Source organism: Lutra lutra, chromosome 9 (genome assembly GCF_902655055.1).
Source record: "Lutra lutra chromosome 9, mLutLut1.2, whole genome shotgun sequence".
Taxonomy (NCBI): domain Eukaryota; kingdom Metazoa; phylum Chordata; class Mammalia; order Carnivora; family Mustelidae; genus Lutra; species Lutra lutra.
The window spans coordinates 116909162-116965748 of NC_062286.1; the positions used below are offsets into that span (position 1 = coordinate 116909162).

The 56587-nt window shown below is 46.3% G+C and overlaps 2 protein-coding genes across 5 annotated transcripts; one reads left to right on the forward strand and one right to left on the reverse strand.

Moving 5' to 3' along the window:
• The first annotated feature begins 500 nt into the window (after positions 1 to 500).
• Positions 501 to 38152, forward strand: C9H20orf96 (chromosome 9 C20orf96 homolog). Of its 4 annotated transcripts, XM_047746192.1 has the most exons (11): positions 17110 to 17531; positions 17798 to 17846; positions 18390 to 18507; positions 27300 to 27412; positions 31274 to 31432; positions 33690 to 33789; positions 34897 to 35054; positions 35134 to 35235; positions 35406 to 35492; positions 36192 to 36310; positions 37778 to 37965. In XM_047746192.1, the coding sequence occupies exons 1-11, from the start codon at positions 17512 to 17514 to the stop codon at positions 37836 to 37838; spliced, it is 1086 nt and encodes a 361-aa protein (XP_047602148.1). In that variant the 5' UTR covers positions 17110 to 17511; the 3' UTR covers positions 37839 to 37965. The 4 variants fall into 4 exon arrangements, with proteins under 4 accessions (XP_047602151.1, XP_047602148.1, XP_047602149.1 ...); XM_047746193.1 differs by lacking the exon at positions 36192 to 36310 and having other exon boundaries at positions 37778 to 38152; XM_047746195.1 differs by lacking the exons at positions 17110 to 17531; positions 17798 to 17846; positions 18390 to 18507 and adding an exon at positions 501 to 533.
• On the reverse strand, positions 8753 to 11711 carry ZCCHC3 (zinc finger CCHC-type containing 3). Its single transcript, XM_047746191.1, has one exon. The coding sequence runs from the start codon at positions 11472 to 11474 to the stop codon at positions 10257 to 10259; it is 1218 nt and encodes a 405-aa protein (XP_047602147.1). The 5' UTR covers positions 11475 to 11711; the 3' UTR covers positions 8753 to 10256.
• Positions 38153 to 56587: the final 18435 nt, after the last annotated feature.

Below are 56587 nucleotides of genomic sequence, written 5' to 3' on the forward strand. Positions count from 1 at the left end.
GGACCCTTGAAGTTCTGTGCCAGAATGTGTTGGTCCAAGGGGAGCGACTGGATTCTGCGTCCTGCCCTTGTCCAGTTACTTCCCATCCCATCAGTGAGGGACCCAGCTCTGGTGAGTGGACGGCCCAGCCGCCACATCCATGCTGTCTCTTGGAAACCGCTACTTTGAAAACTAAGCCTCAGGTCTATAAGGTGTGCATTAGGCAGTGTACTTTGCCCTCAGCTGAGAGGGACCCAGGGATGAGACCCCCTGAAGGCTCTGCAAATGAGCTTAGGGATATTTTGGAAGGGAATTCTGGGGTCTCAGGAAATGTTCTAGAAAGGGAGGACACAAACTCAGCGTTGTGGGCAGTTCCTCTTGTACCTAGAGAATCTTCACTCCACCAACTCCCAGCCAACTCCCAGCTGAGTGCAGAGCTGGCCTCGGGGCCTGGAGGTGGGGCTCAGGTCTCAGGAAATCAGGTCTCAGGCCAACAGCTACTCTTGCTGTGATGAGAGAGTATTGAGGGCAGGCATTTGGAACCCAGGAACCAGGTGCTCTCTCCTGTGCCTCTCTGTGCCAGGGGACACGAGGGCTGTCTCAGGGATATGCCCTCAGAGAACTAGGGGAGGATGGTGCTGACCACTCAGGCTGAAGGAAACCCTTAATCAAAAGTGAGAACACAAAAGGAGTGAATTCGCTTTTTAAAGATGAAAGAAGAAGCCATTTCAGTATAGAATCAGTGCAGGTGTGGTAAGAGATATTTTGAGTATCATTAAAGAAGGACAAGTAGAGGGGTGTCTGGGTGGCTCAGTTGGTTAGGTGCCTGTTCTGTTAGTGAACTCAGGGTGGCAAGATTGAGCCCCACCTCCAGGCCCCGAGGCCAGCTCTGCACTCAGCTGGGAGTTGGCTTGAGATTCTCCCTCTCTCCCTCTCCTTCTGCTCCTTCCCTCCCACATACATGCTTTCTGTCTCCCTCTCAAATAAGTAAGTAAATAAATAAATCTTTTTTTTTTTTTTTGAGAGATAGAGAAAGCGAGCATGGGGGGGGGAGGAGCAGAGAGAGAGGGACAAGCCTACCCTACCCTGAGCGTTGAGCCTGACATGGGGCTCTATCCCAGGACCCTGAGATCATGAGGAAACCAAGGAAACCAAGAGCCAGACATTCCACTGACTGACCCACCCAGGCATCCCAATAAATAAATCTTTAAAAAGAAAAGGAGGGGCGCCTGGGTGGCTCAGTGGGTTAAAGTTAAAGCCTCTGCCTTCAGCTCGGGTCATGATCCCAGGGTCCTGGGATCGAGCCCCACGTTGGGCTCTCTGCTCAGCAGGGAGCCTGCTTCCTCCTCTCTCTGACTGTCTCTCTGCCTGCTTGTAATCTCTGTCTGTCAAATAAATAAATAAAATCTTTAAAAAAAAAAAAAAGAAAAGAAAAGGACAAGTAGACACAATGTCTTGATCTGTAACCTTAGCCAAGTAATTTCTAGATCATTCATGCAAATGAACACTTATTGGGCTTCTACGATGTACCACGCACAGTGCTAAATGCTGGGCTATAACCAAGAGCAAAAAAGCCCTGTTCCCTGTCCTCTGGGAGCTCAAAATTGAGAGAGACAGATATTAATAAAGCCATGGTATAGATAAACATACCATTGTACTTGCAAGGAGCTGCTGAAATGACAGCGGAGTGTGAGAGGGTCTCCTCTGGAAGATTAGGGGAGGCTGCAGGTAGGAAGTGGCTTTAGAGCTGAGCACCAGGAAAGGTAAGAGTTAACCATGGGTGAATTCCTAGAATGACTAGCAGGAGCCCAGCCAGGGTAAGGGGGTGAGGCCCAGAAGAGGCAGGTCTCCAGCAGGGCCTGGTGGGCCCCAGGAAGGACACAAAGTCTTTGAAGGTCTTTAAACAGGGGAGTTATGTGATCAAATTTCATTCTGGGGACTGTTGTCGTGGATTGAAGGAGACCAAGCTAGGAAGCAGGGAGAGCAGTGAGTGTGTTGTTCTAGGGTCTTAAACTTTCCCATCAATTTTTTTTTTTTTTTTTTTAAGATAGAGGAAATGGACTCCAGTCTCTGCAGAGTCTACAGGAATTTCTTTGAAGTCTTGTGTTGTATTTTGCACTTATTTTTGTTTTTTTACCAGAGATAACACATGAAATAATTTTCTTTTAAATTTTATTTATTTATTTGACAGAGAGAGAGAGAGAGAGAGAGAGCACAGGCAGGGGGAGTGGGAGAGGGAGAAGCAGGCTCCCCACTGAGCAGAGAGCCCCATGCGGGACTCTGTCCCAGGACCCTGGAATCATGAGCTGAGCAGGAGGCAGACGCTTAACCAACTGAGCCACCCAGGTACCCCAACACATGAAATAATTTAAACAAAACAAAACGATGCCTCTAGGGACATACTGTAGAAAATATATTTTCCTTTCATCCCATACACCAAATATCCAGTTCTTCTCAGAAGCTACAATAGTTGGGGCATCTGGGTGGCTCAGTCGGTTAAGCGGCTGACTGTTGATTTTGGCTCAGGTCATGATCTCTGGGTCCTGGGATCAAACCCCCAGTCAGGCTCCACGCTCAGTGGGGAATCTGCTTGGGGATTCTCTCTCCCTCTGTCCCCTACCCCCCACAGGCATGCTCTCTCTATCAAATAAATCAAGAAAGCTTTTTTTTTTTTTTTTTAGATTTTATTAATTTATTTGAAAGAGAGCAAGAGAACAAGGTGGGGGGTGGAGCAGAGGGAGAGGGAGAAGTGGGCTCCTCTCTAAGCAGGAAGCCCAATATTGGGCTCGATCCCAGGATCCTGGGATCATGACCTGAGCCACAGGCAGTGGCTTAACTAACTGAGCCACCCAGGCACCCTTAAATAAATAAATCTTAGAAAAAAGAAACTACAGCAGTTACCAATTTCATTAATAGCCTTCCAGAATTATTCTATATATAAATAAGCATGTGTACATATTAATTCCGTAATCTTAAAACACAATATGTATGTTAAATCATTACATTGTACACTTTAAATATTTTACAATTTGTCTATTATAACTCACTGAAAAAAATGAAAAAGTTAAAGTTAGAAATTTTAAACAGTAACCATATCTTACTTTGTTGACTTTATTTTTCTTTTAAAGGTTTATTTATTTATTTGAGAGAGAGAACGATCTAGCTATAGATTCATTTCCTATACGTGAATGCTGTGTTAATGATTATGTGGATTTTAATTTATTTATTTACTTTTTAAAAGATTTTATTTATTTACTTGACAGAGAGATCACAAGTAGGTGGAGAGGCAGGCAGAGAGAGAAGGAAGCTCTGAGCAGAGAGCCTGATGCGGGGCTCGATTCCAGGACCCTGAGATCATGACCTGAGCTGAAGGCAAAGCCTTAACCCACTGAGCCACCCAGGTGCTCCAATTATGTGAATTTTAAATTTTGATAGATCATGCCAAATTTTTCCAAAAATAGTCCGTGTTTTTATTTATTTATTTATTTATTTATTTATTTAGCTGGGGTGCACAGAAGGAGAGAGAGAATCCTGAGCAGCCTCTACCCCCAGCTCAGAGTCTGACTCAAGGTGGGTCCCACAACCCCAAGATCATGACCCCAGCTGAAATTAGGAGTCAGATGCTCAACAGACTGAGGCACCCAGGCTCCTCCCATGTTTTACTTTAAGGCTCTGTAAAGTTTGCATTCTCCTCTGTATTATATCTGTGTTTGTTTTCATGAAACATGTCCTCCCCCAAATAGTCTCAGGTTGACGATCCAGTAAGTGGCACTGTATGGACCCATCGGCTTTGGACATGTCTGGTACACTCTCATGAGACCCCACCTTAAATTTGGTATAATCTGAGCTCTGATTACCCACAGCTTCCTCTTGTACCACTCCACCCTCCACCATCCTGAACTCCTACCTGGAGGTGACATGAACAGATGTGATGGGCATTCTGGCTGAGAATGATGTGATGGGCATTCTGGCTGAGAATGAGGTCCCAAAGGAGTTCAGGAGCTTCTTGCAAAAGGAGTAGGATGTTAGGTTGACTCCCTAGAGCTATAGGGAGCCCCAGAGCACTGGATTGGCATTTTAGGAAGATTATTCCTTGGTCGGTCTCTTGCTGCCATCATTCTGCCTCTAAAAGGCCTTCACCAGTGACCTCCCCATTACTCAGTCCAGGGGCGCTCTTCACGCCTTACTTCGCTTGATATTTCTCAAAGCCAATTTTACTCTATCTCTTGCAGGACTCGATCCCGTTGTTAATTCCTCTGATGGTAACTTTCCTTCCTTGGTTTGTATGTCTCTCCACTCTTATTTCCCTTCTCCCTTCTGGCTGTCCTTTATTAGTGTGTCACAATATCCTTTTCCATCAGGGAAGACTCACATGTCAGAGCTGCTTACGGTGTGATCCAAGTTGCTATACTCTTTCTCCCCCAAGCTTTTTCTCATGACCCATTAGGAGGCTGTAAAATCAATTTAATGGGTTGTGTAAGGATGTGTAAAAGAATGAAGCAATAAAATGGAAAATGTCAGGGCACATCACCCAAAGGGTTAATGTTATTTCTTTATATACATATACACTGGTTTCTTTATACATAAGTACATATATGCATATGTCTGATGGCCATGGTATAAAATGTCTGTCTTATTGTAGGATGTAGTTAAAAAGTTTGAAGGCCATTGCTATAGGACTTCTGTTTCTTTCTCTGGCCCAGAACTCTCCTTAGAATTTAAGACCTGTGTTAAACCACCTATTCCATACCTTTCTTCAGACATTCTCTGTGTCCCAAATCGGCTTCAAGACCTTCTTCTCAAACTTTATACTTTTTTTTTTTTAAAGATTTTATTCATTTAGGGATGCCTGGGTGACTCAGTGGGTTAAGTGCCCGCCTTCAGCTCAGGTCATGATCCCAGGGTCCTGGAATTGTGTCCCATGTCAGGCTCCTGGCTCAGCTCCTTGCTCAGTTGCTCCCCCTGGTTGCTCTCTCTTTCTCTCTCTGCCAAATAAATAAATAAAATAAAAAAAAAAGATTTAATTTATTTATTTGAGAGAGCAAGAGAGAGAGCATGAGTAGGGGGAGAGACAGAAGAAGAAGGAGAAGCAAACGCCTTGCTGAGCACAGATCCAATGTGGGGCTCAATCCCAGGACCCTGAGATCATGACCTGAGCTGAAGTCAGCTGCTTAACTGATTGGCACCCCTGGGACCCCCACCCTTCTTTATACTTGGGCTCCTGCTGAAATATCATCCTGAATGATATTTTAATTTTTATTTTTTATTGAGCAGGCTCCACACCAGCATGGAGCCCAACATGGGGGTTGAACTCACAACCTTGAGGTCAAGACCTGAGCTGAGATCAAGAGTCAGATGCCTAACTGGCTGAGCCACCCATGTGCCCTCTGAATTATCTTTTAAAAATTTTAAAAATCCAATGCCGATCATGTCTCTTCCTTGCTTAAAAATCTTTCAGTGTCTCCTCATCATCATTCTTAGATTCAAACACTAAACATGGCTGACCAAATCCCCAGGATCTTCAGCCTTATTTTGTACCATTGTACAAAATGCAATGTATTTTGTATACATTGTGCCTCTCTGAGGTGGCCACACTAGCTGTTCTGGATAGGATTAGTTGGCAGATGGCCTCCATTCCCACTGTTTTTTGTTTTTTTAATTCTACCCCCAACGTGGGGCTTGAATTCACTACCCAGAGATCAAGAGTCACAGGCTTGGGATGCCTGTGTGGCTAAGTGAGTTGAGCGCCTGCCTTCAGCTCAGGTCATGATCCCAGGGTCTTTGGGGGTGGGGGCACCTTGCTCAGCGGGAAGCCTGCTTCTCTTTCTGCCTGCCAACCACCCTGCTTGTGTGTGTGCTCTCTGTTTCTCTGACCAAAAAAAAAAAAAAAAAAAAAAAAAAGAAAGTCACAGGCTCATGGGGTTCTTGGCTGGCTCAGTTGGAAAAGCATACAACGCTTGGTCTTGGGGTCATGAGTTCGAGGCCCATGTGAGGCGTAGAGATTACTTAAATAAATAAAACTTAAAAAAAAAAAAAAAGGAAGAAAGAAAGAAAGAAGAAGTCGCAGACTCTACCAACTGAGCCAGCCAAGTGCCCCGATTCCCACGTTTATGTGCCTTCCTGTGCTACATATGCTGGAAAGCTAAAACACTTCCTGACTCCCCTCCAGCTCGAGCTCCAGCAAGTAGATATATTTGCATGAGGTTTGAAGGTGGAAGTCAGGCAGAAGTCAAATAGTTTTGGCTGTTTCTGCTCCTAAGTAAGGTTGTGGAGACACTGGTGTCCTGTCTCTGACTTCAAAAACTTATTTCATTGTCCTGGTGGTAGAAATGGCAGTGGCCTCCTGATCCCGGCAGCCTGTCCTTGGATGGTAGCTTCAGTGTGTCCTCAAACTCAGCCTTTCCAGTGATGGCTTCCTGGCTCGTTTCTATGAGAGGTAGTAGCTCCTTTAGTAGGTCAGGTCAGTAGGGTTCTAAGATTCATTCCTAAGACCCAACCTAGGCCCCATCACTTTCTTCAGTACCTAGAGTGGTTTCTGTTTCTAAACCTGGACTGATAACACTGGGCTTCATTTGGTTTCTAGAACCGGCCATGCCTCCTCTCACCATAAGGTTGTTATGCTTGTTGTCCCTTTTGCCTAGGCTAGTAAACCCTTGCCACCTGTTAACCCCCTATCCCACCTCTCAATTAACTCCTTATATGTATTTTTGATCTCAGTTCAAAGGTTTTCTCTGGGAAGTTATCCCCAACCTCCAAGACCAGATCAGTCTCTGTTTGTTTCTTTCAAGGCTTGATCATAATTTGTAATTATGTCTTTGTGTGCCTCTAGAATTTGAGTCCCAGGGAACTTGACTATGTTGCTGTATTTCATTGCCAGAAAGAGTTGGCGCTTGGGATACATGCTAAGTGGTTGGAATGGAGGTGGCCAGACTGGAGGGGGTCAGGACAAAATAAAGCCCCTTAAGTCACACCGACAGGCCCTGGGTCTCCTCCTCTTGGCCTTTTCCCAAGCACATCTTTGGGACTCTACAGTCAGCCTGAACACCCTTTATGCTTCGGCCTCTGGGTCTTTGCACAGGCTGTTTGTAATGCATGGATGGCTCTGCACTCTTCACCTGGCTTCTTCATCTTGTAGATTTCCATCATGACATCATCGCTCTTCCAGGAGACCTGTACTTCAATTCTATATTCTTTGTATATATATTTTTTCAGAATATTTAAAAATATTTAATATTCTCTTAAAAACTGCTCATTACTTGTCTGCATCTCCCTTGGCAAGTAACTGTCTCATTCAGGGTACACGCAAGGCTTTGTGGGAGGGCTTGGATCTACAAGACCAGTGTTCTAACCCCTGAGCTATAGGGCCTGGGGGCTTGGCTCTAATGGCTCTCAGTATTTGTTGAAAGCCCCATGAAGGAATGCCAGCTAGTCAGCCAGCCTCATTCTGGGGTTCCCTGCACACTCCTTAGGAACCCTTGAACAGTGAGGGATTGTAATTTGGGGGTTGCTAGATCAGGAGAGGAAGCTGGGGGAGGTTTGTTCCATTCCAGCCCATGGCTCTGTCCCCAGACCGCCAGGCAGGAGGCCCTGGAGCAGATCCTGTGGGGGGATGGGCAGGGAAATAGTTTCTTCCTCCGCTCCCTTAGAAGAGATGGGAGGAGGGAGAGGGGGAGGGCAGAGAGAGGGAAGATTCCTTCCAAGGAGGCTCCTTGGCACAGTGCCTGCTTGGAGGGAGGGCGGGTATGATGAATGCAGGCTTTCTCCCCGCCTTCTGCCTGTGAGGGAGGGAAACCCAAGGCAGAGAAGCGGGGAGACGAGGGGGAGGGATCAAGGAGGGAAGGGTCTGTTAGCTTTGGGAGACAAGGAGGGGCTGAGCTGGCCTGGGCTCCTAAAAGCCAACCAGGCCTCAACTACACCTTGTCAACTCTGGAAATATCCTCAAATCACTGAGTTAGAGAATCAACTAGAGAGAATTCTAGTTCTTGGGATTGGATCACTTTAGTCTCAGAGCTGAAAATCCTTCAGTCAGTTGTCTGGGGTCTCCATGGCTGGCTTGGAGGAGTGTCAGCTCTGTGGGAAGTTTCCTGGACTCTTTCCTCCTCCTCTAGTACCGGAAGAGATGGCATTTTTTTTTTTAAGCTTTTATTTACTTATTTGACAGAGATCACAAATAGGCAGAGAAGCAGGCAGAGAGAGAGCCCCAATGCGGGGCTCGATCCCAGGACCCCGGGATCATGACCTGAGCCGAAGGCAGAGGCCTTAACCCACTGAGCCACCCAGGCGCCCCAAGAGATGGCATTTTTAAAAGTCCATAAATACTTTGCATCCAGTTCGTGGGCATTTACAGGAACTCTAAGATGATGAAGCGAACATCTTACTTCTGTCTTCCCCATTGTAATCTCCTGAGGCCTGAATCCATCTCTCTCATTTTAGTACAGGTCAGAACTGTGGTCTCAAACCTGGCTGCCCATCAGAATTGTTTGAGGATGCTCACTAAAAATATTTTCACTTACACCAGTGATTTTGATTCCTTGGAGCAAAGTTAGGGCTTAAAACTTGAGTTTTTATAATGTGCTAAGTGAGTGCAATGCATACATAGGGTTTAGGTAACAACTCCAAAGGGCTTGGCACAACATAGTAGGTGCTAAGCGTTGCCTGCAGGGGTTAGAAATGTATTTGCAGGGTAAACAAATGATGTGTAGAAATATGGATTGATTGAAGGAGACTCTGTGTACTGGAGCATCTTACACTTTGAAAGGATAGGGCAACGGTGTTAGCAATACAAAAGATAAATATTTATTCAGAACAAAACTTAACAATCGATTTTACATTCTAAGCCACAAGGAAATAGCAAAACATAAAGCAAAGGGAAAACAAAAACTAAAACAAAAGCAGTGTACTGTCTTTTCTACTTTAACTTGATAACACTTAGTTGACCCAATGCCCTCTTGCTTGACCTGTTTTGCAAGCATATTTTAGAGTTAACAGCTTATGATTCCAGGTTAAAATCACCTTTCTCCTGTGAGTCAGGAAATGGTGGATGAGCTCCTGTTTGAGACTTCTCTGGGGTTTCTAGCTATTGAGGCTAAGGTACAAATGTAAACCTCTGGTAGGTTTCCTTATTCAGGAACACCCCCATTTCTAAGTGGTGGCAATGAATGATGTAGGGTAAGGCCCCAAAGGACTTGGCACTTTAATCCAGATAGGATACCCCAGGGAGCAATGAGTACCCTCTAGCTTATGTTCCTTTGTCCCTTCCCTATCCCAAGTATTCAGAAGCCCCTGCTAAATCCCTTTCTGCTTCTTCCCCCAGATGATTTCTAAGCATTCCTCTGGGCTCATCATTCTGGAGAGATCAGACTTTCTGGGCCCTCAAGTGTTGAGGAAAATGTTGTGAAGTGTGAGAGGTAGTGGAATGAGCACCGGGCTTGGGGTCAGGGAACTCTACTCTAGGCTAGCTCTGGCAACAGACAGCTATGTGATTTTGACCCAGTCATTTAACCTCTCTGGGCCTGTTCCATCTGTTGGAAATCCAGGGGATTGGTCTAAACCAATTTTTAGGTCCTTTCCAACAAGAAGATTCCAAATTCCATGATTCTGTGAAAAAATGGCTTCTGAGCCACTGAACAGCTGTCCCAAAGTCCATGCATTTTAATGCCATAAGAGAGGCCCTTGGCCACCATTCAGAGCTTATTGACTCAGATTACATACACTTCTAACAACACTGGTTTCACAAATTCTCAGACCACATAGATTAGAAGCAGCAAATTAAACCGGGAGGGGAAGAGCTGCAAAAAGTAGACACCCTGACGGAAGCCACAGTCAACAATGTTCTCAATTCAACAAACACTGATGGAGTGCCTACCACGTGGTGGGCCCCGTACCTAGTGCTGGGGCATAAAGAGGAGCAAGGCAGCCCAATGGGTGAAAGTCCCGGGAAAAGACAAGGCGTGGGGAGTAAAAAGTACAAAAAAACCCACACAAAACCCCCCCACACACAAAAAAACAAAAACAACCCATACAAAAATGGAAGCAAAATTTTAAAAGGGTGAGGCGACACATCTGCACACTACAGTTCTCGGTAGTTACTGATGACAGAGTCACCAATTCAGAAAAGGCTGAAATGGAGTAAACTCGGTTTAAGAAGGCAGAGAGAGATGTCTCTTGTAGGTTTAAAAAGATCTCCTTCGAAAACGTAAAAAATGGTCTAAAAAAAAGTTTTGGCACTTAAGAGGGGTAAGCTGGCTCTGTATTCACCCTGGCAGGCAGGCGGGTGTTCAGTGCCCAGCCACCCCGGTTAGCTGAGCTGCCACGGAATTGTGAACTGCTTTGGGACACTGGGCAAAGGCGTGTCCTCGCTTGCCACAGAGGTTACACACGATGCCCTTCCGACAGTAAGGGCTCAGGTGTCCCTCCTCCCCACACCTGAAGCACCTGTCCTGCGTGCAGCTGCCGCTCATGTGGGTCCGGGAACCACATTTAAAGCACGTCTTGGGCTGCCCCTTGTACCAGCTGTAGCCCCTCTCGGCCCCCAGGAAGAAGGCCCCCGGCAGGTGCCTAACCCCGCCCTCCCCCTGGCGCAGCTCGATCTCACACTTGTACTCCCCGGTCCAGATCCCAAACCTGTCGGTCACTTTCACGGGCACGGCCAGCACATCGCAGTGGCGCTTGAGCCAGGTCACGATGTCTTCCACGTCCACCGTCTCGTTCCGGAAGAGGATGAAGAGCGTCTTCAAGCTGGACTTGCTCCGCCCCAGCACCACAAAGTTCTCCCAGCAGTCCTCCTGCTCGCGCTTCTCCTCGTAGACGCGTAGGAACAGGGCCAGCTTCTCCGCCGAGCGGAAGCTCACGTCAAACTCGCGGCTGCCAGGGATCTGGATGACCGCGAAGATGTCGCTCGGGTCCATGCCGATGGAGCGCAGGATGAGTGCGCCCACAACGAAGTCCCGGGTCGGGCAGGCACCCTCGTCTCCCTGGAAACAGATGCGCACTAGGAAGCGCCCCTTACTCGGGCCCCCCGCGGGGCCCGACGCCACCGCCTGCTCGTCCTGAGCTGGCTGCTCCGCCGCGTCCTCGGCCGCGCCAGGCCTGGCCGGGCTCGCCATGGCCGCCGCCGCCTCGGCCTTCTTCCTCCGGCCCGGCTCGGCTGCACCCTTCTTCTTGCGGGGGTCCGCCGCCTCGCCGGCCGGGTCTCTCCGCCGACCCTTCGGATCCCCACGGCCGGCCGGGGGGAAGTCGCCGAGGCCCGGCGCCGCCAGGCCCGCTGGGGCGCCGAGCCCGCCGCCCACGCCGCTGCCTCCCTCCTCCTCCCGCCGCGGCGGCCGCGACTCGCGGAACTCGCCCTTCTTCTCGGCCAGGTTCTTTACCACCTGGGCCCAGCCCATCTTCTCGCGGCCGCCCTCGGCCTCCTCGCCGCGAGCCGCGGGCCGCGCGGGGGGCAGGAGCTGCGGCCGCCCCCGCTTCCTCTCCTCCTCCGCGCCGCCGCCGGTGGCCATTTTACCTCCTTCCCAGCATCCTCCACTCGCTCCCGCAGCCAAAGGGCGCCCATCCGCGCGCCCGCCCGCCGGGGGCTGTGGGGGTTTGGTGGTTTTTTTTTTTTTTTTTTTTGAAATTCGACGCTTCTCTCCCCCGCCCCGCTGAAGGTATTTACTCGCGGCGCGCCGCGGCCAGCGCCGGCCGGGAGCCCTCGGGTAACGGCCGAGCTGCGGCTCCGGCAGCGCGCTCCGGCCCCACCTTCCGGGCGCCAAGGCGGGATGCGCCGCTTGGAGCGCGTCCCTGTCCCTTGCGAGGGCTTGGCAGCCCCGGGCTGCGCTCTCGAGGATTCGCTCTTTCGCAAGCGGTACTCGATTTCATTCAGGCAGCATCGCGAACGGCCCTCGGCCCTGTGGCGGGCCCGAGCGGAGGAGCTTATATCCCGTTTCGTTTGCTTTTCTATCTATACCTTTACAAAACGAAACTGACTCTGCCTCCCAGAGCACACGACAATGCCTTGTTTTTCCAGTGTTGGGTTATGGACATTTTCAAACAGAGAAAGTTGAAAGAATTTTACAATGGATAGTTTACCTTTAACTTTGGACTATTTTGACTTTCTATCATTAGAATTTTTGCTGTTCCTTATCACACTACACCTCTGTCTATAGTCCTTATTTTTTGATACATTTCCAAGTAATACTGCATTATTTTTTAAAATAGACCTCCATCATACTCGTGATGGCAATTAAAATATATTGAGCTCTTCAGTGCCCGGTACTGTTCTAAGCACATTAGGACATTGCAAGCTTTATCACATGGAATCTTCCAAAACCACACTGTGATTACAGGGGGCAGGGGGCTTGGAGACCGGGTTAGAACACTTGGTGAAGTGGCAGACTTAATAGGCGACCGCGTGAAGCTGGCTTATATTTCTAAAAGCGCTTGCTTCTGACATTGTGGAGCAAAGCTCTTTCCATCACACTCTCCAGAAAAATCTGGTTAACACAAAGATTCTCGGCTAAAGCTAGCGCTGGACAGAATTTCTGTTCCTCTTTCATTTGTCTCAACTGGGGCTTGGGAAGCATTGATAAAATCTGGGTGTCTGAGGGGATGGGTTTAACAATACCCTTTGTCAGCTTCGTTTTCTTAATGCAAGTCTGTGTGCATTTTAGGGTGCTTCAGTGACTATTGTGACTTTAGTGAAAGAAGAGGTAGATTGTGGAGACAGGGAGACCTTAGTGTGAATCTGATTGCTTTGAATCTCAGCCTTGTCACATGAGACCAATGACCTCAGTTTTTATAGCTTCAGTTTGCTCACCCATAATGAAGGAATATTAATGTCTACTCTCAGAGGGCTAATGTTGGGGTTCAAGGAGATAACCTGTGTCAAAGAGCTGGGTCCACAGTGGGTTTCCAGGCAAGGTTATTTTTCCTTCTATTGGTTTTGGATTATTTCCTATTTCTCTGCCATATCTTTTAGTTCTACTTAAGCATTACGGAGTCCCCGTGAGTTCTTGGCTTACTATCTTTCGCTTCACCCAGTTCCACATATTGGTCTCAGGGAAGCCGACATCTCCAACTCTTGTGCTATTTGGACCTTCCAGTTCCCTCACATTATAACTTCTGGCGTGCTTTCCTCCATCTCTTCACTGCCACGCATTCCCATGATCATACTCAGATCACTACCAGAGGCATCAAACTCTTAGAGTCACATAATCCACTCTTTTCTTCTTTCTGTTTACCAGCTCACTGGGAGAACATTTACAAAACCAAACAGAACCTGTATAATTTAAAATCTCTTCCATTCCTCTTACCCTGCCCTCCCACCCCAGGTGGGAGGCTGGGAGGCAATATTATACAAATATCTACAAGATCAGGCAGGTACCTTAAATAAGGACAATGTGCTGAGTGAACTGGAGAGCAAATCTTCTACCTGAAGGGGCAGTGGCAAATCAACCCTAGCTGATTATTATTCTCCATAAGTGAGAGCCCACTATAGCCAGATACTCCAAATTCTAAAGAGAAAACCGAACTCTATTTTATTTATGGGAAACATTCTTTCTTCTCCTACAAGGCTGTCTCAGCTATATTTGGATCCTCTGCAGAAAATTTAGAATCAGTCTACTAAGTTTCAGGAAACCATTTTTTTGGATTTCAATTGGAATTGCATAGAATTTGTACAGAATTGCCATTTTATAATACTAAATTGCTGCATCTATGACCTCACTGGTTGTCTAGTTTATTTAAGTCTTATTATTTTTACAAATTGCAGTAACATTTTATAGTTTTCTTCATAAGGTCTTGCATAATTAAAAAAATTATTCCAAGGTATAATATAATTTGGTTGCTATTGTAAATAATATGTTTAGAAATTACATATTTGTTATTGGTATTTAAAGGGAATACAATTGGGGCCCCTGGATGGCTCAGTTGGTTAAGCGTCTGTCCTCTGCTCAGGTCATGATCCCAGACTCCTGGGATCACCCTGCATCCTGCATCAGGCTCCCTGCTTCTCCCTCTCCCTCTGTCTGCCACTCCCCCTGCTTGTGCGCTCTCTCTCTCAAATAAATAAAATCTTAAAAAAAAATAGAGGGCATACAATTGAATTTTGTGTAGTAGCAACAATGCTGACATCTTTTAAAATTTCCAGTGGTTTTTAGAATCATTATGCTTTTCTGTGTTGATAGTGGTATTGTCTGAGTAACAAAGGTTTTGCTCTTCCTGTTCAGATCTTACACTTTTTCTTGTCTTGCCTTACTGCACTAGCCAGGACCTCTCATATAACCATCATATAGTGGGCATTTTTGTTTTATTTCTGACTACAAAGAGATCTATTTGAATTTCGAAAAGATTTGACTTGTGGATTGGGTTCTGGCTCCCTCTGAAATTTTAGTAACAACATATTGTATCTTAAGGTTTTGTTGGTATATGTGTGGCCATTCGTTCCATCAGTTCCATTTTTCTCAGGTCAAATTTTGGAGATCTAAGATCCTATATTCTCTTTTGGTTATTTTGGCTTAGTTCTTATTGATTATCACTGCCAGCAATTTTCCCTATGAGTTGGATAAAAGACTGGACATTTATATATATTTATATATACATATAAATATATAAATATATATATGTTTTTTAAGATTTTATTTATTTATTTGACAGAGAGAGATCACAAGTAGGCAGAGAGGCAGGCAGAGAGAGAAGGAAGCAGGCTCCCTGATGAGCAGAGAGCCTGATGCAGGGCTCCATCCCAGGACTCTGAGATCATGACCTGAGCCAAGGGCAGAGGCTTTAACCCACTGAGCCACCCAGGCGCCCCTGGACATTTATATTTATTTCTCAGTGGATTTCTTTAAAAATTGTCAGCCATCCTCCTTAGCACTGTTTCAACAGTCAGACTGGCCTGTTGTGGAGATCAGGAATCAGGAGCTACAGGGACCAGGCAGAATCCCGGTAAACAAATCAGTCCAGATGGGCACTGAGGCCATCTACAGAGCGGAGCTTGACTCATTTTTGGCAAATTATTGGCATAGAAGGATATCAGAATTGGTCAGTTTGGCATCTCAGTCTAGGTTCTTATTGACAGACTTTTGGAATTGCACTTTTAAAGAATTTTATTTAAACAACTTTATTTTATTTTATTTAAACAATTTTTTTATTTTTTTAATTTATTTTTATTTTTTATTTAAATAAAATATTTTATTTTATTTAAACAAATTTTTTATTTTATTTTATTTAAACAAATTTTTAAAAAGATTATATTTATTTGAGAAAGTGAGTGAGAGAGAGAGAAGAAGCTGGGGGGTGGGGGTGGGCAGCAGAGCGAGAGGGAGAAGCAGACTCTGCTGAGCAGAGAGCCTGATGTGGGGCTCAATCCCAGGACCTTGGGATCATGACCTGAGCTGAAGGCAAGCACTTAACCAGCTGTGCCACTCAGGCACCCTGCACTTTTTTTTTTTTTTTTTTTTAAGATTTTATTTATCTTTAGAGAGAGAGAGAGAAAGTAGGCAGGGGGCAGAGGGGGACCGAGAGGAACAAGCCGACTTTGGAGCTAAGGGCGGAGCCAACACAGGGCTCTATCTCATGATAGAGCTAAAACCAAGAGTCAGACACTAAATCGACTGAGCCACCCAGGCACCCTGGATTTTCACTTTTTTAAAAAAGCTAGTTAGGAGATTGTGGAGGAGGCATGATTTGAGATGGATCTTGAAAGAAGAAGCAGAGGGCGCCTGGGTGGCTCAGTGGGTTGGGCCGCTGCCTTCGGCTCAGGTCATGATCTCAGGGTCCTGGGATCGAGTCCCGCATCAGGCTCTCTGCTCAGCAGGGAGCCTGCTTCCTCCTCTCTCTCTGCCTGCCTCTCCATCTACTTGTGATCTCTCTCTGTCAAATAAATAAATAAAATCTTAAAAAAAAAAAAAAGAAAGAAGAAGCAGATTTTGGAACGCGAGACGAAAAAATCTGTGGGCGGGAATTTGGCAGGCAGGTCTCTTTGTCCTGCATGGTTGTAGTCTGGGTGTGAGAGGAAAGGTGGGTATGTGTATGTTGGGTGGTGGTAGTAAGAAGTATGATTCCAGATGTACTTTGAAGGTATTGCTGAGACTCGGATGTGGGATGAGAGGTGAATCAAAAGATGAATCAAGGGTGACTCCAGGAAGAGAGTTGCCGTTTTGAGTTGGGGGAGAGAGTTGCATGTTAGAGTTGCCTATTAGGCACCCAAGAAGAGATGTTGAGTAGGCATTTGGATGTTTGTGGCTGAAATTCAGTGGAGACACTGGAGATATGAGTATGGGAGGCACCCAGGTAGAGATGGCATCTGAAGTCACAAGGCTGGAAGGGAACTTGAATGGAGTGTGAGTGGATAGAGGAAAAGAGAGGGAGAAGAGGAAGAACAAGCAAAGGAGAAGAGAAGGGGTCAGGAAGCCATTCAAGAGAGTGGTTTCCTGGGCACCTAGTTTACAAAGTGTTTCAAGGAAGGAGTGATCTGCTCTGTCAAATGCTGCAGATAGGCCAAGTAAGATGAGGACGGAGAAGTGACTGTGCTGTTTAGCAAAGTGGAGGACATTGGTGGTGTTGGCAAGGACAGTTTTAATGGAGAGGTAGATAATGAAAGCCTGACTAAATAGGTGGAAAGGAATGGGCAACAGCAGTCAAACCTCTCTAGGAGTTGTGCTGTAAAGTGAAGCAGAAATGGCAGGACAGCTAGATGGGAAGTGGCTACTTGTAAAAATTTTCACTAAAATTTTTTTTTAAATTAATTTAAAAAAAGATTTTATTTATTTGACACAGAGAGAGATAGAGATAGAGACAGCACAAGCAGGGGGAACGGCAGACAGAGGGAGAGAGAGAAGCAGGCTCCTGGCTGGGCAGGAAGTCTGATGTGGGATCAGTCCCAGGACCCTGGGATTGTGACCTGAGGAAAAGGCAGACGCTTAACCAACTGAGCCACACAAGCGCCCCTAGTCACTTTTTTTTAATAGCAGAAATTAAAAATTATACCGATGGGAATAATACAGGGAGGGTGATAGGAGAAAACGGGAATTGCAGGGCGGTATCTTAAAAAAAAAAACTAGGAGGGTAGGATTCAGTGTACAGTTGTCGAAATCGGTCTTAATAGGCAGTTTATGCAGTCACAGGAGGGAGACAAAGTAAATGAGACATGAAAATGTGAGTTTACTGATCCCCACAATTTTCTTAATGAAATCGGAAGCAAAGTCATTAGGCAAGAGTAAGGATGGAGAAGAAAGTGATGGGGTTTGATGAGAAGAGAAATATGACATAATTCTTTGGGATGATGGGTGGGGCCAGCTGAAGGATAGTACTTAAAGCCTAGCTGAGCAGGCAGTGGCGAGCTCCATTTCTCCGTGAGAGATTAGTCCCTCTGGGCGCTCGGTAGTCTGCGTCCGTTTCCTTGGAGACGGAGGCGAGGGACTGGTCTTTCTGGGAAGTTTCAGTGGCCTAGGTTACCACGCGGTCCACGTTGTGACAAGAAAGTCAGAGAAGCCGAATAATAAGTATCGCAAGAGACCAGGGCTCCACGGACTCACTACTCTTCTTCCACTTTACCCAATGGCGCGCGTCTTTCCCAAGTAGGTGTAAGAACCAAAGGGTTGTGGAGTGCGCATGCGTGCCCCCCTCCGCTCCGTCTCGGCCTTGTTCTCTTTTGGCCCCGCCCCTTCCCCCGTCCACATCTCCCTAGCCCCGCCTCTCCCTCGCGCTACCACAGCTCCCGCTCGCTGGGGTTCCTAGTGAACCAGGGTCTCTGTGGAGACTCCACGCCTGTTTCACGTTTGCTGCTCACAGTCCCAGGGGTTGGGAATGATGGAAGTTCTTTTCCGCCCCCAACTCTTTCCAGACCCAGCCACTCTGGGATTCGCTCCACAATCTACAACTTCCAGAATCTGGTGAGTCCGGGAGGGCCAGGGAGGAGATGAGGGCTTGCTGACCTCGGGTCTGCAGTCCGCCTGCCCCCATGGCCGTGACTGTCCCCGCCGATAGAATCTGGAGACCTGAATTCCAGGCTTACCTGTGTCACACATTGGCTGCAGGACCCACTATTTTCGCACCACCCTATCAGAGCGTGAGGGTGTATTATACTGCTCTCTTACTCATCTCTGATCGCTCCTCTGGTTTCCTCTTGGGTCTTTTCCATGCCTTGTGTTTAGTTCTTAGCACCTCACAGCCTGGATGTGCTTAGTAAGTTATGGCTGGCTGATAAAACAAGTGATAGCTCACATTTATGGAGCACTTGCCACATGCTTTACTGCCTCTTGGAATTCTCACATCAATCTGTGGAGGTAGGTTTTATAATTAGATCTAGTTTACAGATGTGAAAATTGAGGCTTCGATCTCAGAAGTTACTTGCTCAGTGTCACAGATATCTGTAAGGGGCGACGCTGGGATTTTGACCCATTGGGCTGTGTGACTGATTGTGTTATATCTGGTAGGACTATGTTCCATGGCAGCGGTCCAAGCAGAAAACCAAGTCACCTACTCTGCCTCCCATCCTACAAACCAGAGGCCACCAGAAGAGCAAAACGAAGACTTTGACTAGCGTCCTGCCAGGTGGGCAGAGGCACTTGAAGGTGGACATAGGAACTGGGGACAGGATAGAGTGTACGCCTTTGCCCTTTGGTGACATGAATTATATTAGAGTAGGCTAATTGCTGTTCCAAACAATCCCCAGGTTTCAGGTATTAGTACAGAAGCTTATTTCTCATTTATGTCAAAGTACATTTGCAGATCTGCGGGGATGGAAGTAATCTTTTCCACATGGTCATTCAGGGATCCAGGCTCCTTCAACCTTGTGGCTGTGACAGTTTGGAAGGCCTTGAATTCCTCTGCTAAATACTTATGCATTCAGCTGGTAGAGAGGGATGAGAGAGAGAGAGCAAGAGAGCGAAAATACGGGTAATTTTGTGGGCAATTTTTTTTTTCAGGGCCTAGACTTGAGGTGACACATATCACTCCCACTCCTATTCCAGTGGGCGTAACTAGTCATGTGACCACCCTTAACCGCAAGGGAAGATGGGAAATGTTGCCCTGCTGTGTGTCCAAGAGGAAAAGAGAGGAAAAGAAAACAGGGTTTGGTCCACTTAGGATAATCTCTGCCACATCGTTGTCATGCTATCCAGGGGAGTTCTCAGGCCCTTGACTGAGGCAGACACAGGTTTTCATCTTGACTCTGCCATTTACTATCTTGGAAAAGCCATTCTTCTCTCTGAGCTTTAGTTTTCCTGCTTGTAATATGAGGACCTGACAAGATTGTCACAGGAATTAAATGGAAAGCATTTTTGCTCTCAACCTCATCAGACCCAACATTCCTTTCAATAACAAATACTTTGTAATATTCCTTTAGTATCTGAAATGAACTTCATAGATAATATAACCTACCTATGTATATCATTTAAAAAAATATAATGCCCTAAGGTAAAGTAAACAAAAAGGAAAAGGAAAGTTACTTATAGTTAAGTAACGCATATTTCAGTATGTAAGTGCCCGGGATGAGCTCTGCTGGAAGTTATGTCAAAATAGTCAGAAGCTTACTCACAGATGTGGAGTCATGGTGAACGTAACCATTGCAAACGCAGACTGTCACGAGGTGTTATATCAGGGACTCACATAACTAGAGGGATTTTTTTTTTTTAAGATTTTATTTATTTATTTGACAGAGATCACAAGCAGGCCCAGAGGCAGGCAGAGAGAGAGGGAGAAGCAGGCCTGCCGAGCAGAGAGCCCGATGCGGGGGTCAATCCCAGGACCCTGAGATCATGACCTGAGCCGAAGGCAGAGGCTTTAACCCTCTGAGCCACCCAGGCGCCCCAGAGGGTGTTTCAATGAGGTCATGATTTCCAAAGTGGGGCCCATCTCTTGGTAAAGTTCTGAACAAAACAAAGTACAACCTTCCCTTGATTGTAGCTACTTTCTTGGAAAATTTAGCATTACTGTAAAATCCTGCAAAATATCCTTTCTGTTTATATGTGAAAGAGAGTCAGGTTCCAGGATCAGATCATTATAAATAAGTTTTTTTTTTTTTAAAGATTTCATTTATTTATGACAGACAGAGATCACAAGTAGGCACATAGGCAGGCGGGGGGGTGGGGGAAGCAGGCTCCCTGCTGAGCAGAGAGCTCGATGCGCAGCTTGATCCCAGGACCCCAAGATCATGACCCGAGCTGAAGGCAGAGGCTTAACCCACTGAGCCACTCAGGCGCCCCATAAATAAATTTTTTTTACCTACATCATTATCTGTGAGGGCTTTGGAAAGTCATGCAGGACATAGGAGAATTCTGTGTTCCATGGGGCTATCCTGTTCTGGGGGATATCTAATGTCCCTGACCCTCACCGCCAGATGCCTGTTGGGACCCCCAGTATTTGAGAGAACCACAAATCCTCCATGCTAATGTATCTGAAACACCCCTGTCAAGAGTCTTTGATGTAAAGTGCTGAGCACAAGGCCCGGTGGTAGTGACAGAATTTTTGTCTTTGGCCCTAGACCCTATTCACACAGCATCTACAAGGAAACTCTTTCCTTTCCTTCATGGGGAGGCAGTGAGGTATGTAACAGATACAACCATGGTAAGAACAAGAGCACTTAACATATACCACGACCTTAGATACTGTTCTCAGCACTTGACCTGTATCGCTTTATTTACTCTTCTCAACAACCCTGTGAGGTGGGTACTGTTATTACCACCTCCTCTTAGAGATGAGACCTGGGCAGGTGTGACTTCAGTGGTTACATGGGTAAGAAGGGGCAGAGCCAGGCTGTGACATTTGGCAGTTTGGCTCCAAGAGGCACAAACTTTTTTTTTTTTTTTAAAGATTTTTTTAATTTATTTGACAAACAGAGATCACAAGTAGGCAGAGAGTCAGGCGGGGTTGGGGGGAGCAGGTTCCCTGCTGAGCAGAGAGCTGGATGCAGGGCTCTATTCCAGGACTCTCAGATCGTGACCTGAGCTGAAGGCAGAGGCTTAACCCACTGAGCCAACCAGGTGCCTTTTTTTTTTTTTTAAAGAGTCGGGAGAGAGGCAGAGAGAGCGAGCCTGAGCATGAGCTGTGGGGGAGGGGCAGAGGGAGAGGGAAAAGCAGACTCCCCACTGAGCAGGAAGCTGATCCAGCGCTAGGATCCCAGGACCCTGGAACATGACCTGAGCCAAAGGCAGATGCTTAATTGACTGAGCCACCCAGGTGCCCTGGGAGAGAGAGAATCTTAAGTGGTTTCCACGCCCAGCACGGAGGTTGACAGGGGGCTCCATCTCACAACCCCGAGATCACGACCTGGGCCGAAATCAGGAGTCAGACACTTAACAAATTGAGCCACCCAGACGCTCCTCCAGAATGCACAATCTTTTTATTTTTATTTTATTTTTAATTTTTTTGAGAAAGAGAGCGAGATAGCATGAGGGGTTGGGAGCAAAGGGAGAGGGAGAGAAAGAATCTTAAGCAAGCTCCATGCTCAGCATGGAGCCCGATGCAGGGTCTGATCCCATGACACCGAGACCATGACCTGAGCCAAAATCAAGAGTCAGATGCTCACCCGACTGAGCCACCCACGTGCCCCTCCAGGATGCACAATTTTAACCATGTATTAGTGGGGAGAGTATGGGCGCTGGAGAAACATGGACCTGAGTTGGTATTCCAGTTTCCCTTCTTGCTATCCTATTGAGGTTGCTTCTCACAGCCCCAGTCTGCAAGGATTCCTGCCTTTATACAAGTGAAAGCATCTGTGTAAATTATAATGATGAAAAGAGCTACTGCTTGCTCAGGACCCATGTTGTGTTGTGGAGGCATCATTCTTTCCTTCATTCATTCAGCAGCATCCGTTTGCTGAGCACCCATGTGCCCAGCAATGGGCTGAATGTTGTTGACTAATAGTAAAGGAGACAGATTGGGTTTCTAGCTGAGTAGAGTTCATGGTCCCAACCTCAAACTGTAACTACACAAGAGACAGATTGGGTTTCTAGCTGTGTAGGGTTCATAGTCCCAACCTCAAACTGTAACTACACAAAACTTTAAAAACACTTGAGACAGATGGATAGAAGGAGGTCATCATTTCATTCATTCCTTATGACCTGGGAGATGATCTCATCACCATTTTACAGATGAAGAAACTGAAGCTTAGGTCGGTAACATGTCTTATGCAAAGTCATGGCCTTGAGGGCAGCTTTTGTGTATTAACAAAGGTAAACCAACTGATTTCACCAAGATGGGGTAGCCCCATTCCTTCTTGGTCCTCCCTTTTACAACTAAAAAAAGCCCTGACTGAACACAGAGAATGTAGAGGACTCTGAAGACTGGCCTTCATGCTACATCTCAAGAGGGGACTGTCTGAAGTAGGATCCTGAGTATTATTTAGAACATCAAGGATACAGTAGAAATCACTTGTCATACCAAGAATAAGGAAAATCACAACATGAGTGAGAAAAGACAGACACCAACATCAAGATGAATCAGGTAGAATGATTTGACTGTTTTTATTTGCAGGTGACACGCCCGTCTAGTAGAGAATCTTTAAAAATCTACTAAATTTAAGAGAAACTGGAATTAATAAGTGAGTTCATCAAGGTTGCAGAATACAAGTATATAAAAATCAATCACATTTTGGGGCGCCTGGGTGGCTCAGTGGGTTAAAGCCTCTGCCTTCGGCTCAGGTCATGATCCCAGGGTCCTGGGATCGAGCCCCGCGTCGGGCTCTCTGCTCCGCGGGGAGCCTGCTTCCTCCCCTCTCTCTCTCTGCCTGCCTCTCTGCCTACTTGTGATCTCTCTCTGTGTGTCAAATAAATAAAAATCTTTAAAAAAAATCAATCACATTTTAAAAACTTACTTATTTAGAGAGCGTGAATGCAAGCTGGGGGAGGAGCAGAGGGAGAGGGAGAGAGAGAATCACAAGCAGGCTTCATGCACCCATCATGGAGCCCCATGCTGGGCTTGATCTCATGACTCTGAGATCATGACCTGAGCCAGAACCAAGAGTCAGATGCTTAACCAACTGAGCCACCCGGGTGCCCCAACCACATTTCTATGTACTAACAATGATTAAATTTAAAATTAAAAATGTATCTATAATCTAAAGAAATGAAATATTTTTAAAAGATTTTATTTGTTGGGGTGCCTGGGTGGCTCAGTCGTTACGTGTCTGCCTTTGGCTCAGTGCATGACCCCAGGGTCCTGGGATTGAGCCCCACATCAGACTACCTGCTTGGCGGGAAGCCTGCTTCTATCTCTCTCACTCCCCCTGCTTGTGTTCCTTCTCTCGCTGTGTCTCTGTCAAATAAATAAATAAAATCTTAAAAAAAAAAAAAAGATTTTGTTTTTTTCAAGTAACCTCCACACCCAATGTGGGGCTCAAACTCACAACCCTGAGATCGAGAGTTGTATACTCTGCCGACTGAGCCAGCCAGGTGCCCCAGGAAATGAAATATTTAGATTTAAACTTAAAGCTACTATTCTATGCTGAGAATTACATAATGTTAATGAAAGAAGTCAAAGAAGACCTAAATAAAAGGAGAGACAAACTATGTTTATGATTAGAACATTAAGTATAGTAAAGATGACAGTTCTCCCCAATTTGATTTATATGTTTGATATAATTCCAGTCAAAATCCCAGCATGGTGTTTTGTAAATGGATAGGTTTATTCTAAAATTTATATAGAAAAGCAAGGCCCTGGAATAGATGAACTATTTTGAAAAAGAAGAATAATGTGGGAAGAATCACTTTACCTGATACTAAAGCATATTATTAAAGCCGAAGTATTCAAGATAGCATAATATTGGCAGAGAGATAGACACATAGATCAATGGGGCAGGCTAGAGAAACCAGAAATAGAGCCACACAAGTATGCCCAGCTGATTTGGACAAGGGTGTGAAAACAGGCCAGCAGAGGAAAGGAAAGCCTTTTCCACAAATGGTGCTGGAGCACCATTTTTTAGACATCCACAGGCCAGAAAAAGAACCTTGACTTAAGTTCAAATATAAATGTAAAATGAAATAAAGATTAAACATTAAATGCCAAACTGGAAAACTTTTGGAGGAAAACAAAGGAGAAAATTATATTTGGGCTTCATGGCCCCATGAAGAGCCCTTAGACTTTCTACCAACAGCTTGATCCATAAAATAAAAATGAAATAAATGGATAAGTTGGATGTCATCAAAATTAAACACTTATTCTGTGAAAGACTCTTAAGAGGATGAAAAGACAAGCTACAGACTTGGAGAAAATATTTGCAAATCACCTCTGACAAAGGACTGCTATGCGGAACATATGGAGAACTCTCAAAACTCAACGATTTCTAAGGATTGAATTGAAAAGCAATTCAGTTAGGAAATGGGCAAAAGAGGAGCCACCTGGGTGTCTCAGTTGGTTAAGGGTCCTGCTCTTGATTTGGGCTCAGGTCATGATCTCAGGGTAATGGGATGGAGTCCAGTGTCAGGCTCCATGCTCAGTGGTGGGCTGGCTGGGGATTCTCTCTCTCCCTCTCCCCCTCCCTCCCACTCACTCACTCATGCCTGTTCTCTCTCTGAAATAAATAAATAAATCTTAAAAAAAAAAATAGAAAATGGGCAAACGATATGAAGGGACGTTTCACTGAAGAGGATCTCCAGATGGTAAATAAGCACACGAAAAGATACTCAACATCATTATCCATTAGGGATATGCAAATTAAGCCATAATGTGTTTTCACTACACACCTATCAGAATGGCTAAAATGAAAAATGGTGATAACTCCAAATGCTGGCAAAGAGGAGAAACTGGATCATGCATGCATTGCTGGTGGGAATGTAAAATAGTGTAACTGCTCTGGGAAAAAGTATGACAGTTTTTCTTTTTTTTTCAGAGAGAGAGAGAGAGCGAGCATGAGGGTTGAGGGGAATGGGCGGAGGGAGAGGGAGAGAGAGCATCCAAAACTGACTCTAACACGGGGCCCTGACACGGGGCTTGATCTCATGACTCTGAGATCATGACCTGAGCTAAAATCAGGAGTCAGACACTTAACTGACTGAGCCACCCAGGTGCCACCATATGACAGTTTCTAATGAAACTAACATGCAATTCTCCTCATGCTGCAACACTTGCACTCTTGGGCATCTATTCCAGTGAAATAAAAACTTCTGGCCACACAAAAACTATTGCATGAAAGCTTCGTAGCAGCCTTATTCATAATACTCCCAACTGGAAGCAATCCATACTATGGAATACCATCCATTAATTAAAAGAAAGACCTATTGATACAGTCAATAGCTTGGATGAATCCACAGAATTTTGCTGAGCGAGAAAAACCAATCTCGGAAGTTATATACTCTATGATTCCATGTATACAGCATTCTAGGAATGACAAAATTCCAGAAATGGAGAGTAGATTAGTGATTGCCAGGGGTTCCGGACAAAGATGGGCGGAGCATGGTCAGAGGAGGGAAGAAAATAAACGGCAGCATGAGGGACACTTGGGATAATGGAAATGTTCTATATCTTGTCCGTCTCGATGTCAGTATCATGGTTCTGATATTGTAGTTAGTTTTGCAAAATGCTACCGTTCAGAGACTGGGTTAAAGACACATAGGATTTCTCTGTAGTCTTTCTTTAAAAAAATTTTTTTAAAATTTAAATTCTAGTTAGTTAATGTACAGCGCAATAATGATTTCAGGAATAGAATTCAGTGATTCAACTCTGTATTATTTCTTAAAACTGCATGTACTTGAACTTATCCCAAAATAATAAGTTTAATTAAAAAAAAGATAAATCAGGGGCTCCTGGATGGCTCAGTGGGCTAAAGCCTCTGCCTTCGGCTCAGGTCATGATCCCATGGTCCTGGGATTGAGCCCCACATCGGGCTCTCTGCTCAGCAGGGGGCCTGCTTCCTCCTCTCTCTCTCTGCCTGCCTCTCTGCCTACCTGTGATCTCTGTCAAATAAATAAATAAAATCTTAAAAAAAAAAAGATAAATCAGGGTTACTACCACTAATGAAAATAGTCATTATTAAAGCTACAAATCTCCCTAAGAATTCAAGTTCAACTTAATAATCTTATAATTTTTATGAACACTTCTAAGGGGGATTTTGGAACTTCGTTAATTAGGTTCCCCCAATCCTCTTAAGCCACATTTTAAAATTTAATATATTCATTTTTCATTTTCAAATAGTTCACTTGTCTGATTAACAAAGACCATTGAGCATTTGATAATTCTCGTAATCTAATAAATAAACATCAAGACATGGGTAATCTATGTTCTCTTAAAACTTTTGGTAACCTATACACATTTAATAAAAATGTCTTAAACCTTAAAACAAATCTAAATCAAAATCTCATTTAAATTAGAACCACAAGATTATTCTATTAATCATTCCGTATTTTAAACAATGCAATTAAATACCCGACATATACAGATAATTCACAACTGTAACAAAAGATTATTTTAATTTGCTTCATCACTTCAATAGTTAATAGTAAAATTTTCCAGGGTTTGCTGTATTGATTCATTAGAGAAATCATATTTTCTGAGAAGTACTGTGTTGCCCTTGGAGGGAGGTATTTTGGTGGGCATCGAGAATGTGGCCTCAGCATTCAAGATGATTTGGGTGACTTGTCTCAGGCTGATGCCTGAGAGGAATCGGGGGTTCTGAGAACATGCCCCCCAATGCCTTATGCTGATCGGAACTATTTCTATACGATCTTTATCTGGCGGGACCACGGGTTTTATAGGTGTTTCAGTCAGGTGGGAATTTTGCACAGCTCTTGTACCTTTGTGAGGGGCTGTGGTCCTGATGCCAAGCCTCAGGTCATCAGTAATGACAGCGACAGCTAGGAATGCATATTCCTCACTGAGTCTGTGTTGGGCACTATTCCGAACATTTGAAGGTATAGTGACATCTTATTTAATCTTCGGGACAGCCCTATGAGACAGGTGTGATGATGACTCCTGTTTTATAGGTGGGAAACACTGAGGGACAGAGAGGTCAGGCTACCCACCCAAGCTCACATGGCCAGTAGAAAGTGGAGCTTGCATTGGAACCCAGGCTGTCTGGCTCATTAGTTCTTGCCCTTAACCCCTGCTGCATCTGACCTTGCTACCTGCCAGGTTGGTGGGAGAGACTGTGGGCACCTAGCCAGCTTCTGTTGCTTCCCCTCTCCTCCCCTCTGTCCATCCCCATAGTCATGTGGAAGTCCCCTGTGCAGAGTGGGGTCTGGGAGCTGATTGACAGATGTGAGTCCCATGCTCTGCCTCACTGTCACATATTAAAAGGTCAAGAGTGGGCGGGGCTGGTGCCCAGGGCCATCTCCTAGATGGTGCCTTCCCTGGGACTCGCCCCCAGGCCTTCCTGTACCCTCACTCCGTCTCTGCTCTTTCCCATGCCCTAGGGTTGCATTCCAAGCCCACCACGTCTATGACAAGCCAGCTGAGGAATCCACAAGAAAAGCACAGAGGGAGGTTGGATTCCGGGAAGACACAGAAGAAAATGCGGCTTTTGAGGGTATGAGCAGCCTCCCCATAGGCATTGGAGCCCGTGGTAGGGACAGAGGGTCAGGGGGAAGGTGATTGCAAACACGCACAGGCCATTTTGCGGTGCCCATTTTGCGGTGCCGCACTTGACTCATTTCCTTTTCAGCAGTGCCATGGGCATGCTTATCATCACCCCCATTTTACAGATGGGAAACTGAGGTGCAGGGAGATCCCGGACTCGTACCAGGCCGCATGGCTAGAAAAATGGCAGTACCACGGATCAAAGCCGGTTAAGCAAGGTGTTTGGCTTTGTGTTGAAGACTAGGAAGATGATCAGAATTGCTCTTCTGTTTCGCTGCATTAGGAACACAGTCTGGTGGCTTGCTCGTTTAAAAATTTCCAGTAAATTAGCCTTTCATGGAATACAGCGCAGCTCAGCACAGCTCAGAAGCTCACTATTACATTTTTCCCATCATCTGATACATCTTGAGATAATTAGTGTTCTCACCATCTATTGCTTTTTTATGGCTTCTGAACAATGTTTTAAAGTATTTGAAATGACTAAAAGGAGGAGTCTTTTGTGTCCTTAGCAGAAAGTAGAATACTAAATACTATAAATGCTACAAAATACTGGCAAAGAATTCGTACTTTCTTCAAGAAAGTTTTTAAGAGCTCAGTGAACAATGACTACTATATAAAGAAATAGGGAAGAATATCTTTGCTTTGAAACCTTTTCTTCCCTTTAACCTTTAATTTTGCAGAATGGTTCAGAGGCAGCCCAGTGTTCTTAAAGGAGGAAGTCCTATTTCTGGTGTTATTTTTATCCTGACTTTAGAACTTGGACAATTTGGCTCTGAAGCCTGGGCTCCCAACCAGTTCCTAATGTTGTCTCTTGTGATTATTCATTCATTTAATTGATTTATTGAATGTCTACTATGTGCCAGGCCCTGGCACATAGTATCTAAGTGCGGAGATTCACCAGTGATATGGCCTCTGACCTTAGGGAGCTCACATTCGACTTTGAGAGACAGACAATAAACAAGACAAATAAGTATATAACATGTGCCACGAAATGAAGAATGTAAAGCAATGTAGAGCAATGAAGTATAAAGGTAAGGTCAGGAAGAGTGGCCATGACCATCTGAGACAGAGTGGTCAGAAAGGCTGCTTAAATGGTGACATCTGAGGAAAGAATGTTCCAGACATAGGAACCGCAAGTGCAAAGGTCCTGAGGTTGATGTGGCTAGAGCAGGCGATGAAGGAAACCCGGTGGGTGTGAGGGTATGGGTGATGACTTATTTGCAACTCTGTAGTCCATGATTAGGCTTTGTGTTTCTATGCTGAGCAAGACAGAAAGACCCTGGAGGATTCTGAGTAGAGCAGAGACATGATATGACCTAAGTTTTCACAGGAGTCCTTGGGCTGCTGCTGCTGCTGTGTGGAAAATGGACCATGGAGACAAGAGGGAAACAAGAAGGGAGCAGAAATTACTCTGTTGATTTGCTCTCAGAAACGGAACAGGATCCTGACTCTGCCCCTCAATCTCCAGACAGTTTTAATTTGTTCAATCTACAACTCTTGAGAGAGTGCCTCCTATATGCCGGGCACCATGCCAGGTATTGGGGACACAGCTGTGAACATGGCACTCAGAATCTGTGTGCTTATGGAGCTTACACTGTAATGGGGAGACATATAATAAATGAATTTAAAAAACCCAAAGAATAGTTTATAGTCATCAGTTTATTCAGCCCACACTTAGGGAGCTCCAGGCACCATCCTATGTGCTGTGTCCTACAGCTGTGATGGAACAGCCAGTTACCAGCCCCCCGCCCGCACCCTCCCGGCTGTGCCTTTTGAGTGGGAGAGACAGTTACAAAATAAGAAAAATAAGAAAATAAGATAATAAGAAAAACATATAATCCCAACTGGGGTTAAGGGGCAGGAAGGAAACAAAGTAGGGTTTCTGCACTAAATCTTGTGCTCAGGGATGATCCATTTCTAGAGCAGAGGTCATTAATTATATAGCTTCTCCAAATCCCCTGGGAATGGGGTCTGTGCTAAGGATACACATTCATTTTCTTTTCTTTCTTTCTTTTTTTTTTTTATTTTAAGATTTTATTTATTTATTTGACAGACACAGTGAGAGAGGGAACACAAGCAGGGGGGAGTGGGAGAGGGAGAAACAGGCTTCCTATGGAGCAGGGAGCCTGATGGGGGGGCTCCATCCCAGGACCCCAGCGTCATGACCTGAGCTAAAGGCAGACGCTTAATGACTGAGCCACCCAGGCACACCAACGATACTCATTCCTAATGCCAGTCCCCGCGATGTCTGCTGGGTGGGCTTCTGTGAAACGGGGCTGAGATTGGTGCCAAGTGAGGTCGTGCGTGTGACCTGCTGAGCAGAGTGTCATGCCCATCCATAATAAACAGTCTGTATGTTTGCAGGGTTACTCATTATTATATGAGGAATGCGGGAGTTGGGGGCCAGGAAAGGGTAGCTTCTCATGAAGGACAGAGAAACAAGGAAGAACAGGAATAAGACAGAGAGTGCAAAGGTGCAGCAGACCTGGAGACCTAGAGCCTGTGGGCATGGTTATCAGCTCCACCTCCTGTGACACCCTGAGGGTGCCAGGCGCAGCCACTCGGTGTCTTGACTGTGAACATTATCTCATTTGTTTTTCCCAGCAGCACTCCAAAGTGAGTGCTAGTTTCCTAACCTTTAGAATGAGTACAGCAGGGACGCCTGGGTGGCTCAGTGGGTTAATAAGCACCTGCCTTCAGCTCAGCTCATGATTTCAAGGTCCTGGGATTGAGTCCTGCTCTGGCCCCTTGCTCAGCGGGGAGCCTGCTTCTCTCTCTGCCTGTTGCTCTCCCTACCTTTGCGTGCTCTCTCTCTATAAATACACTCTTTAAAAAAAAAAAAATAGAATGAGGATAGCAGGGTTCTGGGGGGTGGTTAACTCTTTTGCCCATGTTCCCTGAGGGAGTAAGTGGCAGAATTGGTATTTGAACTGAGTGGGTCCAGGCCTAACATCCAAATCTGCGTACACTACAAGGCTCAACCATGCCTTGCGCTTTGAGGCTGCTCACTTCCTTCTCTTGGTGTGGTGGCGAGCCAGACATCGGGAGTCAAGAGTCTGGCTTCCCAGTTCTGGTGCCATGACCTTCTGGCTGTGTGACTTTAGGCAAGTCACTTAACCTATCTGAGCCTCCTTTTATCAGTAAAAGAAGAGTCAGTAAACAGGGCCTTTGAATGAACCAATATCACCTTCTGAGTGCCCAGTGAAGCCCAGTGCCCAACACATAGTTGTTATTATTGTAGCTTTTGTGTACCTGCTGGAGGTGATCTCAGCAAACCCCTCAGGCTTTCAGCGCCTCCTTGTTTCTGCGGGGAAATGTGGGCAATGAGAGAGTGAGTACTCATTTAGCTCAGCCGTCTGATGAACATCGGTAGCGACTATCATCCACTTGGCTTCCCCGCTTTTCCAGACCTGGCCCATCACTTCCGCCCCTTTCTTACCTACCTGAGGTGTTTTTGATTTTTATTACTACTGTTACTACTATATTTTATTGATTCTAAGAAGCCATTGGTAATAAGGTGCAGCTTTATCTTATTTCCCACGAACAAATTTTGTCAGATCGTGACATGCCACTCCTTGTAAGAGGCGTCCACCTCTGAGATGTAAAAATCAGGGAAAATGGGCGTTTCAGAATGGATGAAAGAGTTGGTGGGGGGGCGGACTTTGTCCCACAGACAATGGGGCCGCATTTACCAGTCGAGACCACAAGGGGGCGGGCGTGCGGCGGGAGGGAAGTGGTCCCTAGGCTCCGGGAGGCTCCGGCCGCCACGCGCAGCACCGCCTCCCATCCTTGCCCTCCCCTCCGCCTGCAGGCGTTGCTCAGGAACAGGCAAACCACGCTGCAGGAGCTCTCCAGCCATGAGGTCTTTCTCACCAAGCTCAACCTGGAGCTGATCAAGGACATCCAGGACATGGAAGACAGCTCGGCCCTGAAAGTGCGCACGATGCTGCAGGAGCAGGACATCCTCCAGGTGAGGTCCCACCCCCACCTTCCCCAGCCTTGGCCTCAGCCCCCTGCACCTCGTCCTGCCCGCGGCGCCGCCCCCTTGGGCCCTCGGGCGCCCTCTCCTGGCCTCTCCTGGAGGCCAAGCTGCACAAGCTGCTTCCTTCCTCTGGAAAATGAATCTCTCCCACTCTTCGCCCCACCTAGCTGGGGTTTGGAACCAGACCAAGATGGGGGTTCTCATTCCAACGCTAGCATTTATTAGCTGGGAGACTTCGAGTTAACCTCTGAGCTCTGTAAAATAGAGCACAAAGCACCTACCCTAAAGGGAGTGTTGTACTTGGCACACAACAGGTGTAGCTACGCCGACCACTCCCATCCCTACTCACACAGAGTTGTACATATCCATATAATCCTTACCACAACCCCGTGGGGTGGGCATTATTATCTTTATTTTACATAGGAAAAAATGGAAACAGAGGGGTCGGGTGATTTACTCAAGGTCACCTTCAAGCTCACTCACCTAGCAAGGGTCGGCACTTGACTTGAACACAGCACATCTGGCACCAGGATCTGGCTTCCTTCCTGCGAGCTGTGATTGTCACCCTCAGCCATTGGTGGTGCTTATGGTCTGGGCCAGGGGAGCAACTTTTACGAGAACCCGGGTGGCATCCTCTGCCTCCTCTGGGAGAGGCTTGGGAAAGCTGCTGGAGGAGAGTGCAAAGTTCACAGGGGACCCAGGAGCTTGGGCTGGAGGAGAGGTGGAGGAAATGGTCTCATGGAGCAGTAATGCCCTCTGGCTGCGGTCTGCCCAGGGAGAAGAGGGACTGAGCTCACCAGAGCCTGGGAGATGAAGAGAAAACTCGGTGTTGGGGACTTAGTTTGCTCAGGTGGCCTTACCAAAGCACCAGAGACCAGGTGGCTTACACAGAGAAATTTCTCATAGTTCTGGATGCCATAAGTCCAAGATCAAGGCACTGGCAAGTCCGAGATCAATGTCCAGTGAGGAGGCCTCTGTCCTTGGGGATACAGATAGCTGCCTTCTCTTTGGGTCCTCACGTGGCCTTTTCTCTGTGCTCACATGGAGAGGCTCTGGAGTCTCTTCCTCTTTTTATAAGTACACTGCTCTTATTGGATTCTGCACCCTTTAGACCTCATTTAACCTTTTACCTCCTTAAAGGCCCTGTCTGCACACACAGCCCTATTGGGGGTTAGGGCTTCAACATATGAGTTTGAGGGGTACACAGTTCAGTCTATCACACAGGCCAAGGACTGCAGAGTCATTCAGCCCAAGGGAACTTAGAATATTCTCCAAATTTAGATAAAGTCATTGTTGATCTTCTGGCATTGATCCCATTAGTATATTTTTTTGTTCATCCTGAGTGCTCCCTGTGGGCTCTTGGGAAACAGGGATCAGTGGGACACGTTGTCTACATCAAGCTGTCATTCTAGTGGGGTCCAGGCAGTTAGAAAGCCATTTGTGTACTGTCGTGGGGACAGGGGTTCTGGGGAGCTGAGAGGGGCCTCTCACCCAGACATGGGAGGTCAGGAAGGCTTCCTGAAGAAGGTGATGCTTATGTTGAAACCTGCAGAAGTAGGTGTTACCTGGTAGAGAGCAAGAAAGTGTTCCAGGCAGAGGAACTGGGTGCAGAAGGCCTGTGGAGAGAGGGGGCATGGCCAACTCAAGGGGCCACATGTTGGCCTAGGCCAGTGCAGGCAGGGCCTTGTCAGCCAAGGTTAGGAGTTCAGACCGTATTTATAGGGCAGAGGGGAGCCCCTGGAGGGTTTTAAATAGGAGAGGGATGAGGTCAGCTTTTAAAAATTTTTTTTTTTTAATTTTTAAAGAAAGATCATCCTGACTGCGGCATGGAGCAAAGATCAGAGGAGGACCAGTTAGGGGTAGCTGTGGTACTATTTGAGGCAGGAGATGAAGAGAACTTGAATAAGACAGTGGCAGTGGGGGTGGAGAGAAGGACATGGTTGTGAGGGCTGTTGGGGGTTAAATCCATTGCGCTTGGTGACATTTTGAAGGAGGACGGAGCGGGGACCGCTGCGTGGGTTTGGGCCGGTGCCTGGGTGTGCGGTAGAGCCCCCCGGCTGGGGTGGATGGTAGGAGAGGGCCCAGTTTGGAGGGGCTGGGCTGGCCTCCGATCAGGTTGCTGGATCTGGGACTAGGTTTGGATCTGGGGACTCCCTGGAGGAAATGCCAAGTCCCCTGAGGGGGGACCAGGCTTCAGTAGCGCCAGAAGAGGTGGTGGGGCGAGCTGACCCCGCCACTCCCACAGACTATCGTGGACATCTTGGAGTACTCGAACAAGAAGAAGCTGCAGCAGCTCAAGTGTGAACTTAAGGAGTGGGAGGAGAAGGAGGAGTCCAAGATGAAGTGTAAGTATCCCTGGCATGAATTCCTTGATCCTCTCCCTGGCTTTGGGGAGGTCAGCAGGGCCTTCATCTTGCACCTACCTTTTGGAAGACAGTAGGCCCAGCATCCCCCCTCTTAGGCACATGGAATTGCTAAGATGCAGAGCTAACAGCTTACTTCTGGAGCATTGAGCCCTGAGCACTTCAGGCCCCCCAATGGTTCGTATGTACGGGCACACTCTCAGTCATGGCAACTACCCGTGAGGCACGGACTGTTTGCCCATTTTACAGATGAGAAAGCTGAAGCTAAAAGAAGTACGGTAGCATGCCGTAGATCATAACAGCTGCGAGCCAGGATCCAGCCCCAGCCTGCCACTGCTTCCTGCCATCTCTCTGGGAGTCAGTGGCACAGCCAGGTCCCAGGTCTCTGGCTTCCATAGTGCTGACCTTGAGCTTGAGCTTGTGCTTTCTTTCTGGAGCAGATTGGGAGCCCTCTGGCGAGGGTGGTGTGTCAGCCAACCTCAGACCCTGGGGCCACCCCCTTGGAGGGCATCAGTACAGACATGGTCTGTTTTTTTTTTAAAGATTTTATTTACTTATTTGACAGTCAGAGATCACAAGTAGGCAGAGAGGCAGGCAGAGAGAGGGGAAGGGAAGCAGGCTCCCCACTGGGCAGAGAGCCCAATGTGGGGCTCGGTCCCAGGACCCTGGGATCATGACCTGAGCCGAAGGCAGAGGCTTTAACCCACTGAGCCACCCAGATGCCCCCAGACATGGTCTTAATGGTCATTTCACGGGAGTCAGTGTCACCCTATCTCCCTGGGCTTGTTGTGGGGGAAGCTTGTGCAGGAGGAGACGGAGGTCCAAGGAGGGACAGTCTTGGCGAGTGCCACAGAGTAAGTCAGCGGCAGAACTGGGACTTACCTAGGGATCTTGCCCCAGTTTAGTTCTCTTTCCTACCCAGTGTTGCCTCTTCTCCTTCGGGGGTAAAAGACTCTAGGGACTTAGCCTTGTGGGAGCTTGCTTCCACCAGACCCCAGTCCATTGGCCAAGGAGAGCTTTGCCTCCTGGATCTCCTGGGAGGGGTCCTTGAGAGACGCTTTTGCCTCCTGTCCCTCCTGCCCTCTGCAGCCCTGGTGCAGCAGGTAGAGCAGCTGAATGCCAAGATTGAGAAGACCTACAAGGAAGTGAGCTTCCTGAGCACGTACATGGACCATGAGTATCCTGTCAAGTCGGTCCAGATCGCCAGCCTTGTGCGTCAACTGCAGCAGATAAAGGACAACCAGCAGGTAGGGGAGCCCCTGGCCCCGCCCTGCCGGACCACACTGGAGGCAGGGCCGTGGCCCACACCTTCCCGCTGGCCCCTAGGATGAGCTGGATGACCTTGGTGAGATGCGCAGAATGGTCCTGCAGTCTTTGTCTAATCAGATTCGGAAGAAGAAGAAAAAGCTTCTGCAAGCTCTGGTGGTGGTGAGTGGCCAGCCGTGGCGGTGGCTGTGTAGGTCCTGCCCCAGCCCTGCTTCCTTTCCTGTCCTCTGCCTCCAGGCTCCCTGCATTCGCCCCCACCCCCAACTGGAATCTACCAGGTCCTGCTGCCCCGGAAGAGGCACCTGGGGGCTAGACCTCCTCTCCCTCCACAGAAAAGCCAGCAGCCCCATCAGGAAGCTCTTCTGCAGAAGACCCGGGACAACCAGGACATGCTGAAGTACATGGACAAGTTCCGAGAAGTGAGTGGGCACGGAAGGGGATGACCCCTCTGCGAGGGAGCAGAAGGGTGAGTGGGCCCCAGGACTTCTGCGAGTCAGGCTTGTCCTGATCTGGTGCTCAGGAGGCCTCTGGCTCCGGTGTCAGCCTCTCGCCCAGCTAGCACCATTGCTGTCCCTTGTCATTCCTCTGACAAGGAGGTTAGTGCAGGCCCAGGCCTTGCCTCACTAACCAGCATCACCGGCGATGACCCACTAGCAACATCACCAAGCATCCTGTGCTCACCCATCATTTTACTGTCATAACCCCCTCCTATCTTCACCACTTAATTCTCGCCACTGACCATCACTCATTAGCCATGTTAATGAACTTCACCATCACTGCCCCTCACCCCACATTCATTTTCATTATCATCCTCCATCTGCTGTCAGCATGAGTGGTCTTCATCGTATCTGCCAGCCCCCATTCGTTCTCATCACTGGGTACTGCCCCCCTCCCCCACCTTTGCCACCTATCTCCATGCTCCATGACCTCCGCGCCACATTCAGGACCATCAGACATTGGCCCTTACTTGCGAGCTGCCCTCCGGAGTCTAGGAGGCCCCTGTGGCCAAGCATGCAATTTCCCTAGATGGTCTTCCTCCTCATTTGGGTGGCCCCATTCTTCCTTCTGTTGGGGGACGCCGGGCTCCTCACTCTCCCCTGCTGTGCTTCTCCCCTCAGTTTATCAACCAGTTTGAGGAGGAAATACCCATACTGAAGGCCGAGGTGGAGCAGCTCCAGGTGCAGGTCCAGGAGCCCCGAGAGATCGTATTTGCAGATGTTCTGCTTCGGAGACCCAAGTACGGGATCTTTTTTTTGCAGCTGCTGCTTAAGCCCACCATGCTCGGCCCTCGAAGAGGCTCTCTGTCCCCAGGAAAGGCAGTCTGGTGGAGAAGGCAGACCCCTGTGATAGAGGGTGCAGGGCGACCCAGATCTCCTTGGCTTTGCTGCTAACCACGCAGATGTGACCTTTCCCATCTCTAGGCCTTCGTGTCTCATTTGTACACAGGAAGCTGGGTTACATAAGCTTTGTGGACTCTTCAGGTTCTCAGATTCCATGTTTCCTCCAAGTGGGTGTGCCCCTAAGCTCCCAGGGTGTTCAGGAAGGTGGAGTTGAGTAGGGTGTTTGGTTCCAGGGAAGACGGGCCACTCTGTGAGGAGAGAAGGATGTCCTCTCCACCTGGCAGACTCCCGGGCCCCAGAGGAAGAACTTCCTTCCTTCCAAAGCCAGTTCTCTGCCCACCTTTCTTGGGTCAGGCCCTTTGTGGCAGAGCCTGGGGATCCCATGAGGCCAGGCCTCATGTGATTGTTCACAGGACCTGGGGCACCTCGTGCAGAGCCCTCAGGTCGACGATTGAACTCAGAAGACTGATACCGGCTACAGATGGAGATTTCGGCATTGTCAGTATAAAGATGCTTTTTCTTTTTTGCCATTATTTTGGGAAATTTCAAATATGCAGACAGTAGAGAGAATGTTCTGGTGAACACTCAGTTGCCCGTGTAGATTAGGAGTTGTTCTATTTTTGTCATATGGGTTCATCTTCATTCCTTCGCTTTTTCTCGTGAAATACCGTCAATTACAGACATCCTGACATTTTGTGCCTGAATAGCTAGCTCAGTGTGGGTCAGGAGAGTATGGAAGCCACGAGAATGGATGAGAGAATTGGGACGAGGTTGGGGACAGGATGTAATTGTCTGGCCCCCTAAATGTGCTGGTCCCTGTGATGGAGGCTATTCTCACTCCTTGTATGGAAAGAAGGACACCTGTCAGTGACGGAGTTTTGTCCACCTGCCAAAGATCGAGGTTGGAATTATTCCCCCCGTTTGAGCAATGAGGAAACTGAGGCCGCTCTGGGCTTGGGCATATAGTGAGTGCTTGTCACATACATGCCAACTGAAGGAGTGGGGCTCTGGGGGAAGTCGGAAGCTCAAGATGACACACAGCCAGGTGTCCAAGCCGGCCATTCTGACCACAAAGAGAGTGCTGGGCGTGAGAGGCCGCGCATTTCAGAGCCTGCTCCCTCTTGACCCCAGACCTCTGGAGGGGAACATTCATTATGCCAGACCCACTCCTCTTTATTTTTGGTGTGTGCACACATCTCCACGTGCTCACATGGGCTGCACAGTCACTGGTGTTTTGGGATGGGGCTCCCCAACTGAGTACCAGTGTTCCGAAGAGCTGGGTGCCCCCAAGGGTGTGCTCTCCCACTCTTCAACTCTGGCGCCCCTGCCTGACCTCCCATACCCTCTTTGTTCTTCCCTACCAGGTGCACCCCAGACATGGACGTCATCCTCAACATCCCCGTGGAAGAGCTGCTGCCCTTCTAGATGCCGGGTCCAGGGGCCAGCCTTTCCTCCCTGCTCTTTTTCCTATACCTGGAGCCTTGACTTATCTTCTTCTCTGAGCGCATGCCCACTTTCAGAGCCTGGTCTCCTCTTCCTCCCTTCCTTCCTTCCCCGCCTCCCTTTCTCTCACTTTTCCTTCCTTCTTTCCTTCCATCCTTCCTTTCTTCCTTCCTCCCTCCCCGTCTCCCTCCACCTTTCCTCTTTTCTTTCTGGTTGGCGCTGCTGCTTGGGCCAGGTGGGTACTCCCAGTCAAGTCTGCCATTCCTTTTTACCAATAAAGCTGGATTTGCATTTGCTCTTTTGCTTGGAGATTTCCAGCTAGGCCTTGAGTAGATGTGGTAGGAATGGACTATGGTCTTAAGATAAGGGGTGGTTAGGGTGCCTGAGTGGCTCAGTCGCTTAAGCGTCTACCGTCGGCTTGGGTCATGTTCCCAGGGTCCTGGGATTGAGTCTCTGCATCGGGCTTTCTGCTCGGTGGGCAGCCTGCTTCTCCCTCTGCCTCTCTCTCTCTGTGTCTCTCATGAATAAATAAAATCTTAAAAAAAAAAAAAGATAAGGGGTGGCTAACTGCGCCGATTGTGTCTGGGGCACAGGACTTCTCGAGAAGAGCCCAGTGAGCCCCTCTCTGAACTGGCTCTGGGCTGTGCTGTCCCTGGTGCGATGGAAGCCTAGCTTCCCTCCTAATTTGTGCTCAGACCTGTTGAGGCCAGTGCCAGGGCAGAGGGGAGACTCCCCAAGTTGGTGCCCCTGGGAACTTGCCGGGTTTTCCTCGCTGATGGCCATCTCTCTTCTGGTCCAGCTGTCTGTCCCGTGCCTGCACCCCAGCCGTGCGTGGATGTGAACACACGCTCGTACTCAGGTGGAGTTAGGTGCAGCCCCCCACTCTGTGCTGACTTGGAGCTGTGCTGCCTGGCTCCCGCTTCAAGCAAGGACAGCTGCTGCAGTCCCTGGGAGTGCCGTGGGAATGTGTCCTTCGGCAGTCAGACCCTTCAGGGTTTGCCTCGGCTGCAGAGAGCCCCCTCACCCAAGATCAGTCCCCTCCCACGTCCAGTGACTGCTCTGTGTGCAAATGCCAATGGCTAAGCCATCCTGGCCTCACCTGGGATGACTCTGAAGACCTCTTCTGGCTCCAGCATTCCCTGTCGGGTCGGCTGAAGCTGTCCCTGGGCCTGCATGACCGCTCATTTCTTCCTCTGCCGAGTCCTGCCTGTTTCTCCCTCCTTGGATTCCCGGGGACTCAGTAATTGACACTCTGTGCTTTGCCTCAGAGCCGCTTCCCCAGGGACCCAGGCTCCTGCAAGGCCTCAGACGCTCTGACTGCTCACACATCCACCTGGCGTCCGGAGAGACTCACAGGTTACAGGACACCTGACCAAATTGCCCTACACAAAAAAGGGCTCAGGGAAATCAGTGTTCTAGGTGAGGCACGGGTCTCTCCAGAAATCAAGTGACAGCACCAAGGACCTGGTTTCTGTTTCTTTACTTTGTTCCAAGGTGTTCTCTTCCCGAGGCTGGGCCTCCTGTGGTCGTGGTGTGTTTCCCAGCCTTTCCTGGGGGGTTGTACCTCCTGGTTTGGGTACTGCTGGAAAGAGGGTCTCTGTCCCAGAATTTTCAGCCCAATATTTCAGCCCAATATTCAGTGTGACGGGCCTGGCTTATATCTCCTGGCCACCTTGAACTAGTCCAGGCACTGGAGAGCGCCTCCTAGTTTGGTCTACATCACATGCAGTACCCTGGGAGCAGGATCAGGGTGGCTGGGGTGAAGCACGTGACCTAGGTTAAGCCAGTAGGCACCTTTAGAGCCGAATGGATTGCGAAACAGAAATGGACAATTTTTTTTAAACGATTTTATTTATTTATTTGACAGAGATCACAAGTAGGCAGAGAGGCAGGTAGAGAGAGCGGGGGAAGCAGGCTCCCAGCGGAACAGAGAGCCCGATGTGGGGCTTGATCCCAGGACCCTGGGATCATGACCTGAGCCGAAGGCAGAGGCTTTAACCCACTAAGCCACCTAGGTGCCCCGAAATGGACAATTAAAAAAAAAAAGATTTTATTATTTCTAAGTTATATTTTAAATTTTTAAAAAGATTATTATTATTTTTAAAGATTTTATTTATTTATTTGACAGATAGAGATCACAAATAGGCAGAGAGGCAGGCAGAGAGAGAGGAGGAAGCAGGCTCCCTGCCAAGCAGAAAGCCCGATGCGGGGCTCAATCCCAGGACCCTGAGATCATGACCTGAGCCGAAGGCAGAGGCTTTAACCCACTGAGCCACCCAGGCGCCCCTAAAAAAATTATTATTTTGTTTAGAGAGGGAGGGGCAGGGGGCAGAAGGAGAGGGAGAGAGAGAATCTTAAGCAGGGTCCCTGCCCAGCATGGAGCCTGATGTGGGGCTCCATCTCACGACCCTGAGATCCTGACCTGAGCTGAAATCAAGAGTCGGATGCTTAACTGACAGAGTCACTCAGGTGCCCCTAAAGATTTTATTTTTAAGTAATTTTCACACCCAGCGTGGTGCTCGAATCTGTAGCCCTGAGATCAAGAGTCACATTGATGGAGCCAGCCAGCACCCCAGAAATGAACAGTTTTGAACATAATAGGAGCAAACACTTAGCTAGCACTTAGGACTCTATGCTTTTTTTATAGTCAGTCAGTCCTCACAAGGTCAACCCTCTGAGGTAGGGATCATAAGCATTTCCATCTTACAGATGAACCCAGTCCGTGAAGCAGCAAAGTGATCTTCTGAAGTCACCAGGCATAAGGTAGTTTACTTTTTTTTTAAAAGTTTTTATTTATTTATTTGACAGAGAGAGCGAGCACAATCAGGGGGAGCGGGAGGAGAAGTAAGCTCTCTGCGGAGAGGAAGCCAGCCCCATGCAGGGCTTGATCCCAGGACCCTGAGATCATGACCTGAGCTGAAGGCAGCTGCTTAACCGACTGAGCCACCCAGGTGCCCCGAGGTAGTTTACTCTTAAGCACTGTACTGTCAGGAGCTCAGCTGAGCTGGAGAGCTGAGCCGCCAGGGGCCAGAGCAGCCAGTTAAGACAATTCAAAACTAAAGTGACAGGCCTTTCATTGCTTACTTCGTGCAAAGAAGAGGCTAAACTAGAGAAAGTGCCATGGTCCATTCCATGTTCCCTATGGAATGGGACCCATGGTCAGGGGGATGAGTCCCTGGGGCTGGTCTCACTGCTGGGGGAGCCCCGAACAAAAGTCTTCTGCAGTTTTGTGACTTGGGACCCCCATGGGGGGTTGGGTGGGGAAGGGAGAATGGGCAGGGCTGGGAGAAGGAAAGTGTCTTCAGGGTTCCCCCTCCCCCTGCCAGGCAGGTCTTGGCAGAGGCTCTGGAGGAGGGCACTGGGGGCTGAGTCCTTGGCTGCCCCCCCACTCTGAGACTGCCAGGCACTGACCAGGCACCCAGGCTGGGGCGCGGAGTGTAGTTTCCTGGGAGGACTGCCAGGGAAAGCCTTCATCATGGCCTATGGTTGGACCTAAAAAATCACGTAGGTTTTTAGCCAGGAGCTTGACACCTTATAGCGATGGAACAAATGAATTCTGGCAAGGAAAACCAAGCAAGAAAGCCTGAACAAACAGATTCCCAGACATCACATGCAGCCCTCAGGCCTCCAGGTGTGACAGAGAGTAGCCCACACGTGTGCACGCTGTACACGGATCTCCCCCACTTACCAGGGCTGCACGTGGGTCAGTCCTCGTGTGCACAGGGATGCCTCCATGCACGTGCACGTGCAGACACACACCGGATTGGCCTAATTCATAGAAGGAGGACCCTTGTTACATGACTTCTTAGGAATTCTACGTCCTGGTCAGCTTTCTCTCCAGTCATACTGCTGCATGAGAAACAACGGCAAAACTCGGTGGATGGCAGCAAGAAGAACTCTTTTACTCCGTGTCTTCAGGTCAGCTGTTACCTTTGGCTGGCCTTGGCTGGCTTGGTGGGGTGGCTCTGCTTCTGGCTGCAGGTCATCTGGGCTGGGTTTCAGACTGTGGGTTAGGCTTAGGGGTGCTCCTAGGCTTTGGGGTGACTTGGGTGTGCTTTTTCCAAGGAGGATCCCTGGAGCGAGTCTGGTCAAGTACTCAAGACCTCTGTGTGCACGCACGCTAGCATTTCACTGGGCGAAGAGAGTCACAGGTCCAGGCTCTGCGGCCATTAGGCAGGAAAGTGGTCCCCCAGGAGGGTCAGGGGAATGCGTATTTGCTGAGCAGTAACTCAGACCATCATGCTTCTCTGCCTGTAGAGCCAGGGCTTGAGCTCTGGCACTAATTTTCTCCCCCCGCCCTTTTTAAAAAAAAGATTTTATTTATTATCATTTGAGAGAGACAGAGATAGTGAGAGAGAGCGCGAGCAAGGGGAGGGAGAAGCAGACTCCCCACTGAGCAAGGAGCCCAAAGCAGGACCCTGAGACCATGACCTGAGCTGAAGGCAAAGGCAACTTTGTTTGATGTTTGACCAACTGAGCCACCTAGGTGCCCCAACACAATTTTTTTTAATCTTCCAGTTCTGTAGGTCAGAAGTCTGACAGAAATCTCAAAAGGCTAAAATCAAGGTGTCAGCAGGGCTGTGTTCTAGAGCAGAGGCTCTAGAGGAAGCTTCTAGAATCTGCATGTATTCCTTGGTGTGTGGCCGCTGCTCCACCCCCAGGACAAGGAATGGTAGGTCAAGTCCATCTCCTGTCACCGTGGCTTCCTCTTCTGCCCTCTTCTTCGGCTGTTAAAGGCTCTGGGACCTTGTATCCATCAGGATAATTCAGGGTGATCTTGTTCCAGGTCAGCTGATTAGCGACTTAATTTTAACTTCAATTGTAATTCCTTTTTGTCCTGTAGCATAACACACTAGGGGAGAGGATGTGAACATCTCTAGGGGGCTATTTTCTGCTTACCATAGTCTGCCTTCTGGACTCCAAAGATTCACATCCATCCCACATACAAAACATACTCACCTTGTCCCCCAGTCTCATCCTGTGATAGCATCAACTCAAACCAAAAAATTCTTATCTGAATCTCATCTGCTCAAAGGGCCCCTATCTCATCATCTGAACTAGGTAGAGGGAGGATCTGGGAATAGCTCATCGTGGGGCACAATTTCTTTCCACCTGTGGGTCTAAGAAACTCAATAAACAGGTTACCTGCTCCCAAAATACAATGGTGGGGTGTACATAGGGTACCTAAATTTATAGGCTTTTCCATTCAAAAGGGAGAAAATGAAAGGAAAAAAGGAGTCCCTGGTCCCAAGCTATTTCCAGATTCATTTGCTGTCTAGGCCTAGAATAATCCTCTGGGCTTGAGACTTTGCCTTCACTGTCATTTTTCCCTCTTTGATGTCAGATAGTACCTTTTTGTAGTTCCACCAATCTATTTCCTGCCTAGAGGCTTTCGGAGGTTGGTGTCCTGCTTTCATTTTTTGGTCTTCTTTGGTCTCTGTCCCTTTCATTCTCATCTGCTGACCTGACACCCCCAGTAAGCTTTTGGGACTCTGGTGCGTGTCATAGGAATTCACTCCATTCATCTCCATGTAGCTTTCCTAGAGACTCCTGTCCCTTGTGATTTGTGACTTCTGCTCAGCTGGCTAAGTGGATCTGTGAGTCACATGCTTCCTCTCTTCAAAGGGCCTTTAAAAATTGCGGTAAAATATATATAACATACAATTGACCATTGTAACCATTTTGAGTGCACGATTCAATGGCCATAAGTACACATACAATATTGTCTAAACATCACCACTGTGTATCTCCAGAACTTTTTAAAAATCTTCCTAAATAGAAACCCGTCCCCACTATTCCCTCTTCCCCATCCCGGGCCCCTGTCATGTCTGTTTTCCTCTCTTTCTCCGTGAATTTGCATGTTCTACGTTCTTCATATAGCTGAAACCATACAATAGTTCTTCTGTGTTCAGTTTATTGCACTTAGCACAATGTTTTCAAGACTCCCTCATGTTGCAGCATGGGCCAGAATTTCATTCCTTCTTAAGAAGTAATATTCCATTGTACGGATACATCATGTTTTATTTATCCATTCCTCTGTTCATGGACACCTGGGTTGTTTCCATCTTTTGGCTGGTGCGAATAATGCTGCTATGACCTTGGGTATACGAGTATCAGTTTGAGACCCTGCTTTGAGTTCTTTTTGGTATATTCTACAAGTGGAATTGCTGGATTATATGGTAATTTTGTGTTTAACTTTTGAGGAACCACCAAATATTTCCCCAGTGGCTGCACCACTTCACCTTTCCTCAAGCGATGTATAGGGCTCCAGTTTCCCATATTCTCATCAACACTTGTTAAGTCCTTCCATTCTCCCTTGCTCCCTTCCTCCCTTCCTTCTTGCCCTGTCTTCCTTTCTTCTCCCTCCCTCCTTCCAACCTTTCTTCCTTTTTTAAAATAATAGCCATTCTAGGGACACCTGGGTGGCTCAGTTGCTTAAGGGTCTGCCTTTGGCTCAGGTTATGATCTGAGGGTCCTGAGATCGAGTTCCACATCCAACTCCTTCCTAGTAAGCCGGTGTTGACCATGGCGTGGGCATACCGAGTGTCGCCAGCAGATGGCGGCAAAGGGCCAGTAAAATTAATTAAGGGCGGGCTCTCGGGGAATGAATCCCCGGTTTGTAAATCGTTAATGACACTTTTTACTGTAGAATTCACAGTTGGAACCGATCATGCTCACCACTAGCGTGGTGAGTGGGACGACTGTGTTATATGCCCAATGCTCCTGCCTGCTCCATGCCTCCTGCCTCATCCCTTTCCTTTCTTCTCCTGTCTCTACTTCTAGTTCCACCAGCCTTCCTTCTATCCATCAAACCAGTTCATTTCCAGCTCAGCCTTTGGCACTGGCTGGTCCCCTGGTCTGAATGCTCGTCTCCACGTCTTCAAGAGGCCAGCTTATCATGTGCTGGTAGTTCAAATTTCTTTTCTCAGAGAGATCTTGCCTGACCACAGTTTCTTTCCCATCACATCACTCTGCTTTACTTCATTGATAGCACCGATTACTGCTGGACATCACACATTCATTTACTTCCTTTTATGTTTGTTCTTGGAGTCGGATAACCATAAGGTAAGCAGCACGAGGGCAAGCAATTTGTCCTTCTGGTTTATTGCTACCTCTCGTGTGGGGAGCAGTTCCTGGCACATAGTTGGTGCCAACAAATATTTATTAAATTACTGAATAGGAACTGGCTCTGCTGGTGTAAAGCCAGGTTTCCGCACTGACACTTGCGTCGTCATGGAAATAAAGCCCCCACCCGGGGAAAACGGTGCAGTGAGGAGGCAAAATGGAGTATCTGGTCGGCATTCTGCAGTATAAGACTCTCACCAGTCTTGAGCTTCTGATGACAGGACCAGGGTATTTGGTCCTGCCCTCCCATTGAACCGGGGCAATTAGCAGAACATCTGGAACCTCCAAGTTGTCCCTCGTCTTCACAGAGGCTTGTCCCTGTGCCAAACACCGCAGAAGCTTTTTGTACAGCTTTTGTACTGGTTGGGTTGAATCTGCCAGTGGTCTCTTCAGAATGCAGTAGCATTCATTTAAAAAAAAAAAAAGGAAAGAAAAAAAGAAAGAAAACAGAAAACAGAATGCAGCAACACCTGGTGCCCAGCCCACCTGCCACCTGAGTGGGGTTCAATTACCTCCGTCTCCTATGAAAGTGCATCACTGTAACTAGCTCTGCGTTGGTCCTTGTACTCAGGGAATTTCAGCAGAGCTCTGTCTTAGGCAAACTAGGATTTGCGTAGGGGTATGAATAGGGGAGATGATGCCAAGAAGGAAGGTCAACAGATGCAAGCTCTCATTGTTGAAGATGGTGGTGTGGTTATTACTAGTCGACATCTTAGGGCTGTGTGGATTTTTTTTTTTTTTAGTAGAAGCACATTAAAAATATGGATTAAAAGTAAGTGTTTAAATAGCCATTTAGGGGCGCCTGGGTGGCTCAGTGGGTTAAGCCGCTGCCTTTGGCTCAGGTCATGATCCCAGGTCCTGGGTTCGAGCCCCACATCGGGCTTTCTGCTCAGCAGGGAGCCTGCTTCCTCCTCTCTCTCTGCCTGCCTCTCTGCCTACTTGTGATTTCTTTCTGTCAAATAAATAAATAAAATCTTTAAAAAAAAATAGCCATTTACATAAGTTTAACATAGATGTTCATAGTGATGGGTGGGGTCATTTTGAACAAGTCAGTGAGAGAATACCAGTATTACATCGACTGAACAATTTTCTCTTTTTAGATGTTTACAGTAAGAACAATTCTAAAGTAGAAACAAATCTGAACAGCACTCACAGTTGTGAACCATTTTGGAAGAACCGCAGGGTAACTCCGTCTGGGTGTACCTCAGTTTGTTTCTAGACTCATGTACCTAATGCTGGCTTTCAGCTTTAAGTTCAGTTATTTAAAGGGGCAAAAAAAAAAATGCTTTCAGGGACTCACTTAGACCTGTAGTCCAGAACACTGAAACACAGCCAGAAACTTCAGGATGGTTCTTGACTTGTGTCCCATCTCTAAGCTTCCGGGGATGCAGTATCTTCACAGTAAGGGTAGCTTGCTTTCTGCTTGCGATGGACCAGCAGGAAGCTACTCTACTTCCTGTGATAACAATTCCGAAATTTCCATTTGGGGAATCCACGCTGGCTCCTTTCTCAGTCCCTGCAGAAGCTGGCTCTGTTTCTAGATTTGGGGGTGAGATTTTTTATTTTTTAAGATTTTATTTATTCATTTGACAGAGAGAGAGAGAGATCACAAGTAGGCAGAGCAGCAGGTGGGGGTTGGGGGAGCAGGCTCCCCGCTGAGCAAAGAGCCTGATGTGGGGCTTGATCCTAGGACCTTGAGGTCATGACCTGAGCTGAAGGCAGAGGCTTAACCCACTGAGCCACTCAGGTGCCCTTTGGGGGTGAGATTCATGATCAGGACTAAGGCACTCAGAGTATGCTATCCACCCTAGCCACTGACTGATTTAGAGACGGGCACAAGACCGAAGTAAGGCCGATCAGGTCTGCTGAGGCTCAGGTCTTGGACCTCTATTTGTGTTGCTCTCTTTCCTACTGGGTTTCCTGCTGCAGTTGGTGGGAAATTGCAGCTGCTTGGAGCCGTCATGTACCCATAGCTTGCCAATGAGTCCAACAGAGCAGGAGGTGGATATTAGCACCAGAGGAGAAAGGAAGGTGGGTTCTAATGACATCATGTGATCCCTCGCCGACAGCCTGGATGATTGTGCCTGGTCTTTCAGTTGGGTGAGCCAATAAATTACCTGAGGAGTGTTGACTGATATGTAGTTTAATTGCTCCTTTTTGTATTTAAGCCCAGATTTTACTTTGAAATACATCAAGAAAATAAGAGGACTGGTTAACGGCACTTTCTAAGGCTCATCGTCTTAGGAAAAGGAAGATGCATAAGCTTAAGATAATCCTTATTTGTCAAAATACATGAATGAATTCTGGAAATATGGCTTTATAGTTTTAAAATTCTGTGATTAATTCAATCAATATTGCGTGCCTAGGGGTTGCCTGGCTGGTTCAGTCATTAGGATGTGTGATTCTTGATCTCGGATCGTAAGTTTGAGCCCCACGTTGGGCGTGGAGCCTACTTAAAAAAATAGTACATACCTCCTCTGTGTCTGTGCTAAGTGGCCGTTATAGCAAGGTCAGGGAGCTCAGAAATGGGAAATAAATGCAGTTCCTAAATGTTTTTATTTGCTCAACTTGCATGCCTCACTTAGTGGAAATATCAGTACTGCCTTGAAGAAAGGAGCAATTCTCATCATCCAACAGCTTCAAGTTCAAATTATTCTGATGTTTTGTCACATCAGTAAAAATAATAACCTTATTTACCATGGGACCCAGGGCTGGTTTCCTGGGTGTGTGACCTATGCAGTAACATAGGGTCCCCATACTCAAAAGAACTCTTTGCTTGGTTAAATATTCTGCTGTAACTATCTTGAAATTCTTAATAATTTTAGGACAAGGGACCTCACATTTGGCCCCACGAAGTAGGTATCTTGCACGGACTGCAGCCGACCAGATAGAGTCTCTTATTCCTGAAATCCCCCAATTTTTTTGATTTGCAGAAGCAGCTGACTACATTCTTCATCAGAATTATGCCACCAGCCTGCATTTCTACCATATGATTCTATGAAAATGAATGAATCCCTGTACTGTGTTTCATAGCCTCGGGACACACTGGATGATGATTAAGGGCATGAACACGGAGAAATGTCACATCTTTCACTTCTTTCATCCTGTTATTTGACCGATAAATGAGGCTGTAGGAGAAGAGCTTGAAAAAATGGCTGGAACATTCTCTTTTGGTTTGCATTGCTCTAGTGAGCTCAGTTTTTTCATATTTGTGCCAAATTTTAAAAATTATTTGCTAGCTAAAGAGCCCAAAGAGTTATATGGGCTAAACTGAGGCCCCACGTTCTTTGCTAAAAATATCAGGAGGGACGAACTTTGTTCATAGGCCGCAGGTTGGGTCCTTCTTGAAGGGACCTTTGTCTGAGTAAAATGGCTCCAAGGATGGGACCTGGCAGAGACTGAATGCCAGGTCGGGGAAAGTTTCTTTCTATCTCTAAGATACAGTGACAGCTTTTTCTCCTTCATGGCAGCCATGACGTCTTCAAATTAAATAAGGTTTCAGGGACAGTGATCAAAGGCAGCTGTGCAGGAGGCGGAAGGAAAGCACCTTAAGTGCCTTGGGAGAACTTCAAACTCCCTCTGACTTGAAAGGAAGAGATGCTCTCGAGCGAGAAAAAACCCAAGTGGTTAGCTCATTCCAAGCCTTGATTTAATACAAGACTCATTTCCCCAACCCCTTCTGAGGAAACATTGCAAACATACAGCGCAGTGAAAAGAGCACCCTTGCCCCACCACCAAGGTTCTACTCTCAACAATGGTCTGTACTTGCTTTACCATGTCTGTCCATCTGTCCGTCCTCCATCATCCATCCGTCCATCTTATTTCCATGACTTTTTTAAAAAAAATTATGAATTCTGGGGCACCTGGTTGGCTCAGTGGGTTAAAGCCTCTGCCTTCGGCTCAGGTCCTGATCCCAGGGTTCTGGGATTGAGCCCCGCATTGGGCTCTCTGCTCATCGGGGAGCCTGCTTCCTCTTCTCTCTCTGCCTGCCTCTCTGCCTATGTGTGATCTCTGTCTGTCAAAATAAATAAATAAGGTCTTTAAAAAAAATAAAAATTATGAATTCTATTTTTTTAAATTGTGGTAAAAAACACACAAAAATGACCATCTTAACCATTTCTAAGTGTGTGGTTTAGTGGTTTTAAGTTTACACGCATCGTTGTGTGTCTAGTCTCCAGAACTTTTTCAACTTGTGCAACTGAAACTATACCCATAAGTCACAACTTTCCATTTTCCCATTCCCCAGGGTCCAGGCAACTGCTATTTTACTTACTGTTTTTATGAATTTTACTACTCCAGATACCTCAGATGAGTGGAATCATAGGCAATTTGTCTTTTCTGCAACTTTTTCCCACTTAGCCCTGGGTCCTCCAGGTTCATCCACATTGTAGCATATGCCAGAATTTCCTTATTTTTTAAGGCTGAGTAATATTCCATTGGAAATATATGCCACATTTTGTTTTCTCATTCATCTGTTAGTGCACATTTGGGTTGGTCCACCTTTTGGCTCTTGTGAATAGTGCTGCTATGAAAATTGGTATGCAAATATCTCTTCAAGATCTTGTTTTAATTTTTTCCTCAGCTTTATTGAGGTATAATTGACAAATACAATTGTATATATTTAAAGTGTATTGAAGTATTTTCTGTTTCCTTCACCTATCTACCATTCTACCTAGAAGTTTCTTTTTTAGTAACAGAAATCCACTTAAAAAAGAAGATTTTATTTATTTATTTGACAGGCAGAGATCACAAGTAGGAGAGAGGCAGGCAAAGAGAGAGAGAGAGAGGAGGAAGCAGGCTTCCTGCCAAGCAGAGAGCCTGATGGGAGGCTTGAGCCCAGGACCCTGGGATCATGACCTGAGCCAAAGGCAGAGGCTTTAACCCAATGCGCCGCCCAGTCGCCCAGAAATCCACATTTTAAAGACATCTTACCTCTAAGAATAAAGACAATATTTTCTAGCTTCCCTTAAAGCTGGTATGGCCATGGGACTAAGTTCTGGCCCATTGTATGTAAGCAGAAATGTTGTGTGGGAGTTTTGGGAATGTTTCCTAAAGGTGAGGTCCTCTCCTATTCCTTCTGTTCTTTGAAACAAAAGCATGATGGCTGGAGGCCCAGCACCTATTTTGTGCCATGAGGTGACCTTGAGTATGGAAGCTCTTCAGTACTGATGGTGAAGCAGCAAATTAGCAACTTGGGTTGGCGATGACATAGTGACCCTGTGGAACTAATGCCTGAACTGCTTTCTGCACAAGTCTTCTGCATAAGAGAGGAATAAACATCTCTACTGCTTAAACCCTTTGGATTTTTCTATTATATGAAGCTGGATTTAAGCCTGACAATAAAGAAGGTTTCCCATATTTTATTTATAACCTTTTTACAGTCGCCAATTTTTTTCAAACACAGGCCTATTATAAAATCTATACTTTTATAATCTGAAGTCCAAGACATCATTTTAATTTTTACATATTTTATAACGTCCAAGATTTTGGTGAAGGCAGGTTCTTAACTGACTGAACCACCCAGGTGCCCCACTTAAGAACATCCTTAATGAAAATTATAATTTTAATCAAACTTCATCCCTTGAGTACTCTGGGGACCAAGGCCAGGATGCTCCCAAATTTGTCATTTGGTATATTGATTGTTTTAAATAGAAGTTACTTAAGAAACAGTGGTTCTGGGGCACGTGGGTGGCTCAGCCGGTTAAGCATTTGACTTCAGCTCAGGTCATGATCCCAGGGTCCTGAGATTGAGTCCCATGTTGTGCTCCCTGCTCAGTGGGGAGCCTGCTTCTCCCTCTCCCTCTGCCTGCGGCTCCCCCTGCTTGTGCTCTCTCCCTGTCAAATAAATAAATAAAATCTAAAAAAAAAAAAAAAAAAAAAGAAAGAAAGAAACAATGGTGCGAGGACACTCAGACTCTCCTCTGTCCCCCTGAAAGCAGGAAACAAATCTTCCATGTGAAAGATACTGTCCCTATATAAAAAATAAAAAGACATCTATCATCAGAGATAAGGCACTTTATTTATTTATTTTAAAAAGATCTTATTTGTTTATTTGAGAGAGAGAGAGAATGTGTGCATAAGCAGGGGGAGCAGGGGAGGGAGAGGGAGAAGCAGGCTCCCCACTGAGCCTGATGTGGGGCTTGATCCTAGGACCCTGGGATCATGACCTGAGCCGAAGGCAGACACGTAACCAACTGAGCTGTCCAGGTGCCTGAGAGACAAGGACTTCAAAGAACTGGATGATAGGTATTACGGAGGGCACATGTGGTGATGAGCACTGGGTGTATTACACAACTAATGAATCGTTGAACACTACACCAAAAACTAGTGATGTACTATATGCTGGCTAATTGAATATAATAAAAAATAAAAAAAAACCCATAAAAAATAAAGAGAACTTAGAAGGAAACTTTTTTTCCCTCTAATTTACTACCTTAGTCTAAATTCTGCTTAGAATTCTCTACTAATTAAAGCTCCCAAACACCTGTTTTCTATAGCCTGTCAAGTAGTCACAAGTTTATTGTTTGTCTAAAATGTATAAAAATCGCCAGCCTTGGTCATTTCTTTAGGTCTCGATTTCATATTGGGTTTCTGTGCTCATGTAATAAAATCTTGGGTTTCTTCCTTCCTGTTGCCTTATCTCATGTGAATTTAATTCTTGGTTCAGCCGGAAGACCTTGAAGTATAGAGGAAGAATATTTTCTTTCCTAGGGAACGCATCTTTTTAATATTCTGCATGATGAAATGGGAAGTACATCTAAAGCAATTTTGAAGTATAATGGTTGTTTCAAGTTAAAAATACTTGTGCCATGGAACTGTGGGCTGTACTAGCCACTCTTCATGAAATACTATTTTACTTGGATAAATGACTTATAGACAAACTATAGAATCTACCTAGCTAGTACCCTGGGAAGACTGATGTGGCTCACTGGTGATCAAGGTGACTTTTTTCTATTATGTCTAGATCATCTTAGTGCCTGTGATGTGAACTCTCTTTTCCTTGACAGGGGAGAGGTCAGTACTACAAATATTTTGTTTCTATTTTTTGTCTTATATTTTGGTATTAGTTGTGGTAACATTAGCTCATGTAACAAACTCTCAAATTCAGCCTTGTCACCTAATAGTTCACTTCTCACAGACACCCCATTCCACAGTGTGAGGGGTGGCTTGCTCCTCCATATAGTCATTCAGGGACCCAAGCTGATGGAGACCCTGCCATCTTCAACTGGTGATCAAGGTCTCCCTGGGTATCACCAGCCTCCTGGAGGCTATTCCATGGAAGAGGCCATATTACACAGGAGGAGTTTCCAGGTCACCCGGAAGTGGCATTAATCACTTCCTCCTACATGCCCTTGGCCAGAACTCAGTCACATGACTCCCCGAAGTGCAAGAAGACCAGGAGATGTAGTGTGGAGGCAGATCCAGGAGGGAAAGAAATTAGTTTGGGTGAAAGCTAGTCTAGTTCTGTCACTTTTCCTGTGGAAAAAGATGATTATCATTTCTTTAGTAGGGAAAAAAGGGCAGAGTGTTCTTTCTGTTCTGGGAGCTGTAATCTCACCTTCAGCCACCCTGTTACCAAGGCTGTAGCTGTAAAAATGGATATGGAGATGACGACATTTCATGTGGTCAGAAGCTACAGGCAATCTGTGGTTGTCCATTGTGGGAAGCTTACTTAGCCTTTTTTCCCTAAAAAAAATGAGCACCCAAACTAATGGTTCTAATAAAAAACCCCCAAATATTAAAGCTTTTCAGTTACTTCTTTTCTCATTTCTGAATTTTTTATTCTTCCTCTCACTTATAACTTGTTACTATTTTTTTTTTAAGTACTATCCCCAACATGGGGCTTGATCTCATAATCAGAGATCCAGTGACATGCTCTACTGACTGAGCCAACCAGGAGACTCACTTCTGTTATTACCTTAAATTTTAGTACGTCCTGTTACCATCTTAATGTTATCAGCATTGTCATATCAAAATAAGTTTAAATTGTAACATTATTTAAAACTTGAAAACAATATTCATTAAAAACACAATTAAGTCTAATTTAAACATATTATTAAGATAATACCTACAATGCACTATTTTATTTTGGAGTTCAGAAAAGTCAAGGCATTTTATTTGGGCTATTTGTACCAATAAAACTTAAACAGACATTGGGTGCCTGGATGGCTCAGTCGTTAAGTGTCTGCCTTTGGCTCAGGTTGTGATCCCAGGGTCCTGGGATTGAGCCCCACAGCCGGCTCCCTGCTGGGCGGGGAACCTGCTTCTCCCTCTCCCACTCCCCCTGCTTGTGTTCCTGTTCTTGCTATCTCTCTCTGTCAAGTCAATAAATAAAATCTTTTTTTTTAAAGCATAGATAATCTTTTTTTTTTTTTTAAAGATTTCATCCATTTATTTGACAGAGAGAGAGAGATCACAAGTAGGCAGAGAAGCAGGCAGAGAGAGAGGGGGAAGCAGGCTCCCCACTGAGCAGAGAGCCCGATGCTGGGCTTGATCCCAGGACCCTGAAATCATGACCTGAGCCGAAGGCAGAGGCTTAACCTACTGAGCCACCCAGGTGCCCCAAATAAATAAAATCTTCAACAACAACAACAACAAAAATTTACACAGAGACTATAGGATGACAGTATATCCTTTTAACTTTTTTTCCTTTCAATTTTTTAAATTTGATAGCTTTAGAATTAAACACCAATTATAAGAAGTCTTTAGATATACGTGGGTATTTATCAGCGTATTAACTTTCCAAAAGGCATTTGAAAATAGCAGATGATATAATATGCAAATAATATTAATGCTAAAAATTACTATAGAAATTTTATTTTGGGATCGCTTGGGTGGCTCAGTCATTAGGTATCTGCCTTCTGCTCAGGTCATGTGAGACCCAGCCACACTTCCTGGGGCTCCCTGCTCACCAGGAAGCCTGCTTCTCTCTCTCCAACTCCCCATGCTTGTGTTCCCTCTCTCACTGTGTCTGTCTGTCAAATAAATACATTAAATAATAATTAAATAATAATTAATTAAACAAAATAATTAAAATTTTATATATATTTATATTATAATTTAATTATAATATAATTAAATTTTAATAATTATTTTATAAAATAATTAAATTAAATTAAATAATACATTTTTTAAAGATTAAAAAATCTTTCAAAAATTTATTCCGGGGGCGCCTGGGTGGCTCAATCGGTTAAGCGGCTGCCTTCTGCTGGGATCATGATCCTAGGCTCCTGGGATCGAGCCCTGCATGGGGATCCCCTATCAGCGGAGAGCCTGCTTCTCCCTCTCCCTCTGCCTGCTGCTCTACTTGTGCTCTCCATCTCTCTAATAAATAAAATCTTTAAAAAATTATTTTGTTAAATCTCATAAAATTTGAGTGGAATTATAATTCACATAATTTTATAGTATAACCTGGGTATTTTTGTATACGAACCAAGTTGTAAGTCGTTAGTTCATTATTCATATCAGCCAGAGAAAAATGCTTCTGAAGGCCTCACCTGATTGGGTCGGGTCTTTATGGATACTCTCCACAAATTAAGGCCACTTTGACTTAAGCCTTTAATTATATCTGCGTAATCCCTTCATAGTTGTACTTATATCAGTATTTGATTGAATAACCCAGGGACAGAAATCTTGGGATGGGAGTAATGTTAAAATTATATGTATCGCAAAACCCATGTTTATATTACATTTGTGTATCCTCAAGTGTCGTCATAGGTAATGAAAGATCTAATGCTTTATAGAAAAGCAAAGGGAATTAAAATGTTATCAGCAGTTTGCTTTAGCATAAAAATCTAATAAAAAATACAACAAAACGTGCCATCTCTGTATTTTCAAAACTTTTGACATTCTGTAATCAATGCCTCATTATAAGGGAATCAAAGCATGTCTATATTCATTTTCTCAAAACAATTACGATTATTTGTCAACTTGTCTTTTTGCTAATTGGTAAAATTAAGTATTGAAAGTCCAAAACTGAGTGTCAGGTACTGAATGTTTATGTTCCCCTCCAAGATTCACAGGTGTTGGTTCCCAAACTGGGGAATTCCCAGGGCAAGGGAGGGGAGGATCTGTATCCCGTCCCCCACCCAGAGGGCAGGGGGAGACCCCCCAAAAGAGGCAGACCACCCCAGATGGGTAGGTGGCAGTTTCAGTAAGCGAGGAAACTGACCTCTGAGGCTTGCCCTGGGCCTTACCCGTTCCGCAACAGCCGAGGCCAGGTGGTCTCATCAATACAGTGCTCTATCAAAGCTGTGTCCTTGAAAATGGCTCCGGCTGCGGAATTGGTAGGCGGAATGAACATTCCAAGCCCGCGGCAGGGGGTGAGGGACGCCCAAGCGTCCAGGTCCAGCCCTGGGGTCAACCTGCTTTCAGGTCCTTTCGATGACCTCCTCCAACAGTATGTCGCCATTCAAGTCCGCTATGTGACTGTGCTTGAAGGTGGGGCCTCTGAGGAAGTGGTTAAGGATAAACGAGGCTACAAGGGTGGGTTCTAATCCTTAGGATTAGTGTCCTAAGTTAGAAGAGACCCCAGAGCCAACCTCGCTGTTCGCCCCGTGAGGGCACAGCGGAAGGACTGGCAGCCACAAGCCGGGAGAGCCCTTCCAGAAACCCACCCTGCCAGCCCAGGATCGGCGCCTTCCAGCCTCCAGAACCGTGAGCAAATAGACCTCTGTCGTTTAAACCATTCTATGGGATTTTGTTAGGGTAGCCTGAGCACACTAACGCGCTGAGAAATACCAACGTTTACAGTGTGATTATTTCACACACTTTATTATTTGCCTTTACATTTGTAAATAACATAATAATTACTAAAATCTAAAAATAGGGATGCCTGTCTGGCTCATTCGACAGAGCACGCCACTCTGGATCTCCAGGTTGTAAGTTAGAGCCTCATGTTGGGTGTATGGATTACTTAAAAATAAACACATTAAAAATATTTAAAAACCAGTCCCTATATAAGCTGTATTAGAAGAGTGGTGGTTCATTCTTTTTTCTGCAACTTACAAACCAGGGCCATAGAATGTAGTTTTTTTAAAAGGAAAATAAGCATTTTACTTTCAAAAACCTTAGTATTTCTGCTTTAGAAGAGAATGCTTTGAAATTAGCTACTGTGCCATTTTTCTGGGCAGGATGCCATGGTATATACGTTATTTTATTGGTTTCATGACTTGCTGCCAATTTGTAGTTGGATAACTCATAAGTTCAGTTTCTTCTGTGAATACGATTATACTGAAGGATGGAATATTAAGGACAAATCAATTTCATAAGAGCATTTTGGTTTTATTGATTAAAAAACGCCTTGAAGTGGATTAATAGTACAACCTCTTAACATATTTTCCCCCTCCTTCTCCCTTCCCTCCCTCTCTCCTTTCCTGCCTGGCCAAGAATACAATCATCATACAATTACCTTTGAAACAAGATTCAGAGTTATTTTTCTTCTTTGCAAGGAAAAAAAAAAAACCTGGCAAAGAAACAGGGGCAAGCTAAGCACATACCTATTAAAATAGTGATTGCGACCAAGCATATTTAGAGCTCTGGGTTCATCTTTCCGAGAGTTCCTGCTCCTCACAATTACTGTTTCAGTTCCCTGTAGCAAAATGACA

Coding starts and splice junctions, on each gene's coding strand:
- C9H20orf96 (XM_047746192.1), top strand. CDS start 17,512: ATGGCGCGCGTCTTTCCCAA. Junction 27,413..31,273: donor AGAAAATGCGGCTTTTGAGG/GTATGAGCAGCC, acceptor CTCCGCCTGCAG/GCGTTGCTCAGGAACAGGCA. Junction 33,790..34,896: donor GGAGGAGTCCAAGATGAAGT/GTAAGTATCCCT, acceptor TGCCCTCTGCAG/CCCTGGTGCAGCAGGTAGAG.
- ZCCHC3 (XM_047746191.1), bottom strand. CDS start 11,474: ATGGCCACCGGCGGCGGCGCGGAGGAGGAGAGGAAGCGGGGGCGGCCG.